Here is a 70298-nt window from a genome sequence, read left to right as displayed (position 1 = left end):
CTACTTGAGACGAATTAAATTGCTATTGTTTAAACTCTTGATTTTTTTTATTCAATAAAAAGAATCAAATCTAATAATACTTTTTTTTATAATATAGTTTTCCTATAAAGAATATTAAAACTGAAAGAAAGTATTTCAATTTTTTCGATTCCATTCGTAAATTTTAAACTAATTAAAAATAAACAAAATTTTAGTTAAAAGTATTTTTTTTTCTTCGATTCAGTATTCATTGATCGTGATTAATATAAAACAAACATTATCTTTACAATTTGGTAAAAAAATATCTTTACAAAAGTAAAATATCTAAAAATAATAGCTAATAACACAAAAATTATTTGATTAATAAATTTTTATCATATTATATATTTTGCTAGTGAACCCCATAGACCTAGTAGTTTTTTTGTCCGAAATATTTTTTTTAGGACATTTTTTCCTGCTCTCCATAAAATCAACCAGCGTCCTTTTCATATTTCGGAAAGCTCTATTCATAATGTAATTTTTACATTCCGAATTGTAAAAGTTATGAAAAGATCAAATTGGTTTTGGAGACTCTTGAAAATTTCACAATAGAATGCTCAACATATGCACTCGTGATATAAATTGGTTTGGGATAAATTATATCACCAAAGGCTGCAGAGATCAAACTCCAATAAGCCAATAAAAAAAAAATACATGATTAACACAACGATTTTATTAGGTTAGCAATTGGGAATTATTGCAAAATCAAAATCCCAAGTCCCCATTATTTATCAGATTAAAGTAATCATAATGTGAATCCATCGATTCAGAACTGCTTAGTATGAATTTCTCAATCACATTAAAGTAAACAACCAAAATGGTAATAGGAACATGGAGTGTATACAACATCTCTCTTCATTTATTACAAGCAAAGCTCTCTTCACACATCTAATACAATGTGCAAAGTCACTGCAAATATTCCATTCCAAAGTCACCTGGAAAAATAGGAACAGCATAAATCTTCCATGCCAAAAACATAGTGAAAATTTCAGAACAGAAAGCTGCTCAGCAAATGGACAGTTAACATAAATTGGATTCAGATATATTACTAAGAGAAGCAAACTTATGCCAAACTACAGTATATTACTAAGAGAAACAAACTACAGAAAGCCAACAAAAAAATACATGATTAACACAACTATTTACCCCCTTATGTTAGCACCTAACAATTTAGCATCATTGCAAAAACAAACACCAAGTTCCAACAAATATCACATTAAAGTAGTCATAAAGTGAATCCATTAATTCCAAACTGCTTAGTATGAATTTCTCAAGCATATTTAAGTAAACAACCAACATGGAAATAGGAACATGGAGAGAGTGTATGCAACATCTCTCTTCTTATTACAATTTGTAAAACTAAAACAAGCAAAGCTCTCTCAACACATCTAATAGAATGTGCAAAGGCAGCACAAATCTTCCATTCCAAAATCACCAGCATAACATCTAATACAATACAAGGTTGGCTTGGTGGTTGGGAATAGGGGTTTAAGGGTTGAAGGGAGGGAGGAGGGAGGGTCGTGGGTTTGAATTCCTCCACTAACATTCTAACAAAAACTATCAACTAACATTGACTGATAAAAAAACAGCATGACATCATAATGGAATCTAGAAATTTGTACACATGAACAAGATCGAGAGATGACTAGATAAACAATTGTTTAGATTTCAGACAAAAGGTTCATACATCAAAAGTCTATAAGCAAAAAATAAGATGAAAAACATTTGAAGAGATAATTGTTACTCAGCAGTTCCTCACAAGTGAAAAAAAAAAATATTAAGCAAGCCATATCATGCAAAATTATTAATATTATTGTAAATTGATTCCGAGATCATCATCTGATGATTTAAAACATAAAACACTTAATGACTTCTGAAACCAAAATAATGCCATACTTCAATCTTCATGTGAATGACATCAGAGCCAATAACAACTTAATAAGCTAACCGCACATTAAGTATTTTGCAACCATCAACTCGAGAATTGCTTGCCCATCCACAATATAAGATTTGAATGACAATCAAGTTTAAGAGCCCTCACACTTTTAGTATATCACAAGGCCACGTCAATGAAATTAGACATGAGATTAGACGGTAGGGGACCTATAAAGAAATGGAGCTAAGAAAGACAAGGAAAATGAACTGGGAGGGCTTCAAATTGCTATCAAGGTCAATAATGAAATATTGAAAGATATAACAACATTTTCTTTTTATATTAAATCAACCACGTCAATTGAACAAATATCATGCCCGCGTGGACCAGATTATCAGTATTTTCAACTATTGATCCTCTTTTGATACCAAAACATGCATAGTTCCGCCCCTAAAAAACTAAATGTCCTATTCGTGGCACACGAAGAACCGGACATTGTAGCAAATACATGCATTGAACTGAAATGAGTTGAAATTTCAAATTTCAATAATCGGACACACGAGAAGCACATTGATGCACATTAACATAAGGGGGGGGGGGGGGGATGCATGAAAAAAACTAGGGTTTGGTGAGTGTAGCGTTACCTCTTGTGTGCCTGGACGAATTTTGACTTTGTGGCTTCCTCCTCTGCGAAAAGGGAAATCAGACTCAGAACAAAAATCCAATTTTGGAGGTTGGCGAAGAAGGAGGAGGAGAAGGACGTTAGCAGAGAGACCAAGAGAAAGTTTGGTGATGAGAGTTCCGGTGACGGCGAATCCAACCAAGAAGGGCCAGTTACGCTTCCATTCTCGCTTGAAGAATACAGGCCATGGATCGAACAGTCTCATTTTTTCTTTTCCTTTCACTCTCTTTGCTCTTCACCCTTTCCTTTCCTCCTCACCTCCACCTGTTCCAGTACGCTCCGCTATTCCCTCACCCTCAAACCCAATGGGCCCTGTTAGGCCCAACCTATTTTTTATTGCGCTCTAATGGCCCATACCCAACAAGCTGTTAGATGAGTGGAAAAGAAAATATTATTTTAGGGATTAAGCTCACTAACTTATTTCAGAGCCAAAACAATACTCACATTATTGAAAAATATTTTGCTCTTATTGATTTGGACTATGTGTTTCAGTTAGAAACATCTCATCTGAACAATTTTAGCTGACAGTAATGCCCTTAATATATCTATGCTTTTGATTTTTTTTTATCCTCAAATATTATTTTTCAGTCAGTTTTTTATCTTTGATAAAATTATATTCACCAATATATGTTAGTTTAAGTTACCAGACAATTGATTTCTTTTGAGCAAAGTATCAAGTATGGGTGATATTAACCAGATGTGATATGATGTTTTAGCTACATTCAAATGTGATTCAATGATATCATATAAAACTAAAACATCAAACATCAACTCATATATATATATATATATATATCACAGAACGAATCAAGAATTATGATAAAGGAAATTAATTCATTTTCTATAAGAAAAATCAAATTAATCTAAAATATTATTAGTTAGTTTACTATACAATAAAGACATTATGCTTATAATACATAACAGTGAAAAATATCTTATAGAACATCAAGCGTGAACCAGTTTGTGCAAGATTAACCATACATAACTAATATAGTTTTAAATCTTGAGTATAGAGTTGTGATAAATATTAAAAAATAAACTTTGTTGTCATTATATTCAACTCGAATAAGATAATTTTTTCTTAAAGATACTTTTTATAAATAAAGTAAATTAAAATTTTATAGTGTTAACTCGTTGGTAAGTGTACCAATTGTCCAAGTAGTAAAACTTCGAAAGTCCGAGTGTCGAATCCACATGAATTTTGTGTTGCACTTGTGTTGGGATAGCTTTCAATTTGTAAGAAAAGTATTGGAGAAAGGAGTAGGAGTAGTAGTAAAAACAAGAGAATTGAAACAAAATAATTAAGAGAAGGATTTCAATGAGATGCGAATGTCAAGACCTGACATGCCTAACTTGCCTAAGATGTATAAATTTATGATGTTTCTCTATCAATGTAATTGGACCTGTTCTACCCACATCTATCCATTTACTTGCCCCTGTTGTCTCACGATGACAAACATATTTTATTTACCTATTTTTCAAATGTTTTTGCAAATACTCGATAAATAAAATGCATAAAGACTAGATTCTAGATATTTGTTAAATGCATGGGCATAAAGTCACTATTCTACGCCTAGCAATGATTACCTTATGATTTATTCCCTTATTTGTTCTGTTAGAAGTTACCCTCTTCCGAGCGACTAACCCCTAAAACTGATGCATGCATCTTTTCCTCCTTAGATCTTATTAAAGGTTATCCTCTCTAGTGAGCAACTAACCCCCAAAAGAAAATAAAGATAAAAATGCAAGATAAGTAGAGAAGAAAATAGAACAGAAAAACCTAAGAGGAATCCTCTTTGCATTGATAAATCTTGAAGTACATCATACATCGTTGACTTTTTAGGCCTGTTAGACCCTAATTGGGGAATTAACCACTTATGGCCATAAGGACTTTACAATGAGAGGAGGTGAAAGAAAGAATAAGGATAACAAGAGAATATGAAGAGAAGGAATTCTCAAGCTTTAAATAATGGTAAGAGTACTCTAAGACTCAATGTATGTTTCTCCTTGACTTGACTCTCTATTTATAGATGTTGAAGTGAACTTGGGTTTGATACAAAAAATCTTCCTTGTTTATCTTGTTGGATCTTTTTAATCTTTTCTTTTCATATCTGCAAGTCATAGAAAAGAAAATAACAAAGATATCTTTAAGTCAGGGATAAGAAAATTATCAATTCATACAAAAAATAACTGCTTAATAATTATCTTGAAGTCATAGATAAAAAAAGTATCCATTCATATCATTTAAGTCCAAAATAATTGTTAATTAATTATCTTTAAGCCATAGATAAAAAATTTATCAATTCATATCATTTAATTCAAAAATAATTACTAAATAATTATCTTTAAAAATATTTTTAATATATTTTTATTATCAAAATAATTCATATTTAACCGTTATGATAAAGTCACCATTATTTCGTTGTAGGCATTAATCTTTCTCGTCATCTTAATTCCACCGTTTGTAGATTAACTAATAATCATATTTCATTATGTTCAAAATACTATTATTTATGCCGAATTCCAAAAGAATATTCAAAGGCTGAGCAATGATTAATAAGGGGAACCAAAAGTGTCTAGTTCTTTCATGATAGTTGAATGTCATCAGCTTGTTTATTGTTGCCTTTCTTTCCTTGGTTTTGCCCCCTTGATTCCATTTTCATCTTTACAAACCCTTTGGTAATAATCATCCCCATGTAATCGCACACCGGTGGAAATGATAATTGGTGAAGCTCGTCCAGTCAATAAATGATATGTATTAAATAGTGTAGATCTTGACTAATTAAGCGCCCAAGATCATTGCAATTGAAATTACTCTGCTCTCGTTGGTTGAACAATGAACATGATTTGACTTCTGCTCATTATTCTTCCCCTAAGCTCTCTTCACCTTTTTGAAGACTTAATTTTTATATACAGAGACAGGCGAAGGAAAGGAACTCGCTTGTACAAGTCTGATCTAATTTATTAAACATAGTAACATTTTTTAGATATTGAAATTTATTAATTTAACCTGTTTTACTAAATCGCATAGCTTGTGTGTTCTTATACTTCGAATCACGTTGGAAAACACCTGTTATATATCTTGAAAAATTTGCAAACATCACATGGCCGGATAAGTATTTAAAGATAAGTGTGATTATCATACATATATATACATTCTCGTTCGAGTTCAATTGTTTGTTACATTCACCTACCAAGATAAATTGCATATATATACATAAAGCTGACATTAGATAAAGAGACTTTTATTACGAATGAATGAATCTTGGGCTCTTGGCTATTATCAACCATCCATGTATATTCTATATATATTTTCATTTTTTCATACGAGGACTTCTCTCATTAATATATATATAAAGACTAGCGTTTGACTCGATTTTTCATTAGCATCATATATATTAGTATCTCCTTTCTTCTTTAATATGAAAAGTTTCACTCATATCATTTTCAGTGATAGGCTACTAATTCAATGCTTGCAAAGTTTTTTAATTTGAAAAGTTTTCCCTATATCTGTTTCAGTGATTGCCTACAAATTCAATAAGTCCAAAGTATTTTCTTTAATTTTCTTCAGAAAAGGGCTCGGTTCTTTTCATACCGAATTACTTGATCAGAAGGGAACAACACCATATTAAAATCTCGGCTCTTTTTCTGCCGCCACCCACCTACTCATCAACCAACTTGTTCATCTCCTCGACTATGATACGATACGAATCTCCTCTCTGCTACTCCGCAAAAAGATAAAATATAAACTTTCATCATTCTGTGAGTGTGATGTTCAAATTTTGGACTCTCAAGTCCTGATGAAGCTTTGATATTTTTAGCCTTTGTTGGGGGATTGAGTCAAACCAAACTCCAACCACCTTTTTCGTATGTATAAATATGGTCAAATAAATGTTGAAAATGGACGTTTGCTTTTTGCAAAGATATTGACTCTTAATCCGTTACCAATTACCTTTTCAGTATCCAATGTTAAAGTAATTGCTTCGGATAAATGATAGGGATATGCTCCTAGTTAAAGACAATGGATTGATTGGTTGGTGGAATTATAACATCTGTAGCATTTAACAACCCGCTTTCGGCATCTTAATCAACTTTCTCCGGTAAGTTGCACTCACGAAATGTACGTGTTCTACTCTAGGAGACAAATATTCTTCTCTAGACAGATTCTATAAAGTGTTTGTAGACTAATCGCAAAAGAAAATTGTTACTACTATTGGATGGTAAAAACTAAAAAGAGGTAACGGAGATTTTTAATAAAAATCTTGAATTAATTATTTACAATTCAATTTAATTCCCTTACTAAAGGGGGGTGACGTTACGTGTTACATTTAGATAAATTCAAGTGAAGCCTTTTTTTTTGCCACGTCTCTGTCATTTCTTAAAACCAAGTATAACTAAGGGCTGCAGACCACAACTGCAAGTTGATTAATCATTTATTGTGTTACACACTGTGCAAGTCATGCATGGTTTTCTATTTATGTCCCATCTGATAGCGATTTCTATATATAGTTGTAGCTCTCTCTCATTTCGATCCCCACGACCATATAGAAGCAATATATATTAGCTTCTGATTTACTATGTTACCAATGGCAGAAAGTACAAAACACAAAGATACTTTCTACCAAAAAAAACTATATATTAGCATGGGAGTGTGTTGCGCCAATTAATAATCACATCCAATGCCCACATCTATGTAGAAGCAACATATATTAGCTTCTAATTTTCTACGTTTTGGATCCGCAAACAAGGATAATTTTGCAAGCCGTCCCCCCCCCCCCCCCCCCAAAAAAAAAGTATGAAGACAATTAATAATTGAGGAGTGCCGTTTGTGACTGTATCCTTCTATCTCTATTTGGTCAAACACAATACATAAAATCATTATTTAGTTTGATGGGTCTTAGGCCAATTATTATGATCATATTGTATCTTACTGCATCTTATCATATACTAATTATATTTGATCATATCTTATTTTAATTATATCTTGTTTCTATAATTTATGAAAATAAGATATGATTATATTTTATCGTAATTAGAAAATCTCATATAATTAGCACCTCACCCATGAATAGAGATTGAATACACTTGTATGATCTAGAGAATGAGACATGTAACCTTAGGGAGGAATAATCCTATTCCGAATCAGTGACTAATTAAAATGTAATAAAGTTAATAAACAGGGTACATATATAAGGACGAAAACAGTGGTTGCCTAAGCCTTCCTTGAAGTCATGGAGTTGCTGGCAGCTTGAGACACGTGCAAGTGCAACCTACCAATGGCGAATGGCCATATAAGATAGTACCTTGCACATGCCTTGTGTTCCAATGAACACCCCAAGCGTCGAGCTAGAATGGCAATGCGATACGATGCGAGCTCGCGTGTGTGTGAGCAGGTTTTTTGCTTTTAATGACTCAGTTTTCCCCAAACGTGTCTTATCCTCGGGGCTCCCACGTGACTTATACCTAATTGCCATGTTCACTCTCCCAGATATCATGAATAATCTCATACGCTCGCTGCTACTGGTCCTCAATCCACCTTATATTAATTACAGTGATAAAGACAACGTTGCATACAAAACATAAACATAGTAGGAACAACAACAATAATATATATATATATATATATTAATCTTATATAAATCAACGCATTCTTAACGTACCAAAATGATAATGTAACATACGACAAAAGTATTGTATAACATACGACAGGTAGAGTCGTTACCGTAAGTGAGACGAGCAGGTTATGGGTTAATTAATCCTGGTGCCCTAGCTTTAGTAGCTGACCAAGTTACCCAACAACAAAAAAGCAAACTTGATAGGAATGAATCTTATATTATCACTTTTCTTTACAATTCACAAGTTTTTATTTTTTGACAGATACAATTACAAGTTATATGACTTGAGTTAAATAACTCGTACTCCAGAAAACGAGCTGTAATTATAGAGCGAAAAATACAGAACATTGATTTATATATATGACCCAACTTAAGGTCGTCGATTTTATCCAAGTAGACAAAGTTTGGCATTATCTTATGAAGAGAAAAAAAATAGAACATTAATTAAATTTTTAAAAACCGCATAATAACTTATAATCTTTCTCTCTCAAAATAAAAACAAAATAGTACTCTGTTTTCCTGAGCATTAAACTCATTGACTGAAATAAAGTTTTATAACAGAGTACATTTATGCGACGACATATTACTTCATTACTAACTTATGAGTTGTGACTAACAATGTGTTATTATATCTGATCGCTACGCTAATATATTTTATATGTTGCAGAATTGCTGAAGGGTAAACCTTTGGAGGTGTACAACTGACAAAGGAAAGTCTCTTAGATTGCTTGCACATGTAATCACGTACAATGCATGTGATGAGCAACAGGTAGATACATTGTATTCAGAATATGCGACTTTTAACTAAGCAGCTTAATTTGTCGTATGCAACTATAGATATAGTGTGATTTTGAACTTTTCTTCCCTTCAACCAAACTTCAGAAACAACGAAAATGTTTTCATTGATAGTAGTATTTGAATTGTCTCTTCAGATTAGCTTACTAGATCGAGTTATATAAGACATTGATTCAACTGTAAGCGTATGAGTTTAATTCTTCTATATCTATTTCCCATCTCCTAGTTAGACTTGTTATGAGTCATCCACTAAAAAAAGATTAATGCAAGGGGTCATTTTTTCAATTCGGTTCTATTTAAAAATTTCCATCATTTTCATAAACTATTTTTCAACAACAAAAAACCATAGCTTTATAACAGGCTCGTTCATTTTCCCCCTAATTTATTCATTTACAAACTTGAACAAAATTAGATTAATTAATATATATCGATGATAGGTGAAGTAGGTTTCTTCGTCTTAGATAAGAATTTTGAAACAATATATTATTATTTTCAGCGTTTGGTTTAAACGGAAGCGACAAAACAAGGTAGTTTGCCGATGCGCAGTTTGTCGGGAACTAAAATAAAATATTCGAGCTTTTGAAGAAAATTCTCCATCCACGTTCGTTGCCATTGGTATAACTCGGAACGAGGTTGTCTTTTTCATGTTTGTTTTTTGTTACTCGAGCTTTTGAGTTTTTTTTTTCTTTTAAAAACTGAGAAACAAGAAGTTAAAAATGAACGTTAATTTCTGAAAATAAGCTTTAGCATTTTATCTTTAAGTGCGAGCCAGTGTTTTTTTAATGAATTAAAAGTGTTGGAGATAGAAATATAACCAACGATTAACAGCGAACGAAATTCCCTGTATATTTGGCCATTTGAAAATATGGCGGAAATAGGTTTGATCAGTTCTCTTAGCATATTGAGTCTTCCATAAAATAAAATAAAAAAACATTGGGTCTATTTGAATAAATTTATACTTTTAGAAGAAAAACAATAAAAAATAAAAAAAATATGCTAAAATTAAAAATCAGCTTTTGAAAAAAGTTAATATGAAAAAACATGTACAAATTAAATAATTTATATAGAAGTTAATTATAGTTTATGAAGAATTTTTTATTTACTTTTATTTCCTAAAAGTGCTTCCAAAAAAATTTATTTAAACATGTCCATAACAGATTAATTTTTAGACGAAGGAAAATCTTGCTAAGTATGTACTAAGTCAACTTTTATTTAGATAGCTGAGTTCAAAGTTCTTGGGCATCGCGTGTCATCGCAATCTGGCTATAGCCATATCCTTATACGAATATGATTAAACAAATGTGACATACAAGTATATCTCATGATTATAGAGATGATGGGTCTGTTTATTTTTTTAATTAATAAAAATATTTTTTAAAATGAAATAAGTATTTTTATTTTATTTTTTAATAATATGTGTCAATCTCATACCTTCATTATACTATTTTAATTCAGATATTTTTTCTTTTATCTCTTTTTTGGAACAACTTAATAGGGGTATCCTTACCCGATACTTTTCTTGGTTGGTTAGTTTTTTTTCCCTGTGATCCAATTTTTTTTTTCATTTTATTCCTTTTCATTCTATTATACTTTATCAAAATAATCTCGTTAATCGATTGACAAGTATACTAATTTTATCACAAGTAGTAAAGATTAAAATAGAAGTCCAAGTATCAAATTTACATGGACTTAAGTATTGTACTTAAGTGATGCAAATTCAATTATTAAGCAATGAGAAGAAAGAGAAGAAGAAAGAGAGAAAGAATTATAAATGTGAAATTTATAGTAAAAAGGACAAAAGAAAAAGATAATAAGAAAATTAAATAATAATTTTAAATGCAAAAGATGAATTTCATAATATAATAATGTTGGGGCCTAGCATGCCTAACTACCCTTGATGCAATATTTATGGTTTTCTTTGTTAAATGTTTTTTCAATTTCCACTCACATCTACTAATATGCTCAATGCGGATCTCTCACGTCGAAGAGCCTAATTTATGTATTCTTTCTCTCAAATTCCTTTTCAAAGATGAAATAACAAACAACATTAAGTATAAAGATGTATGCAAAGACACAACAAAATAACTCTATCCCTAAAAATGCAATGTTGAGATATCTTTTTCCAGTTCTTTAACATTATCATTTTTCAATAAATAACCCCTAAAAACATGACCAAACCACACAATAACAATGAAAAATAAAAAAGAACAGTAGAAATTAAAATTACATTAATAGATAAAAAAAATAGTTACATTACAAAGGGACTTTGGTTGCTAGGCTCCAACTGAGAGGGTTTAGTCTCTCATAGTCATGAGAGACTTCACACTTTAGAGGCTAATAAAAGAAGGTGATGCATGACCAGTAACGAGCAAAAGGGGGAATGCCTAAGAAAGAGGGTTTTCCCTAAGGGATAGACTCAGACTTCTGGATAGCTCTGAGACTCTGTGTATTTTTCCCTCCTCCTTATATAGGCTTTAGGTAACTTACTTTTTAAGCTGACTTCGGGTTTTCGCGCTAAGAGCGCCTTTGGGCTTCTTTGTGAGTCTTTTTCGCTCTAAGTGTGTGTTGCGCGCTAGACCTATATTACGCGCTAAATGGGTTTTTCAATTCTTGCAATTTTTCTTCAAAACTTTCTCTTTCCATTTTTGCATCAATTTTTCCTCCACTTGAAATCTTCTTCTTTTGAATTTTGCTAATAAAAAATAGCAAAGATGTTAATTTCTTCATTATTTCATTAAAAACAATAATAAAGTAAAGAAATTATATCCACTCATTAATTCAAATTAACTATCAAATTAGTTTATATTTTACAGTTATTAAATCCTAAACTTTTACTTATCCCGGTAACATAATCTTTAGTAATAATTCACCAAAAAAAATAACCTTTACTAATAAATAAAAAAAGGTAATAAAAAAATGTGAAAAAAAGACATTGGTGTTTATTTTTCTCAAATTGAGAGAGTTTTGGAGGTTTACAGATCATATTCTTCCAATAGAAAAATATTGGAAAGGGGAAAGTGAAAACTCTAACTATATTTGATAAAATTAGTTGAAAAAATAGTTGGTAGTTAGAAGCTAAAAATTAGTTTATTAAATTAAAAATATTTAATAAAATTAGTTGTTAAAGTAACAGAAAAATGTAAAATAATAGAAAAATAATAAAATTATGATTTATTTTAAAAGATAGCAAGAAAAATAAATTAATATATCAGAAATAAAAATAAAAGAAAATATAAAAACTAGAAATTAGTGTTTTAGCATTTCAAAAAATAATAAAAAATATTAAAAAAAAACTTGTTTACTAAACATTCAAATGAGTTTTTCAGCTAAAAAAAAATAGAAACTAATTGTAATATTTTATGAAAGGCAGTCTAATCAGATTTTTTTTTAAGGAAGGTTTTGACATTTCTTATTTTTTATTGATATGATCAAATTTCTACGGATCTTGGTGAGAAAGTTCTCACTTTCTCAAGTTAATCTCATGCCACCCTTATTTTGTCTCCTACTGTATTTCTGAAACCTTGAGTTAGAGACAATTAATTACCACGAAGTAGGTCGCCAACAATATAATCTATGTATTCAATAAGTTCACAAAAAAAAAAAAAAACATGTGTTCAATAATAGAAACAAACAAGTTTTGCTACGTTTCTTTCATGATTTATCTGATTGTATTGTTGAAAAAGTTTTTATTGAAATGAAATAAGTTGGTTACTTTAAAAAATAATTAAATATTATGCTTTAATATTGAATTATTATTTATAATTTCTCTAGTTAGTTAACGTTCTCACTTTTAGGGGTGATTTTGTAAGTTTATACAACATATTAGTATCAAATTAAGAGATCGCATTTTTCCTTTCCACTAAATTCTTTTAAGATCCTTTCTATAAAGTTTAGAAAAATAAAAATAAAAAATCGATTTTTTTTTTCACTTTTACTTGCACCGACAAAACCTTTACTAATAAATAAAAAATAAAAACCATTTGTGTTTTTTTTTTTCCTTTTTTATTGTTATTAGAAGGATTAAAGAAAACTTAAACCAAATGGTCACGGGTACAAAAACATTAGAGGGGTCCTAAAAGAGTAATTAAGAGGATTTTGGGATTTTCAAATGAAATTCATCTAATAGAAAATATTAGAAAGTGGAAATCAGATTTTATTTTTTAAAATAAGGAAGGTTTTGGCATTCCTTGATTTTCACTTATACGGTCAAAGTTTCTCTGGATATTGGTTAGAAAGTCCTCACTCTAATCTCTCATGCCATCCCTTTGTTCTGTCTTACGTGCCCTCTCCCTCTATAAATATGCCTCAATGTCCTATCCTCAAAATCCCCCTAGCAAAATCATAATACTTTTGTTTTCCAACTTTCTCTACTTCAGTTCTTTCACAACATAACACATGGAAAATCACTCGGATTCCATATTCAGTTATCACGAGGTGGGTCGTTGCTTCTTTATCTGCTCTCCACACCCTCCTTCACTACATCATCTTAATGATTAATGACTCTTTTCCTTTCATGACACTTAATTGCATACGTACATGTCTTCTCTGGGTCTGTTTCATTAGTTTTCCAGTTTCAAGATCGGTTTAACGTTATAGGGTTCATAATTCGTTTCCTTCTTTATTCTTCTATTTTCTTTTTAAGTGGATTCACGGTGGAGGGAACCAAGCGATGAATTTATTGTTTTTACTAGATCAAGAATCATATATACCGGTTATTTTTTCCTTCCTTATATGAATTATGAGTTCGGGTATAGTTTTTTCACTGCTTCCATCTTCTTCTGGATAGAAGTATTTCGTATTCGTCGGTTGAACCTCTTGAAAGAATGAGACGTGTCACGGAAAAATTGTGGAGACGAATTCTTGGGCATAATTTCCAGGGCCCAACAATGTCAATTTTATCTTTAAAGATTGATTCCTTATCTTAATTTTCTCTTTCTTGATTTATTTTGTACAAATATCTTTATTAATCATACTTTTGTTTTAGATATTTTCTTTCTTCTTTTATAAGGAAAGATCTATCTTTGACCCCCTTTTCCTGTAATTTGGCTTCCCATTATTAAACCAGCAAATAATCAAATATCCACATTTTCACTGTTTCTGAAACCTTATTCTGTGTTGATTTTTTCTTTTTTTTTTTACCAAAAAGCTTTGAATTATATATTTTTCTTAGGCGATTATTGAAATTTTTTAGTTCTCTTCCTAACCTCACGCGAATTAGAATCTATGATAATCCAAAAGCAAGGCCGGTGTCAAGTCTCGCTTTTCAAGGGCAAAAGGGTTGATCTTTTTGTGTACACACTACACACCAAAGTTGTCGTTTTCTTTCTTTCTCTAGCTTTTGCTAAAAAAAAATCACTTTCACACTAAGTCAATAATCTCGGTGTGCATGAGACATGCGCGATCACTCAATGTTAAAAATAGTTACAATTTTCGTTGACTTCAACGGTCCATTATTCTCAACACAATTTTTTTTTTTCAAATTGCAGAGTTGTGATGAGTTGAGGCAAAAGCTTTTGGCCACCACACTGGAACTGAAGACCATGGAGAACGTGAAGAGGGAACTGTTGAATCTGCTGAAGATGGCATACCAAGAGAGAGACGAAGCAAGAGAAGAGCTTCAAAAACTCGAAGCAAGAGAAGAGCTTCAAAAACTCGTTACAAAACTAACACCCTCGATTTTGTTCGAAGTTCCTTCCATGATGATGATTCATGCGCAAACCAAGGCAAACTCGAGCATCACCGAATCCAACAGCACCTCGCACGTTTCCTCCTCCGTAGATTCCCTTCTCGAGGCATTTTCTCCTCAGGAATTCTCCAACATGAACAACAACAACATTGTCGAGTCCCACAACTTGGGTGGTTATTATCTGAAACAACCTTCTGTTCAAAACATGAACATGAGTGTCTTGTCTCAAAAGCGCACGTGTGATGCTGGGGACCAAGTGATTGAATACATGGCTAAGGGAAAAGTGTTGCCTCAAAAGGGTAATCTCCTTAAGGCTGTGATGGACGCGGGTCCTGTGCTTCAGACACTCCATGTTGCGGGGCCACTTCCCACGTGGCGAAATCCCCCTCCTTTGCAGAACATAAAGATTCCACCTCTCAATGTTCAAGACTTTGTTGCTTCCAATAATAATAATAATGTGAATACACTTCGGAAGCCAATGCTTGCACCCTCTCATTATTCTACACAGCCTTCCATGCTCAACAATTCATTCCAGATGGCTTCAAATGCTAATTGCAAAAACCTTGCACCATCGAGGATTCCACAAAGCAATCAGCATCTTCTACGAAACTAGTTCCCCCCTCTCCCATGTTTTTTTATTCTGTAAATGGAGTTAGAATTTATTGGTGTAAATGGTATGTATACCCTGCCTTTGGTTCAATTGTCAAGCTGACATATTTTGGTCCCAGTTTAAGAGTGGCCCTTTTTCCAAACGTGACAATTTATTGCAAAATTTGATCGAGATTACCACTACCTTCTTGCCTTTTTTTTTTTACATGTGATTTTTTTACTACCTTCTTGCCTTTTTTTTACATGTGATTTTTTTACAACCTTCTTGCCTTATTTGTTTCTTTTTTTTTTTACTTGTCACTTTTGATTAACTTAAAAATACCGTTGTCTGGTTCTTTTTAACTAACCAAACATTCTAGTTACCGATGTAGGAAAAATGCAATTGTTGACAGAAAAATCAAAATACTAATTTCAAAGTTTTAAGATATTGTTTAGATAAAGATAAGAATATTAGATTTTTGGATGTTTTGTCTGTTTGATTTTAAGATTATAATTTTTTCAGGAAATTTAAGATAATAATAATTATTGAGATGTTGTCATAAAAGTAATTTCTAGTTATGATGTTTTGTGCATGTTCCATTCATAGATCTTTCTGCATTTTTTTCCAAAAGAAAAACTACATTCATATATATTGAATGGTTTATTATTTATATAATGTAGTATTATTTTAGAATTTGTGCAAGTAATCCCTGCATCTGGTCGAAACATGAATATATTATTTTTAACATTGATGTCATCTAAAGAAAAGAGTTATAACCGAAATAGCAAATTATACAATGCGAAATCCTTGACATAATCTCCAACAGTGCGTCTGTATTTGGCACAGCTTGGGATTCGACGTCTCTTTGGCGGCACAAATTTCCTATATAATCTGCCAAATAAGTTGATTGAAATCCCTTACAAACTCTATGTAGCCTCGCATTTTAATTAGTCTGATTAAAATGTCTGAATCTGTAGGCTCGTTGGCCAGAGACGCTGGAATATTTTTTGCATTATGTATGTTGTTCATTATGGTGAGTGAGTGGAAAAAACTTATGCTTTTTTTGTGTTCAAACTCTGGTAGAAACAGGGTTGAAGGCCAATTTGTTGAGGAAACAATTCCTAATGAGTATTCTATTCAGTTTCCAAGCGTTAACTTGGAGTCATGTGTGATAAACTCTCTTCCGGTGTCTCAGTTTAAGAAAGATGAGGTTGAGGGGGAACATATGCCAGTTAATGCGGACTGTGCCATTTGTTTGGGAGAATTTGAAGAAGGGGAATGGCTCAAACTTCTTCCTAATTGCACCCACGGCTTCCATGCTTCCTGCATTGACACCTGGTTTCGCTCTCATTCTAATTGCCCTCTTTGCAGAGCTTATGTTAGTCACGCTGACACACAAGAGTGTTCTGTTTCTTTGTACACGCTGCTAGAAACTTCCAGGAGCCAAGACTTCTCCACTGAAACCACTGCGTATTTCCAATCCCCTGAAAATTTGGAGATCACACATCACTCCTGTCCTGATTAAACATGTTTCCACATCCTTCACTTTTCACAATACTTTATTCTTTACAAAGCGAATCCCTTTGCTTCCATTCTTCTCAAACTTTTAACACAATATCATTACTCAAACCTTCTGGTATCAAGAATTCTTTTTCGCATCAAATAATCAAAAGATAAAAATCACGGTGTCAGAATTGTAGATTGTGATATTAAATTGAAAATGATCCTATTCCTGCAAACTTTGTTTTATCCAAAGAGGATTTGCAATGTGGTCAAAAAAATTTGAGAGCGATAAAATTAGCAGTTTGAATTGCAATGATTAGAGGTGTCAACTCAAATGCGGATTTCTTATCCTTGCTTAAGATGAAGAAAATTATTGTTGAAGGAACTTACCATGAGAGAGATATAGCCTACACCGGCATTCGTGGGAAAAAAATGATATCAAAAAGCAGAAGAGTAAACAAAAAAAGCTCAAAAACAATAAACAACACACCAATTATTTATTATTATGTAAAAATGTATTTTTATTGTTATATATTTTCTTTCAATGTTATGTAATTTTTATTATTTTTAATTTATGTTCAATATTTTCTTTAATTATTTATATTTATTATTTGTATACATAAAATCTTGAAAAAATAAATCAATTATTTTATTTAAATAATAATTAAGTTATAATATAAATATATAAATTTTTTGAAGTTTTTTATAATTTTTTAGAATTGAAATAAAATTTTGTATAAATTTTTTAAGAGTGACGCAATATTATATGACCATAAAAGATGTTGCGAAAACCAAAAAAATAATTAAAAACCCATAGTCACATATGTCCTTAATTTTGAGTCCTACATGGATTTCTTGTTTACTTGTTCAGTTGGGAACTTTGAATAGGAGCCGAAGGTGTACAATAGGACCCCTACGTAAGTCGGCTTTTAATTACCGTACCATATTATTTGATTACTTTCTAATGTAATCATGTTCATGTTACTTATGTGTATGATGTAGCGTCTGGCTGGCGTAGTACATTGTTAGCAAAAGGCTAGTGCCACATGCCGACCGTAACTCACTGCTTTGAGAAACATACTACACGTATATTGGGCTTCCTGCGTATTGACCAATTCACACAAAATTTGGTTAATATATTATACTACACGCATATTCTGCTTTGAGACACTAAATTGAAAACAGCTCCCAAAAGTGTTACCTTAACCACACACAATAAGTTGGAAATGGGAACCTACACAACATATAAGCAAAATACAGAACCTACGAATTTATGGACGTGGAATAAATGAAAAATGAAAAATTTTCCAAATATATACTCAATGACTAGATTAAAAAAACCCTTAAAATAGTTGATGTTCTTTCACTTTATCGAAAGATGTTAATCCCAAAAAAATTCTCGATACTCAATGCCTTATTTATAAACTAATGGTGCATCAAAATTAAATTCAGTATATAATTGGAAAATAATATCGGCCCATTTACTCATCAAATTGAAAACTGTAACAAAAGTAAATATAATTCCAATTGAACTAAAATACACCAGATAACAAACCGAAAATTTATAACTTAATGTTGCTTCAAATGTCTCCCCTCAACACCCCATAACAAACTACCATCTAAACAGAAATCTACTTTGGTGAGGCCATATATTAGTTTAGATAATTCCAATCTTGTTGGCCACATCCAGGGCGTCATAATCAGGTGTCAACCTGACATAGGCCTTCTTGGTTCCATCAGGCCTGCAACAGAAAAATTAAAATTCAGAAGAAATGGCATCTGTTGTAAGTTTGAATGCAAGTTTTTCATAAATTTGTTGTTTCATTTGCCTTGTTATACCTACTTAGGATTATATTATACACTTTCAATAAAATACATTCAATTCAATGCATGTCCCATTTCAATGTTGCCCTGTGCACAACATGAACCCTTTGTCACACCAGCATGCCACAAACCAAAAAGCACAAAACATGTATGTCTCAGTATAATAAATGTTTGGAAGGAAAACTGCAATATCAAATTCACTGCAAGCATACCATTGTCATTAGAAAATAGCAATAATGAATCAACAAACAAATTCTATAAGCATCACTTTATAAAGGCTCACCTGATCAAGGTGTTTACTTTCTTGGCCTGAATATCATACATCTTCTTGACTGCATCCTTGATCTTCTTCTTGTCGGCCCGCAAGTCAACAATGAAAACCAAAGTGTTGTTGTCTTCAATCTTCTTCATTGCAGACTCAGTCGTGAGAGGAAACTTCAATATCTGATAGTGATCAAGCTTGTTCCTGGGTGGAGCACTAATGCGTGGATATTTGGGGTTCCTATCCTTTTTCAAAGTCCTTGGTCGATGGAAGGTAACAGATGTTCGGATCTTCTTGGTCTTCTTCTTAAAGTTAGCACCGGACTTAACTGCCTTGGCAGTTTTCAAGGCCTGTGCCTTTGGATCAGCCTTCTTTGAACTATCAGCTGCATCAAAACTAGCTCTAGTCACACATCACATTACATTACATACAAAAATAAATCGAAAGATAACTACCCTTTAAACAGCATAATCTTCATCACAATGCAGATAATTGCCTAATTTTATTCCAATAACAATGGAAGAATAAACCTTACAATACATGTAGTAGAATTACTAAATCCCAATCCCTAAAACATTCATGGAAATCCAATTTTCATTTTCAGACAGAGACTAAATTCGAACATTTAACCAATGGTTTGCAATTTTCATAAGCCAGATTTCGAAACGTTAAAGAATAATACCTTTGGGAGCCATGGGTCGGCAAAGGAGAAGCAACCCTAATTGTTAAATTTTCTCTAAACCCTAAAAGAAAAAGAAGATGAAGATAAGGCTGGTGAAATATACTGTGAACTAAACGGAGAGAGAATGGGGGAATAGAGCACAACCTGCGGGTGAGAGGCAGAGGCAACGGCAAGGTTTAGGGTTTGGTTCCATATTATATACGGGCTACCAATGGAATGGTTTCCGTCATGACCCATGGGCCTAGACCCATTAACAAGCGTGAGCATCCAAACCCAATACCGTAAAGATTATTAAAAATACTTGAATATTAGTTTAATTTAATTCCATTTTTTGCATGTTTCATTAATAATATATTTTTTCGCTCAAGAATAAATATATTTTTTATATATTAAATTTAAATAAACAAGAATAAATATATAAATTAATGTAAATTTCATTGAATATAATTTTTTTAATTAGCTATACGTAAAGTAAACTGAATACAATTTTCACAAATGAATTTCATCCTCTAAATAACTTTTTACACTATATGAGAATTTCTTTTTCTTCTTTTTTGCCGTATATTTTGTGTAGACTATGTGTTCACCGGTGAGTCTCCGTTATTTACAATAGAATCGTTGAATCCAGGTAATGATCCTTGTAAATCAGAGCCATAAATATGACCCATTTTGGTCCTTTTTGTTTCCAAGTATCTCTTGTTTTCCTCTGTGATTGGTGTCAACACAGCCAAACCATATCCTTTAAGACCAACAAACTTTGCTGGGTTGTTAGTCATAAGCCACATTGTTCGAACTCCTATGTCCCTCAAAATCTGCACATATTCATGTTTATTTATTATCAACACCAACAATCAAGATACAAGATTAGCTTAGAACTCAAATTTTCTCATTTATAGCACCAATGTTTGGAATGTTTTCTTCCATTAAATTACTAAAAGAGTTAACTTTTCATACATGCAAAGTTTGTTACACTTTCAATCAATTAGAACTGTGCAAATTATATGATGGGATAGTTAAATTTCTCCATCACATATCTCTTTCTTGCTTGAAATTACATATTGTAAGTCACTAAGAGTGGGTTAGGCTTAGACATGAGAGGTTTAAATGGCAACATTGAAACCTTGGCTGATTACTGATTAATTTAAATCACATAGTATAAGCGAGAACGAATGAATGATAAATCTGACCTGTGCACCAATCCCATATTCACGAGCATCAACAGCTAAGCCGAGTTCTATGTTTGCTTGGACCGTGTCATGACCTTGATCCTGCAAATTATATGCTTTAAGTTTGTGACCAAGTTCAATGCCTCTTCCTTCATGACCTCGAAGATACACAACTACTCCTCTACCTGCTTCTTCTATTAACCGCATTGCCAAATCTAACTGGTTGCCACAGTCACACCGAGCTGATCCAACTATATCCCCAGTTAAACATTCTGAATGGACTCGTACTAGCACATCTTGTCCATCTCCTATGTCTCCCTATGTATATTTTCAAGACAACTAGTAACTGATAAGAGATTATAATTCAGAATAAATCATTCAGTTTGTTTTAAGTTCTTTCTTGTACATATATTCCATGAAAATCAACTAACAAAGTTATGCTTCACCATACAGACTCTTTATTCAAGAAAGTGAATGGGATACTCATACTACAAACTAGGTGGAAGTGTGAACCCCTTTTTTAGAGAACTTTCTTACCTTTACAGCAGCCACATGTTCAGTTCCATCCAACTTTGAGCTGTAGCAATATGCTTGAAATACACCCCATTTTGTAGGCAGGCGAGACACTGAAGTTCTTTCAACTAATTTTTCTCTCTTTCTCCGATACCTTGAAGAAGACACAACAAGATCACATCATTAAGTGAATTTGATTAGCTTATAAACCAATTAAAGTCAACTGTTGGATGCAACTAGCAGAAATTAGAAATACCAAGAAGGAATAAATATCATTTACAATTTCTCAAAAAGTGAGGTAAGGTAAATTAAGGTGATTGATTACTCTTACTCACTTACCTTATCAAATCAGTTATTGAGCCAATTGGTAAGGTGTGTTCCGATGCTAACTCTTAAATTTGGCAAAGATTGCATAGAGCCATCATTTTCATCAACAAGAGCCGAAACAACAGAAACTGGGGGCAAGCCAGCCAATGCAACTAAATCCACTGAAGGTGGGAGCAGAAGAATCCTCATCTTCAGTCTCTGGTGACATAAGAGGGAGGTTCAGTCTTTGAAGATCCTCGTCTTTCATGCCAACAGAAACGATCCCTGATCCGTGCTTAATCATAAAAGCGATGTCCTTTGGACTAGTAAGAGATGCTGCCATTATAAGATTTCCTTCAACATCCCCGTTTTCATCATCAACCACAATCACAAACTATAGAAAGAAAATTGCACCAGTTGTTAGGCTATTTATCAAACGTACACGTAAATAAGAGTATGTATTTACATTTGGAAGAAAGACTTGCATAGGCACGAACCTAACACATAAGCCTTACACACAACCAATCAAATTATATTTGTGTACTTCACTCATACATTAGCTTATTTTGGAGAACCAAACCTTATTAGATAGCTATTGAGAAAAGAAAACAATTACTCCCAAAAATAATCTATACAATCTAAACATGTTTGAACACTGACATATATTTGCTAGACAAAATGGCCGAGAAATTGTGCAGAACCAACCAACCTTGCCTTGGCTTAATGCATTAAGCGCCTGTTCGATGGAAGAATAGCCTTTAGAGGGGCAATCTGGATCACCTTCGGCATCACTGACAAAGAAATTAGTGGTTTCTGGTGTTATTTCAGAGTCTAACGTTTCAAATGAAGCTGAAGAAGACTCGTTATTATTATTTAAGGCACCTAAGAGGGATCCATTTTCATTTATCTTCAAATTACTATCGTCAAACACGTCTTCTATTCCAACCCCAGAAAACCCAACAGCACAACAAGCTGAGTTCCACACTTTGTTCTTCCAAAGGCCTAGTCTTGCACTGTGATGAATACCGTAGGAGCGATGCAAGCTGAGGATAATTAAATCAAAATATTTTTAACTTGAATTTAGCGAAATTAAAAAACACCAGTATTACGTAGGGAATGTGTAAATACCTTGAGCTAGTGATGACGTGGGAAATCAAAGGATGAGGGAATGAAGTGTCCATAGGCTGGGACTTCAATATTTATTCTCAGAAACTGAAAAAAAAAAAAACAAATTTGTGTTCTTATTTCATGTAACGCAAAATAATATACAAGGAAAGTAGGAAAAAGAATCCACCTCTTGTTATGGATGTGTTTCCACAAGGAACCGTTATCCAATATTTCTAGCTAGCTGTACTTTAGCAAAGACTAAGAACCACAACCTTTTGTTTTCATGTATGACTATTGCCTAGCCATTTGTACTTTTGTTATCTTAAACAACAATTGCTCTCATTTGGTTAAAAGTTATTATTATATCTAGTTTTTCTTCTATCTTGTTTTCATCTCTCTTTTTTATTTTTTATTTCTCATTATATCAATTGTCATGTCTATTAGTTTCTTATTATTTTTATTTTTCATTCTATCTCTTAGTTCCTTCCGCCCATTGTAATATGCATCGAACATTTTTCATAGGTTAAATGACCATTATTAATTGTGTTGTACAAAAAAATTTCTTTATTATATGACTTTGCTATTAAAAAATTAAGAAAATACCTTTAAAAATGTGAGTTTTATTTATATAAGCTGTTAATAAAAATATTTTTATTTAAACATTCAATAAAATTTAATTTATTGTCATACCATATTAATAAATAGAATGACATGTTAAAATGACTAAATCTTATTTTATGATAGGGTAAAAACATTATACAGTATATAAATTCAACTAAAAAATGTATTAAAATTTTTATCTATATATGAATATTTAGAAAAATAAAGTGTCATGTGAAAAATGAAAAGTCTATACATCTATACTTGTAATAAAAACGCTATTCACATTTGATTTTTACTTTTTTATATATACCTTACCCTTTAACGGCTATAAATCATCCATTGCTTTATTTTAATTTTATTTTCTAATCTCTGACATCTCTCATATGTTTATCTTTTAAAGACTGTAAATTATAATTAAGCACGTGATTTTTAAGTCTGATGAATAAAAAAACTACGCATAACTTTTCACATATTTTTTTATTTGTAAGGGATAAAAAGTAATTATTAAAACACACACAAATACAACAAATCCTAAAAAAGAATGGATAGTAAAAATGTAATTAGTGAATCAAAGAAGCCCAATCAACTGAAAGTAAAATTGATCAAAATCGTAGGTGGGAGGGGTTGACACGATAAAAAAGGAAAGGGCTTTTTTCATTTGCAATTACCGTATTAGCATAGTCAAACAAAAGAACAAAACAAATCCGTGTACGATACCGTATTGCTGATGGTGACGTGGCAAACCAGTTCTCTTGCTTTTATTAATCTCACAGAAAATGATGCCGGAGAAAGCGATGCTTATGAATCTCTCTCTAACAGAACACAAAACAAAATAAAACAAAACTAGTACTACTGTTTCTCAGTTAGTTTTTCTGAGTCTCCGAGGTTTAGACACACACACCTCTCTCTAACTCTAACATTCAAAATTCAATGTCGTGGGTTCGATCCCCTAGCTGAGGGTCCCACAGCCTCTTGTATTGTACTGTATGCATTTGGGATATGGCGGAATCATCCACTAGTTCTCCTGTTTCAGTTGATTCCATTCCCAGAGACAATGATAAGTTCTGGAAAGGGTCATTTACTGTCGCCGGAATCATGGTTACTCTCGTCACCTATGGTCTCTTGCAGGTTTCATTTTTTATTTCATTCATTTACTTGTTTGCCATCTATCTCTTCATTTGCCATAACAGTACTAGGATCTCTTTATATTTTTCTTCAATCTCGTTGTTATTATTGTAGAAATGCAGATTCTGGGGGGAACTGTGGTAGTTCAAACTTAAAACCGAGTGAAATTAGTGACCTAAGACCTTTAATGGTTTTTTCACATTTCCTTCACTGGGACCAATCAAAGTTAACCATATCAATTGTCTAACTCTTCTTAATGAGTCAAAAATCTTGAGCTTTTATCAGTGGCTGTAATTAACTTAGTAATATACTCTTGGTTTGGTAATTTAAAATGCCATTGCTAGTGTTAATGTGAATACAAAACATCCATGGATAATCCATTTTTGTACATAAAAAGAGAGAAAAAATAAATAGTATTAGCAACAAACTTTCACCTAGTGGGATAAGGCTTTTGTTGTTGTACAAACAACAAACATGATCGGGTTGCTAATACTCTTGGTTGGAGTAGTCTTAGTAATTTGATGCTTATTTTGCAGTATATTTTACACACAAGGTATGAGTGGGTTCATACAAATTAGACCAGGATTTATTTCTTTTGAATGGATAGTAGTATCAAAGTTATGTCAGAGTCCAACAATTATCCAGGAATTTTCATTAGATATTTATTTCTTGCAGGAAAAGATCATGAGAGTGCCGTATGGGACAGAAAAGGAGTATTTCAAGCATTCACTGTTTCTTGTTTTCTGCAACCGCATCACAACATCTGCTGTTTCTGCTGGTTCTTTGCTGGTACGTGTGCGCAAATTTACTGCCACAATGCATGTGTAGGTTTGATACATTTAGCAGTGTTTCAATTATGGTGAACCTTTCCTGTGACTACATTTGTTCTTCATAATTTCCAATGTTTCTTACAGGCAAGTAAAAAAGTGTTGGACCCGGTAGCTCCCATTTATAAGTACTGCCTTATCTCGGTTTCAAACATACTAACTACAACTTGCCAGTATGAGGTAAGTGTCATACTTTCTATTGGCCTGCAAACTCATAAAAAGTTGCTAATCTTAATGGTTATAAGTTAGTAACCATGTTTTCGGGAATAATCATATTTTCTTTTACAGGCCCTCAAATATGTTAGTTTTCCTGTTCAGACCCTTGCAAAATGTGCAAAAATGATACCAGTTATGGTAGGTCAAACTTTAATACTGTACCTAATTATATAAATTTCATTTATGGTGATGAGTGGTTAATTTCTATATTCATTATATTACATCGCTGGTATTTGTCTTGTACCATTGATTTGCACCTTATTTCTCACCTTCTCGGTTACTGTTTCTTTTATTAATGAAGAATAGCAGTGATTGCTTTGTGTTATTTGTGTAAAAAACAAATTATGCTCTGTGTGTGTGTGTGTGTCCATAATGGTGTGTGAATGCTAGTACTAGTAGTGGTCACTTACTTTGCTCAGATTGGGACAAATCCACAAAGACTGAAAAATGTAAAGTTGATAGTTGAATTTTATTGTTTGAGCTCACAATTTTGCAATCATTCCATTATCTTTAAAAAATTGGTTCAAATTGGTCAAATACTTAAGCCCAATTCTCTCTCTTTCCCATTGTCTTTATCCTTTTGTGTGTCATACAGGTCTGGGGTGCCCTCATTATGCAGAAGAGATACCAGGGACCTGACTATTTGTTGGCTTTTTTAGTTACCCTTGGCTGCTCAGCATTTATCCTATATCCGGTAATTACTGACCCAATTTTTTTTTCCTACTGCTTTATTATCAATTTATCATCTGTCTTTATGGTTTATGCAATCATTTTCTATTGAAGAACTGGCAATGAATACCCATATGATACATATTAGCATTTAGCATTCTTCAGTGATTTGATGTTGCATTTGGGCGGTACTGTTATTTCTTTTGGTAATAAAGAGGACTTTTGTTGAAGACATGGTAAGAATGTTCCATGAGTGAGGATATTATTATCCTTTAATTCAAATATCTCTCTTCCATTTTCATCATCTCAACCAAACACAGCATTGCACAGAACCCAAAGAAATAACATGGCTTTTGCATCGCCCAGAATCATTATAGAAACACTCCTAAGAAGCTATATGCACTTTCTTGTCCCAAAGAGATGGAAGTTCTAAACTAATAAAAAATTTGACATTGTTATCTACTTAAATAACCAATGCAAATAAAACATGACTTTTTTTTTATTCATAGGAATTGAGCTAAGGTACCAAGGGATTTACAACAACTCATGCACATACTCACCCTACTGATAGCATTGATCCATAGGAAGAGAGTCAGTTTAGATAGAATACGCACTTTTGAATGATTGGGTTATAAGCTGAAGGGTTGATTTTATTTTTTTTGTTTTTGGACTCGCAAACCTGACCAGATTATATGCATATAATTATAACAATTGATAAGTAGTATTTGTTGACAAATGGTTTCTTTTTTTGCTCATGTTCCATTTGGCAAGCATAATATAACTAATGTTTTTTTTTATTGTAGGCAGGAACAGACATGAGTCCTTACAGTAGAGGAAGGGAAAATACAGTTTGGGGCATTCTCCTAATGGTTGGCTATCTTGGGTATGCCACAGAACTTAATATATCTTTCAGTGATGTGTGATTTTATATGTTAAAGGGCAAGGGTCCAAAAATCATTTCTGCCTCCACTCGTTGTAACATGGAAGGTAGTTTAGCTGTCCAGCTGTTCTCAATGTTGGGAAAAAAATAATAAAATTACCTTGCTCACCTATCAGTTTGAATAATTTCCTGCATGTAATTTTTATTTTCCCTGCTTACAATGTTCAGAGATATTATGGGCAACTAAATAATCATTGTGAACTTTTTTTGTTGGTTTGAGCTGTTACTGGTGATTTGAATCACATTATATAGCTAAAATCTCATTTTGAAATACTTTGCATTTTTTTTACTTTCAGACTCTTGAATGCATGCTTATACCAACTTACTTTAAGAATATATCTACAAAAGTGTTTCACATGCTAGTTAGTCATTGAATCATATTCTAATCTTTCATGTATTAGGTTTGATGGATTTACAAGCACATTCCAAGATAAGTTGTTTAGAGGCTATGACATGGAGATACATAATCAGATATTTTACACAACATTGTGCTCTTGTGTTCTTAGCCTGACAGGTTGGTTTAAATTTTTTTGTTGAACCTTATGGCATACACTGTCATACATTCTTGCCTTGTAATATGAAGATTTGTTTGCTGGGGTTGTTGAGGACAAAGCTTTATAATAGATAAAAATTTCTACAAGTCTTGGATGGTTTGGAAAATATATAACTTGTAGATGAAGAGTTCAACTGTTCGAGGATGAACTTATTCAATTCAATAATTTTTTTTCCCTCAAGCATTTAAAAAGGCAAGCTTTGGATTGGTTCTTTTGCTATTTGGCCTTCCTTTCTCATTTTCTACTAGCTAGCAGTTCACCAATGACTACCAATTTCAAAGCAAGTATAAACTATCTTCACAGACAATTTTCTGAGTTAATCTGACCTTTCTCTAGACTTGTTTGGAAAGTAGTTTTTTTGTTTTTCTGAAATATTCTCTTATATTTTTCCATTTTATGATTATTTTTACTTCATCTTTGTTTCTTTTCTAGCTTCATAGTTTGAAATCCGTTCTTTTGACATTTGATATTTTTATTTAGGTCTTATCTTACAAGGACATTTAATACCAGCTATAGAATTTGTTTATCACCATCATGATTGTTTCTTTGACATAGCATTGCTTTCGACTGTAAGTAAACTTCACCCATCTGTTTTGAATTTTATAAAGCATTCTCCCTTTCTATTTGTCTTGAGATATTTTTTAAATAGATACCAATCCCTAGGTCTATAATCTTTTTGCAATTATTTTTTCCTTTGGCTTCAAAAGTAAAACCAAAAATATTTCTCATTATCTTCATCTTCTATTTCACTGGAGAAACTTTTTAACTATTTGGTTTCACAGGTTGCCACAATTAGTCAATTTTTTATTTCATACACAATTCGCACCTTCGGTGCTCTGACATTTGCAACCATAATGACCACAAGACAGGTAAGTTGTGTAGATAAAATTCATTTTCCAGACAATTGTGTATTTTTTCAATTTTTTTTTTAATTCTAATTGTTGCAGTTGGTGAGCATTATGCTGTCATGTGTGTGGTTTGCCCATCCTCTTAGCTGGGAACAGTGGATTGGAGCTGTAAGACTCACTTTTTGCCTTTACTTAACATTGTAATGAATTGAGTCATATTGCACTTGCACTCTATGATCACACTTTTCTTTATCCCTACATGCACCTATTTTGAGCCATGTGTAGATGGATCAAAGCTTACACACATTAGATGTGTGATCCAATTATTTCCTCAATGAATTTTATGATAAGCATTGTAATAGCAGTACACTATCAGGTCATTGTCTTTGGCTCCCTTTATGGAAAAAGCTTCTCGAGGAAAATGCCTCAGAAGACAACCCCCTCTATAGCACTTGTTCAAAATGGGGATCCAAATAATTTGAAGGACAATCTGTGACTGAGACGGAGGTAAATTTTCCTGAACTGACACCTGCTAACGTCTGCGGTGGTGATGTGACTTCAGCTTTAAGTTCAGAGTTGGACATTCAATATTTAAGATCATGGATAATTTCATTATACAGAATTGGTTTGACTTCAAATCCAGAAAGCATCAGCTGCTGCTAGATTCGCAGATTTTGGTATCACAGTCATAACAATAGAGAACTTAAAAGGATTTTAACCCCATATTTTTCGGTTGGGGAGATCAATTATAGACTGACTAGGGCCAAAAGATGCTTATAGATTGAAATATGTACAATGCATGTCCTCAAGCAAAGTTGTTACTTATGTTTTTCAGAAATGCGTAGTGGAGAGAGATTTGTTTGTGGTAATTTCCCAAACATACTGTGCAAAATTTTATGATGTTATTATCTATAAGCATACTGTGCAAAATTATAACAGGCATAGATTGTACTAACATCAGGGAACCTTGATTCCCAAGTTCATTCTGCATGCGCCCAGTTGTTTTTATGGCAGGAAAATGCTAATTAACTAACTTGGAAATAGCGTGTCCCAAGAAATTTTCCATATTGGCTTTATTACCTGGTGATCAGAGAAGTAAAACTACTCAAGAAAATTGTTGACCCCAAACGGCTGAAGAAGATCAGGATTATCAAAAAGCTTTAGAAAAGGAAATATATTTTCGGGAACTGTCCCTTCCAAAAGCAAATGGGGAAACAAAATCCAAACCAATTGGTATGTTGGTGTAAAAATGCTCACCTTATTAATATTTCTTTGGACATTTCTATTGCTACTATCAAAATTGTTATTGGGACTACCAAACTTTAACAAATGACTATTTTATGCTCTGAGTTATTCTACACCCTCAACCCTTCTCTCATTTCCTCTTTCACTTCTCCAATCACGACACCCCGTCATTTCCCTTCCTCTCTCACATAATTTTCCCACCTCCTTTTTCAATTATAATCAATTAATTATGATACAAATTAATATGATAACCGTTAATAAAGGTAATTCATATAATAATCCATTATTATATTTATAGATGATAACTTCTATCCAATTTTAATTAAAAAATATATAAATTACTATTAAAAAGGGTAAATGATATCACAATTAATTTTATTATTTTTGAAAAAGGTAATTTTCTATTAAAATTAATTAAACATCATGTAAAAAAATGCAATAATTTTGGGGGTGAAAAAATAAATACAATAAAATCATGGATCCACTGTAATATGATTTCTTGTTAAGGGTAATTTTGGAAATAAATAAAAATTGTGGTAGTGAGAACAATAGTTTTCTGTTTCTTTTAATTCTAGGCTCAAGTTCAATAATTATCTTTTAAACCATAAATTAATGATAAACAAAAACCAAAGAATGATTTTGGGGTTTAAAATAGCTTACTTTTAAATATGAGCATGGCTTGGTTTTTTCAAAAAAACTAGTCTCAACTCCAAAAGTCCCCAACCCCAACCACGATCTGCTCACGCCGCATCTGGAGCACTTTACGATGGTAATTCGAACGTAGTAATTGCTTTTGATGTGAACTATGAAGACTATAACAAAGGCTAGGGAGTTTCGATGCATTGAGTACTTATCTTCATTGCGGAGAAGTTTTTCCTTTTCCTCTTCCTCTTCCTCCCATTCTCGTCACTTTCAATTTCGCAATGATAAACGGAATCATCTGAACCCCAAAGACCTTGTCAGCGAGGATAACAAATTTGAAGAAGCCGTTGATGTTTTATGTCAGCAAAAGCGCGTCAAGGAAGCGGTTGAATTGCTCCATCGTACTGATCATCGACCCTCCGCGCGCGTGTACTCCACCCTCATTGCCGCTTGCGTTCGTCACCGCGCTCTTGAACTGGGTAGGAGGGTCCATGCCCACACTAAAGCTTCTAACTTTGTTCCAGGGGTTTTCATTTCTAACCGTTTGCTTGATATGTATGCCAAATGTGGGAGCCTCGTGGATGCCCAGATGCTGTTTGATGAAATGGGTCACAGGGATTTGTGTTCTTGGAATACCATGATAGTTGGTTATGCCAAACTTGGTCGCCTTGAACAAGCTAGGAAACTGTTTGATGAAATGCCCCAGAGAGATAACTTTTCTTGGAATGCTGCAATATCTGGTTATGTCACCCATAATCAGCCTCGGGAGGCTCTGGAGCTGTTTAGAGTGATGCAGAGGCATGAGAGATCGAGTTCAAATAAGTTTACCTTGTCCAGTGCCTTGGCTGCTTCTGCTGCCATTCCTTGCTTACGTCTTGGGAAGGAAATTCACGGCTACTTAATAAGAACTGAGTTGAACTTGGATGAAGTCGTTTGGAGTGCTCTGTTGGATTTGTATGGCAAGTGTGGGAGTTTAGATGAAGCTAGGGGAATTTTTGACCAGATGAAGGACAGAGATGTTGTTTCATGGACTACCATGATTCATAGATGCTTTGAAGATGGAAGAAGAGAAGAGGGGTTTTTGTTATTCAGAGACTTGATGCAGTCAGGTGTTAGACCAAATGAGTATACGTTTGCTGGAGTTCTAAATGCATGTGCTGACCATGCTGCTGAACACCTGGGAAAGGAGGTTCATGGGTACATGATGCACGCAGGGTATGACCCCGGTTCATTTGCTATAAGTGCCCTTGTTCATATGTACTCAAAGTGTGGGAACACTAGAGTTGCAAGAAGGGTGTTCAACGAGATGCATCAGCCTGATTTGGTATCATGGACTTCTCTAATTGTTGGGTATGCTCAAAATGGTCAACCAGATGAAGCACTTCATTTCTTTGAATTACTACTCCAATCAGGTACCAAGCCTGATCAAGTAACCTTCGTTGGTGTCCTTTCAGCTTGTACTCATGCTGGATTAGTGGATAAAGGGTTAGAATATTTCCATTCAATAAAGGAGAAACATGGATTGATGCATACTGCTGATCATTATGCATGTGTTATTGATTTATTGGCAAGATCTGGCCGATTCAAAGAGGCAGAGAATATCATTGATAACATGCCCGTAAAGCCTGATAAATTCCTTTGGGCATCCTTACTTGGAGGATGTAGAATACATGGGAACCTTGAATTGGCTAAAAGAGCAGCAAAAGCATTATATGAGATAGAGCCCGAGAATCCAGCTACCTATATCACTCTGGCTAATATTTATGCTAATGCTGGTCTATGGAGCGAGGTAGCCAATGTTAGAAAGGATATGGACAATATGGGGATAGTGAAGAAGCCAGGTAAGAGCTGGATTGAAATTAAAAGACAAGTGCATGTGTTCTTAGTAGGAGATACATCCCACCCAAAAACAAGTGATATACATGAATTCCTAGGAAAACTCTCAAAGAAAATAAAGGAAGAAGGCTATGTTCCTGACACGAACTTTGTGCTACATGATGTGGAGGAGGAGCAGAAAGAGCAAAATCTTGTTTACCACAGTGAGAAGCTTGCTGTTGCCTTTGGAATAATTTCAACTCCCCCAGGAACTCCAATCAAGGTTTTTAAAAATTTAAGAACTTGTGTAGACTGTCACACCGCCATCAAATATATATCAAAGATTGTTCAAAGAAAGATAACAGTGAGAGATTCAAATAGGTTTCATTGTTTTGAGGATGGAAGCTGCTCGTGTAAAGACTATTGGTAGCACTCCGCTTCAACAGACATGCCAAGCATTGAGTGAATTGCTGTCTTTGATCCATGGTTCTGACAGAATACACGGCCTTTGGTGTATTTTCATTGGTCATATTCTTTTTCCTCCTTTCCCTATCATTTAAATGGTGTTGCTTTCAAGCGAAATTGTTGGATGCCCCACTGCAACCAGATATGAAATGTTCAATAAGATTGAGATCTACATTATGCAGGAACGATCATAGAGAGATCTACATTAATTTAAATGGCACAATTTCTGTCAATCTGCCAGATTCATTCATCCAGATCATTCATTTATTTCCCCCCAACAATTATCTTCGGGCTACAAGGTATTTCTTGATCAGAGATTAATACCATTGCAAGAATTTATAACTTAAAGCCTCATTTTTTAAATGCGATGCTAGGTAAAATAAGATGACCGAGTTGAGGAGCAGGAAAGTATGGAGGTGCATTGAGTGGACAATTGCTTGTGACTATTCTCTCCGACCCAAAAAAACATCTTCAATCACATTCACGAGCATGGCTGTTTTTCTTCATTTTGAAATTTTTTTATACTGAAATTAAGCTCTTTTTTTTTCTCCAAATGCAAACGTTTTCAGGTTGAAGCACAAACAATGATTTATTATTCAATAAAAACAAATGTTTGATTATTTTATATAATGAACATCGAACACTTTTTATAATAAGTACATGATAATTGCACAAAAAAACTTTTTTATACAATCTAAGATAATTGCACAAAAAGCAAATTAGCATATCCGGACAGATTTTTCATGAAAATCAATTTTACACAATTTGTTGATTTCATTTTCACGACTCCAAACAAAATAATCTAATACTTTTCTTCTGAAATTATTACACTTGGCATGAAATGAGCAAGATTCGCAAATTTTAATCTAAACAGAATTTACGTTCACAGTTTCCCTTTAAGTTAAATTCAGATCTCATCACTCGTTACCATAGTTTCACATATTGTCAATTGCCATGCTGCAGGGAAAATTCTGAGAAACAAATTTTGTACAAGACCCTACCAACATTTTTGCTGCTGACTACAGCTCTTGTTTATATCCTAAACTAAACTATCTTTCATTGCTGAATCAACCTTGTTTTCTCCATAATTGTCCTCTTCTACTTTCTACCCATCCTTGGCTAACAAACTGGAGACTTTACTATTCAGTATTGTTCTTCATAGCAAACCCATCTGTTATCGCTTCAGCTAATGTTTATGGGAAAAAAAAAACATGCGCATACAGGGAACCACAAGGAAGATTGACAACAGATTGCCGCTAATGAAGCATGATTAAATTCATTCAGGTGGCAATGCAAAAACTCTGTTTGAACCCCATAACACCCTCATGACTCCTAACTTAGTTTCAGCTTCTGCAAATGTGTTGCCAGTGGCTTCTGATGGATAAGGTAGCCGCATGCCTTTATCAGCTTTGAGCTCACTAATATCCACAACACGGGCGGATAATTCATCCAAGCTCTTCCCATACCACTTACCATGCACCTGAAACACTTTTCCTCTGCCAATTTCGTCTTGTCGTACACCAACGAGCACAACATATTGACCTGCATTGCAATGACCAAATTCTGGAGAACCAATATCAACAAACCGAGCCAGAGCCAGAGAAGGCTCGGATTTATTATCACCTGAAGCTATTCTCGCAACATGTGATACATCACCTGGACTGCCAGGTGAGTCATAGGACCCAGGTACTGGCCCTCTTTGCTTGTCTGGGACAGGATTGTCATCACCTGCTGCTGCTTTAACATCCCTAGCTGTGCGAGCTAGCCTAGCTTTTCGATTGTTCAACCTAATACAACAAACATGAAATTCAGTTACAAATCAAACCATATAAGCTAGCCTAGCTTTTCGATTGTTCAACCTAATACAACAAATCATGTGTATATGCAGCCAATTGCTTAATATATTTAAGATTTCACAACCAAGTAATGTGTCAATATCCGCAAATTGCACAATAATATTTAAGAGACCAGTAAATTCAATGCTCCTCTTCCAAAACGCTTCATTTCTTGACACAAAACAATGTTAAAATAAAATAACGAAATCAGATCCGTACCTAATATTAGTTTACAGCTTTGGATAAGATAACAAATGAGATTCAATATAATTTGGTAAAGAAACCATGATATATGACTTCATCCTAGATGTTTGACTATATCATCTGATATGTATAACAAGAGAAGCAAGCAACAACTTAACAAACTATATGATAAGCTACATATAGAGGCATACCAATTTTTAAGCTGTGAAGATGTAACCTCGGAACCCTGGAAAGCATTACGCAAGAGTATCAGGAAAATATGTCAATTAAATATTACTCAAAAAGTTTATTTGCATTTAACATACATGCCCACTTAATTTATCAGCCCATGATTGAAGTGAAGCTGCATTTCGCTGCATATCAGGCTCATCTTTGAGTGCCCTCTCAATCAGCATCACCTGCTTATCATTCATTATTGTTCGTTTTCGTTTTCTCCTTTGTGAAAGTTCAATCTTTTCATCCTCTGGATTTTCCTCAACTGCAGTTCTTTTAAGACGCTCATTCGATTTTGAAAGCTCTCCATTATCCATATTATCAACAACATTCTTTCCTTTTGCAGAACTACTATCTGAACCACTTGTTTCAACATTCTGAGCATCCTTGTCCATTTCTCTAGCTCCTCCAGATGCAGTTTTACCAGCTATGCCTTTATCATCTACCTGATTTTGCCTATTTAGGCCCTTGCCTTGATTTGTGTCTTCAGCTCTGGTATTATGTTGGTCCATGTCTGGAAATGCAGAATTCTCAGACATTCCTTCCTTGAAGTTGCCACCCTTCTTATTAAGATCGGCATGTTCTTTTCCAGTTAAAGATGACGGGCATCCCCCTGCACTCTGTGCCTTCTACAGGAAATCAAACTTTTCAAGTTATTGTGTTGAGGACAAGCTACATGGTAACCAAATAATCCAATTTGAGAATTGTTTTATACTTTTATTTTTTTATTTAACAGTTAAAGGCATTTCCTAGATGTAAAGTAGGTATAACTTTAATTATATTTGTGAACAAAAATGTAAAAATACAATGTGATCATTGAATGTGTTGGTAAAAAAAAAAAAAAGACTTGCAAAATACCTGATAATGTTCATTCCTGTTGAATTTAGAAAGCTTATCCCAATATAATGACTCCTCAAATTTGCTATCCTGAGTTTTACCCAGCAGAATGATATGGGCACATTTATGCACAAAATATGAAATGATATGAGAAAAAGAGAAAAAGAAATAATCAGGGGGAAAAATATTAGCAATTCAAACTAAAGGTCAAAGATTTTACTTGGACTTGATTTTCCCCAAATCCAGTAGACGTAAATAGTGATTGTAATTCACCAAAAAACACTCTGCAAGCAATTCACAAATCAAAGTTATTTGCTAAACTTAAACATGACCTTTACGATAGTATAATGCTGGACCTTAGGAGCTAAAAGATTTACAGAAAAATCAATGCCATGTATGCTTAACCAGGGAGTTGAAGTGAGGCGGGGGAAATGGAAGATGAGAGAGAACAAAGTCAACAGAAAAAGACAAAAAAATTACAATAAAACTCAATTTTCAAAAACACTTATTCTGAATAGTATAAAACTGAATTTATTAGAATTCTGGTTTGTTTCTTGAAGATTGAGAGTTATCATCAGCATGATAGTTATTCTATTATTTCTTGTTACTCTTATCTCTAAATAAATTGAGAAGATAGAAATGTAATTATTTAAAATATTTTTTATTATGTAAATTTAAAAAGGGTAGATTGAAGTATCCTAAACTGGAGTGAAGCTAATAAATAATATGTATAAAAATGGTACATGCACCAAAATCAGAAGAGAATGTCTATTAACTCCATCTTGTGTAGACGACAAGCTCTCGGTTTTGGGAAAGAAAACAAAAATAAACAGTTCAATTCAACATAATCCTTAAAAATATTTCTTTAAAATAAAACCAAGAAGGCACTATTCCTCAGTTAGCTTTACAAATCTCTTTTCAGTTTTAATCAAGTGGCATAAGGAGCTACCACTAATGCCATAATGCTCATGTATCAAACACACACACACTTATGACCAATACATGAGTAACCACAGTCAACAGTTTAAATCAGTCATGCTAAAGTCAAAGTGTCTAATGCTACAATGAAACTTAAAAGAAGGTGATATAACCTTAAAAGTTGCACATCCTCCACATTTAAGAAGTTAGGAATCAGAGATTCTGCATGACTTAACAATGAGTCTACAAAAGAAAGTTACTCGTAAGAAAGTAACCATATATTGCTCATAATTCAACAACAAAAAACTATTTGAGAATAATCATTACGGAGGTTCTTGCTAGCAATGGCAGCTTTAGGAGCATCAGAAGCAAAAGAAAACCCCGGCAGCAAGTTAGATAAATCCATTTGCAAGCACTCCATGACCTTGAGAACAAAAAGGTTCCTCTCCTGCTCTGGGGATTAAAATTACGTGAAAAAAAGGACAAATGAAATGTGGAAAACACATATACCTGTAAAACAATCAAATTTGGCCTAGAAATTTTGGGAATATTGACAAAGAACCAACCTTCGCATATGTTGGGAACAAAACAATGAAGATTTGCAAAGAACTTGACAAATAATGATGTCCTATGATGTGCATAAGAAGCCTTAGGCATGCTGTTAGGGATTAGGTTGAATTCCAAATTTGTAGCATTTCTTACATCCAGTGAAGTATAATCCAAAATCCATCCAACTGCAGCAAATATATCATATTCAAGACTTGCATCCTCCTCCATCTTTAAGAGATTAGATGAACACCAACAGGATAAAAAATCTCCATGGGAGAGCGAAATTATTGCTGTCAGAACTTTAGTCTGGAATCACATGCAAAGGAAACAATCAACTTCCTGATTGCTGAATGAACATCTAACAAATCAAGGAAAATATTATAAAGCATAAAGCATTGGTTACAAACGAAAGATAAAACAAGAGATGCATAATATCTTAGCATTTGTCTTGAATAAAATTTAGAGTAGTTTTACAAACAAAACAGAATGATGCTTATGCCACCTAACACTATTTTTACTGCACATTGGATGAATCGTGTCAGCAATGACACTAAAACAAGTTAATTCTATAATATAAAAAGGATAGACTTACAAAACAAAGTATCATGTAAGATCGAAAGTTTGAATCATCGGAGAAGATGTCAGCTAGACGCATTGCATTGAGCTGTACAAACCCCATTGGGAAACTTCTGTCAGCAGTGAGATGTCCAGGATCTCTTCCAAAAGCTTGCTTCAACAAGTCAAAAACCTACATCATTGATAGTATGTAATAAAGACATTGATGTGCTTAATGGCATTGATGCATACTGCAGGCCACCACAGAACAATATTAATTTAAAGATTTCCTGAAGAACTTGTACTTTACTCAATAATCCATATCATATGTTTAGTACTCAGAAATGTAATCCCAGTTTATTATGAAACGATGGAAGTGGCAGGAAAAATTGACACTAATTTACAGGCAATAATTTTCACCAGTTATTAGAAAAATCTCACTAAAAGAACAACCCTTTGTTTTCAACAGTTTGCATTACAAAGCAACAGCAGAAAACTAACCTCTAATGCAACAGATTTAGCCAAATCTAAACTTCGTGCTGAGCTGGCTACTTCGTCAAGGTAAGAAATGCTTTCCACTTCACACAAACTCAGCAGCTGAGTAAAGAAAGCGGTCATAGTGTTGTTAATAATATGCATAAATTATAAAGCAGATTAACAAAGAAAAAAAAAATCCTCTATTTGATCCTCCAAAGTTATATGCGTCACCAAGTTAGTCCTTTAAATTTTGTCACCAAATTAATTCTTCAGATTTAAATCATCACCATATTAGTCCTCAAAATATTTTGTCACCCTATACCTTCGCATAGCGAAGAGCCTCTGGGCAATGGGGTACGAAGTTTTATTAATCCCTCAATCGTTTAATCTATCACTAAATGAGTAGTCTAAAAAATCTACAATGTCATCATATTTGTCCTTCTTAAGGACCAAAGTGGTGAAAAAAAGAATCTGAGGGACCAATTTGGTGACAAATTAAAATCTTTAGAAACTAAGTTGGCATCAAAATCTTGAGAGGACTAAAATGGAAACAAAAAAGAATCTTTGATAGACTAATTTGATGTCAAAAATTTTTGGAGGACTAATATGATGACGTGCATTACTTGATACTTCACAGGATCAAATTGAGATTTTTCTCTGCATTAAAGTAAAATGCAGGGATTTACAGCAAATTTTGTCATTGAACTCACAATAGATAGTATTTTAGCCTTTAGCCTAGAAATAGCTGCCATGATCCTGGATGGAAAAGATGGCTGAATGTGTAACTTCAAGATGGATTGAGCAAGAAAAAGAATGCTTCCCTTTTCACATAATTCCTGTAAGTAAATGAAAAATACAATGACTTGAAGCATCAATCACATAGTGCATGCAGTTATATGTATGCATATTAATTCCAATAACTTGAAGCATCTTGGCCAGTGACTACGTTGCAAGCCTTTAAAAAAAAAGTGACTATGTTGAAAGTATCCAGTTTGTCAAATGGAATTTCCAACACCTAAAACTCTGACTCTCCCTCTAACAATGTCTACCTTTAATGGTGCAACACATTAACTTGGAGTTGGTAGGTTAGCCGACTTTAAAACAGAATAACATATAGAAATGAGAACATTATTGTTTGTATAGCACTAGCATTAGAACTTCTAAAACAGAAATATTTAACCATAAACCTCATTTTTTACCTTTCTTAGAAAGCTTCTTGTCCATAGAACCCTCAATTTATATTCAGTTTAATCAAATAGGTGAAGGAAGTCATATGCATAACAGTGATGTTTGACAAAAAAAAAAATATGAATAATATTATATAAAATATATTCACAAATAAGCCCATAAAAAAGAAGTAAATAGAGGTAGGCTACTGTTCCATTTTAGAAACCCATCTAATATCATCAACAGAGGTGTCAAGTGGTTATACCATCAAACAGTAAAAACTCATGGTTAAGCATTTATATCCACTTTAAGAATAATTTAGTTGTGATGCTAGAGAAAGGTAAAGCTGCTCAGTGCTCAGACAGTAGAGAAGATCTAACAATACTTTGTTTGGTGAAGTGGGAAAAAAATAGAAGGAAAGAAGTCACACACACACACACACAGAAAAAAAAAAGGCTAAGGAATTGTCCTTAGAAAATTAATAGGAAAAACCAACAACCAACAAAATAAACAAAATGATGTGCCAAGCACCATGTAAATATAACAGAGACTCCTCAACATGTGCCAGCCAAGCACCAAGAGTCAAGATGCCCAAAATTGAGATGCTGCTCCATTTTTGGTTGTTTTACAACTAAAGGGGAGAAAAGGGTAGTTTTCAAGGAGAGTAAAAGGATGTAAATATGTGGTGAGGTTTTCCTTTTCTGAAACAAAGTATATTTACATAATCTATACTTGAAGGAATTTGACATGATTTATTTATGGAGCTATCCAATTTTAATAAGTTATATAATGACTGAGAGGGACAAAGGATGCAACCAGGTTTTCATTCCATACAGCCCTCATCTGCAATCAAACATTAGAGAATTTCTTCATATATAGATTTAGGGACACAGTCCCCTCTCCAAATTTATGAAGTAAGAATGTAAGATTGGTTTGGGAACCTTATTCTTAAGCAGGCGCTCCTTAAAAAAAAATTGTTGGCATAATGACTGAAGAAACTGCAGAGAAGCTTCACACTGCTGACAGAGATAATAAACCATTTGTTCTGCTGTAAGATTTGATTCCACAGAAATATCTTCATGATATGCTACCAGTGTATTCTCAAGAAAACTAACAACCATGCGAACTGATCCAAAAGCTGCATCCATAAATATGTTAACCTGTCATATAATTCATGATTAGCCATAGTACAAACAAGTATTATCAGAAAATAAGTAAAATAATATTGTGAAGAGGCATATTTGTTGGATGTAATAAAACCATTCATATGCTTTCACCAAACAGCTTAATCTTTTGGGGAGAAATGGTTCAAAGCAGAGGTTATACATAAAAAAGAAATTAGCTGACCAGAAAGAAATTCTAAATGTATGCAACAACTGGATTGAAAGAAATGCCTACTTAAAGTTGTACTGACTGTCCTTTTTACAGTAAAAATCATTTTTTGACAACAAAAATTATTTTTTAAAGTTAGAAAAAAATATAAATTTCAGATAGACAAGTGAAATTTAAGAAAAAGGATTTAAAATAGTTGTGACAATATAAAAGGCTTCGTTTTATCAAATTTGCCAAATGGACACTAACAGAATCCTGTTTCTGAATCAAGCGTCTAAAACATGGGGTGGAGGTGAAGTTGTACCTTGGGGTGCGCAAGCAATACATGAACAATATCTTGCCATTGTGTTGAAATAAACGCTGTTAAAAGATGTAAATTGCAGGCTACAAGAGTTGAATGCATAAGGTGCATATAACTAAAAGCACAGTATTCCTGCAACATGGATGTAAATCTCAATATAGGTACACAACACAGAAGATCAAACTGTAAAGAACCAAACTATGAAAAACCTGTCTGTAACCACCAAGAACAATTTGCATGTAGAAAACCAAGTCAGTCAGCTGTTCCATCATTTTCACATCATCTAGCACAATCTGTAATCATATTCCAATGCAGAAATCAGAATCATAGCGTCATTTTCAAAACAGCAATACACACACACACTATGAACAAACAAAGTGCATAGGATTGTGAATACAATTCCAGAAAAACTCTACAATGCTTATGTTTTTTTGCCAAAATATGAACCCATATTGATGTGAACTGTAAGGAAATTACTGAAATAAAAAAACAAATATTCCATCCAGGAAAAAGAATTGCTACCTCCTACACCCCTTAATTTTTAGACAGTGAAGCATTATTTAGTGCATGATGAAGATTGTTCAAACTCAGGAATTTTAATAAATATCCTTCTTCAACATTTTGATAACATGTCTTTCCCACACAAGGAAAACACAAAAAGCTACATGATAAGCAGAATATGATAAATGTTAATGCGCATTATAATATTAACCTGCTCGAACTTAGAATTTCGGGAGGCTAATTCACACAAGGAGTGCAATAATCGAATGCCACATAATAAGTATCTGAACAGGGCTTCATCTCTAACAGCTGACATCAGCAGTGTAGTAAGGTGCAAAGGAAGAGATCCCACAAGCTTTTCCATATCAATCTGACACATTACAATAAGAAATTACAATCTGATAAAACAACATATCAAATAGCATTATGATGCTGAGCATCAGACAACCTTCAGCAATGATCCTTTTTCAGTAAGGTAATGAATAGTGAAATTTTCAGAGTCCCTCAATAATTTATTAAGATCCAGAGCTGTAACTCCTTGCAATTCCTTCACTGCTGATATCAAGCTTATTGCCTGTTCAAGTAAATAAAAAAATATTCATACTCCAGCCATTGAGAAGGATAATGGAGGGTAGGAGAGTCTCATGGATCCAAGTTATATTTAATTGATAATTACTTGCCTGTGCAGCACTGCTTGATGATTCTTCCTTAGCAATCCTCATTCTAGAGAATCAGTAAGAAGACTGTAGAAACAAACATTACGTCATTATTGAGATGCAATAGAAACAAGAGACACATACATAGCTCAAGTAATTAGTATGCATGTGCATGACTTGTAACCCTAAGATAATTGCTAATTTTACAATTTGGAACAGAAGTTGCCAGTTCGTGTCAACAACACTAGGAAGAGCCATCAGCTGATGGCAGACATTTGTTGCACCCAGAACAAGCTAGTATTTCATAAGAAAAAATGTGTTGATGAAGCACAAGAATTTTAACTATTTTTTATTGTTGCATCTTGGTTAGTCATCAAAACACACAAGTAGTTCTGAATATGAGATTGACCTTCAGTATGCAAAGTTACAGAGTGTGAAACACTATTCACCGAAAAACAAATTTAGCATCACAAATTCACCTTCAAAGTTTTAACTGCCCTAGAAGAAAATGCTTGCTTATTTGGTATTCACTCTTTCATTTTTTACAAGTAACCTTTATTTTTAATCAAAATAGTTGCTTCCATCCCAACTATGTTGGCACCGAAGCAATTAAATAACACACCACACTCTGAAAATATATCAAGGCATGGAGCCTCTAAAGTGGTGATCCAAATAAATCAATAGAACTCAAGAACTCTTAATCCATTATCATCATGCATGTTATTGATACATACATATCTTCCATGCCAAAATGCAGTTTCCAGTTCATGATCCCAGCAAAACATAGGGGGGGTCCTATATCTAGGTCTGAAATCTACAACTACAATCACAGTCCACAGAGACCCAAAATCATTAAAGCATCACCTGTAGCTTTAAAAAATAATCACTTTCTTATAATATTTCATATAAGTGAAAAATACATGTAGTGAAGAGATTTAAAGACACATTTATGTGAAACCATTACAACACCTTCGAGGAAAGAACAGCAATCAATAATATGTTCTCAAGATATTTAGCATTTATTCAAGAAACTTTTTACATGTCTCCATTTATGTAATTTTATAACAAATTAGAGCAAATCGCCAAAGAGATAATATTTAGTACCCAGATCAATTAGACTTTTCGTATAATAGACAAAACTTGTAATTGCCTAATTGGTCATCAATAACATTCAGCTAGGTCATCCTGCAATCTCCCTCTTATGGGATATATCAGTTAAATATGATCTCATAAACAAAATCAATTAGAAATACAACATCGTGCATTTAAATCCCTTAACCAATCTGTAGAAGACATTGATGTCGTCTCAAGAGTTTCCTAACCAAACAGATTATGGAAATGTTCTTCTTTTGCTTTTAAAAGAAGAAGATGCAGAAAGAATAAAAGAAATAGATTCATGATTCTTACCAGCGTTTCCGAATTTGATAGCCTCAATAAAACCACAATCTAGGTCACAATTCTAATCATGGGAAGTTTCACAAATTTGGTTGTAAAAAAATATTGAGAAGAGAAAATTGATAATTAACAAAGGTCGAATATTGACCTGTATGTCAAATCTAGTTTGTTTGCAGTATCTGCCAGTGTTTTTTGGCACCAACTGAAAAAGGGTGGCAGTGCTGCTGGGGAGGATGAAGGATTAGTCCGGTGTCATGAAAATCGACCTGGTCATCTAGGTTAATGGTCTAATTGGTGAGTCACTTATTGACCCGATATATATATATATTAAAAATGTATATAAAATACCTAATATAATATGATCAATTCATATTTTTAGACTCAAATTAAATTTTTGTTATAATCAAACTATAAATATTACATAATCATTTACTATTATAAATTATTTTGCAGGTATTATCAATAAATAACTAAGGAGACTATTATTTTTCAAGACTAAATACAAAAATTATCATATGACTATAAACAAGTCTGATAAAGATGTATAAATCACATAAATATTAAATGATACCATGATTATATATATAAATTACCCAATTCCTTTACTATTCTCCTATGCTATCATATACTTAATTAACATAACATTCTTATAGTTTAGAATTTTATGTTGCACGTGAAATTAACTATATATCTATATTAAAGGAATTCGTTGGTATCTTCGGTGTCTCCAATGTACAAACATGTCATAAGTGCCTATTTTTAAACTATATATCTATATCTATATTAAATCTCATGATATATTATAGATATAGAATTTAGGTATTTACATATCATCTTACCTATGAAATTTTAAAGTCTATGACAACTTGTACCTTTCCCTTGTACTTTTTAAAAACATAAGAATTTTAGCTCTTTAATCAATGTCAGGTATTCATAGCATATAGTTTTCTCAATATTTTTGTTTTTTGTAAATAAATTTTATTAGAAAGAAAGATAAATAACAAAGCAAAGGAAGCATGGCATCCTCCTTTATAGGACTGATAAAGCTGAAAATAATACAAAAAAAAAATCTATATAAAAAAGAGAACACCAAGACCAGAACTAGATCTCCATGACTGTTGCCAGCTCTTTCCTCCTTTGCTTCACCATTGTGTTATACTATCCACAAGGACCTCCATCAAAATGCTATCCATGGGAGGCCCTCAACATCTACACCTCTACTTGGTTACCCTGAAAATGATCTTCATAACCCAAATTCTCCACTCTATTTTCCTTGTGTTTTTCCCTTTCCATTGGTGGATCAACTTCTTTATAATTGTTTTGGTGTTTGTTTCTTTCTTTCTTTGCTTCATAGTTTTCCTTTTCTTCTCCACCACAAAAAGCCTGGTTCTAGAACATTGAATCTTTACTTCTTTTTGGTTCCAAATATTGCAATGGTTCACAGGCGCACTCTATCTCTTCCTCGTCTTTTTCAAATGCTATCATGCTATTGGCCACTTATAGACCATCTTTGGAAGCAATTCCATAAGGAAATTGATTCAATTTTCTTAAACTCAATTAACTACATTATTTAATGAACACTTCCGAGCCACCTTGCTGACCTTTCATCCATCCATCCTCGACAACTGCATAACTTGAGTTTGAATCAAGGGTTTCTCATAGGCAAGTGATTTAAAATTCATCTATAAATTCCTTGTTGAGATTGGTTGTTTGTCCTAACCATGAAATGGGCTCCCCTAATCTAATGCTTTCTATTCTAGCACCAAAAAAATGCTCTCTCACTTGGAACAAATCTTAAAGTTCACAAAATATAATTAAATCCTAGGGTTTCTAGAATGCAATTTAAAATCATTGAAATCCAATTCAATTTCTTGTTTAAAAATAATATCCCAAAACTACCAATAACAACTTCATGCTAAGCTGACACATGTCATCCTAAAGAAATCCTTTCTGATAACATTGTCATGTAGTAAATAAAAAGGAAATATTCATGGCTTTTATGTTAGATTCTAAAATAGCAAATGATAAGAATGGCCAACGATGGCAGTTGCGAAAAGGCTTAGGTTGGCAGCACTGAGAACAAAATGAGCAAAGGCTAATAAAATAGTTAGTATTGTTAGGGATTGAAATTCATTGCTCAATCTCACTAAGAAACAAGAAGCAAGGTTCATAATCCCAAAGCAAACACAGAATGACGAACAGAGAAAACGACAACACTACAGATCAAAGTAAAGCAAATCTATAATTGAATAACCTCAATGCAAATGCATTTACTCGAAGAAGAATGCGTAAGAAGCATTTTTAAGAACGAACCTGGAAGGAGCGAGTAGAGGAGGAAACTCTGCCAACCTCGTAACGCTAGAACGAAAAGAAGGCATGAGTTGACTTAGCAAATCAGCAACTAAGAAATCAAAACGAAGCTAAAAAAAAAAAGAGAGAGAGATTGCTAAAATTGGCACGCGCGAAGAGTGAAATTGCTTGAGCATTATGCGAAGTAACTAGAGAGGAGCGAGAGAGAACCTGGAAGTAGTGGCGGAGGACGGTGGTCGGAGGGGGGTAATAATAGAATTTAGAATAATAATTTATAATTTATTATTAAAAAAAAGTGAAAAGGAGAGGGTGTTATGTTGAATTAAAAGCGTGGTTGACTAAAGTTTATGTGAATGGGTTATGGGAGGGTGTAAAAGCCAAGGCATCAGCACAAGCAGCCCAGTTAAGGGTCCCAATATAGACATCCTCGGATAAAAATGCGTTTAGGAAGATAATTAATTAATAACAAAATATAATTATTATAAACTAGTCTAGTAAAATATAAACTAGTAAAAAAAGTATAAATATTTTTTGAGAATAATATATAGTAAATAAATAAAATTGTAAAAGAATGTTCAATAAGACTTAATGAAAGTTAATTTTGTATTGAAACAAATTAGATAGATAAATTGCTCTATAAATATTTTTAAGGAAAAAATATGAAAAATAACTTCTATTTTAAATTAATATTAACTTATGCATAATTTAAACTAAATTTTTGGACAAGTTAATATTTTCTTTAGAAGTTAATATGAGAGAGTTTTTATAAATTTGCTCATGGAGAATTTTTTTTTTCTTTTTTTTTTCTCCTATGAGTATTTATGAAAAATATTATTGTTCAAAAAGGTAAACAAAATCAAATCAAATAAATAAAAAAAATCATCATATGTTGACACCTTCCTTGCATGCTTCTAAATAAGTTTTGTTTCTTTCTAAACAGTAAAACAAATCATTAGTTGCATAAGTTGAAAGGACCTAAAATTTGTTTTTTAAAATTTTGTTTTCTAAGATTTTGTTGTCAAAAAGTTGTTTCTATATATTTCTTTAATGATTGTTGAGTTGCGATTTCATTTATAAAAAAACTGTTGTTTTTTTTTCTACAAATCTTTCATTTGGTTTTCCTTTTCTTAGAAATGACTATAGGATTTTTATTTAAAAATTAATATTGTATTTTTAGAATAAAAAAAAATAATTTTGCTGAGTGTTTCATATATGTGTTGACTAACAGGCTGTGACAACTTTTTGATTCAGATTTAGAAAAGGTGGGGAAAAAATGAAACCTAACCTCCTTAATTTTTAAGAATTATATAATTTATAATTACAAATATAAATATACGAGCCCTGATAGTAGTGGTCCCGTGGACTCTGACTTGTTACACTCCACTTCTCCTTTTCTGTTACACTTACCTTTATATATCGTTGTTTTCTGGGTCCACGAGATAAGCGAAAGGAAGAAGATGGAGATGTTGGCCAAGAAAGTATACGAAGGCAATGGTGGGTCCTACTATTCATGGTCCCCCGCCGAGCTTCCCCAAGGCAACATTGGTGCCGCCAAGCTTGCTCTCGACAAAAACGGCTTCGCTCTTCCTCGTTACTCTGACGATCCTTTACGACCATCGTTTGTGTTTTTAAGATGGAGATGTTTTTTTTTTTGTTTTATTATTTCTACAACTGATCGGAAGTCGTCTTTGTCGTTTTACGCTACTACGGTCATTTCTTGTTTTCAATATTTCAGTTCGGAATTTTTTATGAATAAAATTTCCCAGATTATGAAGGTAATTTGTCTTATATGACTGGGAATCATTTTTTATATATAACTTTTAACTGATTGATAATATAAATTAAGCAATTACCAATATGCAATATGGTGTACCATTGTTAGCAGATAACTTTGTTTCTTAACTATGGTCAGAGAGTTTGATTTTGGTGTACACGTATATGAAAAATATCTGTTTGGGGAGATATATAATTATCAGTATCAATATTTGGATCAGTATTTAAAAGGATTAGTTATCGTCTCGTAGACGGTGGATATCATGTGTTGATCCAAATAATAATAATAAACTCATTATTTGAAGTGATTATGAATTTATGTTGTTGTATTGATTATTTGTGAACTTGTGTTCTCAATCCACATGAAGTGGAGTGGCTGGAATAGTGCTGCTGTCTGACTCAGAAGAGAAGGTTGTTGCAATCAAGAAGGGTGATTGATGCCTTGGCACTCCCCTTTGGTGTTGTGTGACGTGGTGGTACAACAAGGAAGAAACTGAGTTGGTTATTCTGTTCCTTGGGGACACTTCCAAGGCTCACAAGGCAGGTGAATTCACTGACTTTTTTCTGACTGGTTCCAATGGAATCTTCACCGTAGGGTTTTGGAGACAACCGTGAAAGCTGTTAATTTGTTCATTGTGCCAAGGTTCTTTGTGGTCTCAAAGATTGCTGATCCTGATGGACTCGAGTGGTTCTCTATCATCTCCACCCCTAAGTGAGTCTTTCTTATATTACTTCTTTACACCTTATTTACAGTATATGTTTCTTCTTCTTCTTCTTGTTATAGATTTCATTGCAGAAGTAATCATCCATTTGATATTCTGTTTATTGCTTACATAGATTGGATTTTTTGTCTATCTTTTCGTGTTAGGAACCTTTTAAATTTTAACTGACACAGAGCACCCATCATAATTCATAAATTGAAAATTGCTGATCCTAATATACTTGCAAGAAATCATTATTTGGTTGGAAAATGAAAACTCAATTAGTGAACAACTATTCTGTACTATATGCATGCTCATTGTAACAATTGATTGTTAACTATGGCATTAGGCATTACTAATGTTAGGTAGCCTCACCAATAAAGGGTTGAGATGATTACTCAATCAGTTTCCGTAGTTCACCTCATAATTTATTTGCAATGATCCTTTTACTAATTGGTATGATTCTCACTTTGGCAGTACTATATTTACCCACTTGGCTGGAAGTTCTTCCGTGTGGAAGGCTTTATCACCTTCGGTTCTGCAAGCTGCTTTCAATGTAGATCCAGAAGTTGAGCAACTGTTCCGTTCAAAGAGGACTGCCGATGCCATTTTCTTCCCTCCACCAAACTAGATTAAGCATTCCATTGCTTGCTTGTAAAGATTCCCCATCCTATACACCGGAAAGTTAAAAGGGGAAATGTCTTGTGGAATTACTTTACTGTTTAAAACTACTATTTTCTTTATTAATTAGGAATTTCAACTAACCACCTCTTTCGTTCCTTTTTTTTTTTTTGCCTGCCTCTATTCTTATCCTTTTCATATTATTCGAACTATTGAAGATAGTGAATATAGATTCCTAAAAAAAAAGATACTTAAGTTAAAGATGCTTCTTATAAAAATAAAAAAGTAGGTTAAATATAATTGTTTTACAGGTCAGTAGCTTGAACTAAAAGGCATGAGAAATCATACATGAAACAGAACTCAGCAGAGTCAGAAGTAATTATTAATGTGAAACTAACAAATCTTCCTTTGACACGACCAAACACAATCCAAACAAATGCAAGCCTTAGCAAGTGGTGCAAGAGATCCAAACATTCTCAAGCAATATTTCTTTTTCATCACAACATTTACACCAATATAATTAACGCAACGGGGTTTCGAAGAAGATAAAGTGATGAACTCAGATAAATAAAAAAGGAGATATAAAGAAGTGGCAAAGTTGCCCGCATGCAGACATACACAATATCCTTAAACCAAAATCTAAATTCTTGCAGACGTTCCATATTAGCAAACCATAAAATATCATATAAGCCGTCGCTAAAGGAATGGCGATAGTGTTGATAATATCATATACCATGTTGTAATCATCTTCATTCCCACGACAACGCATCTCACGTGGTCCATTATTCCTGTCATACATCATCCTATTCACTTCATCACTAAGACACCGTTACACATTTCACACCGCCTTGAACGCTTCCTCGGCACCAGGGGCTTTGTTGTTATCGGGATGAACCTTCAGTGACAGCTTCTTATAAGCTTTCCACACATCCTCACCAGTGCAATTTCTCCTCACTCCTAATATGTCCTAATACTTTCTCTCCATCTTAATCTCTCTAATAATTGATATTTGATCGCCATAGCTGTTCTTCTTGTTCCCATTCATTGTACCTAGAAAATTAGGGCCGCAATCAATTCGAGAGTTATATATGCGTCACATAGGATCTAAATTTAAGACTAGAAAGAAAATGTTACCAACAATCAACAGAAAACATTGAACATACATCAAAAAACAGAAAACATGGAAGACGCCAGAGAAATAAAAATTATCTGCAGATCGAAGGAGAAGAAACAAAGAGAATAAATCCAATGACCTGTTGAAGTAGCTGTGAATTTTAAGATTTTGGATTTCAAATGTAAATTTTAAAATAAAATGTGTTTAATAAAATTAAAGCTGAAATGATTTTTGAATTTTTTTTGAAAGATTTTTACACTCATTTTTTCAAAAACAAGAAAAAGTGTATTGTGAAATTGGTTTTTAGTTTAAAAAAATCACATATTTCTCACATTTGACTATGATACTTTTTGTTGGTACCACTACCATTCATCACTATTATCATCGTCATTACTACCAACATTAGCTTCATCATTATCACCACCATCATCATTAGTATCATTATGATCGCTACGGTCATCGTCATTATCATCATTACCATCACCACACTACCACCACTTGATGTCACCACCAACACCACCGTCGTTGTTATCATTATCATTTCCGACCTCACCATCACCACCACCAGTATCAATAATATCATCTTTGTCACCACTACTGCAATTATCATCAACTGTTACTATTATCATTGTCAGTGCACCATCATTGCGATCAATACCACTGACATTGTTACCACTACCACCATCACTATTGTCACCAACATCACTCACATTGTTACCACCACCATTGTCACCACTAATATTACATTTGTCACCATCACCACCAATGTCGTCGCGATCACCACTAATATCACCTTTATCACTACCACCATCACATTGATTCAGATTCCAAATTAAAGCAAAAAAGATGAAACACGAAGCGTGAAATGTTAGCTCCACCACTGACAAATTTTATCTAGACCATGCAATCATAAAGTGTACTCTTCTTATTACTGTGGCATTGGTGGGTGGAGAGGTACAACATTGACACTATAAAACAAATTTGAGGCCACTGATTGATACTCAAGAACCTACTGACTGAATTGCATTAATGGTAGAATCTCTTACAATAATTATTCTTTATGAGAGCTAATTAATTAGGATGTGATTCTTTCTACTTAAGAGCATGTATCATGAGTTGAGTGTGACTTGACCCACTTGAAATGTGTTTAATAAAAATTATATGTAGATTGAAGAAGAAGAAGAAACAAAGAAAATAAATCTAATGACTCGTTTGAAGTGGTTGTGAATTTTAAGATTTTGGATTTCAAATGTAAATTTTAAAACAAAATATGTTTAATAAAATCAAACTTGTAACCTTGGCTCTGATACCTATTTAGGCTTTTTCAAAAATAATAATTGGGCTCATTTCCCAAAACCGACTCAACATGAAGTGTTACAATGTTTCATGAAAAAAAATGCCGCATTTCGTATATTAAAAATGATGCATGACATATCATTCATATAATGAACATTGTGAGTGTGTGGTAATGACAAGTGGACGACATATCCTTGAATGCACTAGTGGACAACATATGAATTTTAAATCAATTATTTATAAAAATCATTTCAAGTTGACTCCTTAAAAGAATCAACCTTTCTTCACTTAATTGTTTTGAAAAAATATCAACAAGTTGTTCATCACTGGGTACAAACTGTAAATCCATTATATCATTTTGAACATAATCACTTATAAAATGATGTTTAATTCCTATATGTTTTGTTCTGATACCAATTGTTAGATCGAGCGCTTATCACTAGACTAAAAGTTATAATTGATAGTCAGGATGCAACTCTTTCTACTTAAGAGCGTAGCAATCCAAATGTCATGAATTGACTGTGACTTGACCCACATAGACCTCCGCTACAGGACAATTGATGCCACAACTCGACAAATAAATAGATTATGATATTTATCTATCCATTTAAAGTTATAAACATAGGTGACATATATATTAACACTGATGTAGATGGAAATTAACTAAGGCTAGGCATGTTAATTGGATTTTGAATTGTGACTATTATTTTTTTTTTAAATTGCATATATTTTCCACAAGAAATAATATTGTTCGAAGAGAGCCAAATAGGATCACTGAAAGTGTCGAAGTTTTCTATGAGTATTTAAGGCAACTACTTACCAAAGCTCAAGCCATGTGATCCACATGTTAAGTGGTCATGACCCATCAACACTGACAAACATAAATCATTAGATGAAAAAAGAATAAGAAAACAGAAACAGTTTGGTGAAGAGTGTGTCCCAAACCAGCCTGGCCTTGAGTGCTGCCGGCTACCACTGACTCGAATGCATTACCTTGTCTCCAATAGTTTGTTATCTAAAAAGCTTAGCTAGTGGGGAAAAAAAATAGTGTGTAATGTAGCAGGACAGGTGCACAAGGTTTTCACTTTTATGGTTATGGAAGAGATGGAGAGACCCATTAATTAGTGCTCAGCACCAAGGTATTGAAAAGAACACCTTCTGGAGAGCAGCTTTTCTTTGGTGCTCTTGGTTTGAATTTCCAAATTTTCTTCGAAACAGATTTGAGGTCAAAAGTTCATCAAGTTGATAATTTGTTTCCACAAACAGGAACACATTAAATGACACTGAATTAAGAGAAATGCTGAATAGTATGAATAAGCATTTTTTTTTATATATTTTGGTAAGGATAAAACTTAGATGTACTTCTTCTTTGAGTGCTTTTAGTGCTGTACTCTAATCAAAGTTAAAGTTTCATTAAGATAAATTTCAATATAAGTTAAGAAGATGAAATATCAATTCTGATTCAACAACACTAAAAGCACGTAAAGGACCTGCATTCAAGTTTTTTCTTCTTCTCTAGAATAGTTTTGCCTTGAGGCAGGTCTTTTTAATTATAGGCTGGAGTTAAGGAGAAAAAAAGAAGCAATGGCAGCCAAAGCCTTAATTAGAATTAATGTGCGTCTTTTATATATGAAGTAAAGAAACATTAATATTGTGGAGACACAAGACTTACAGAAAAACAATTGAACTTGAGCAATTACCAATCAGTAATAAACACTAAACACCAAGAAAAAGCTGCACTCCATTCACCCATCAATCTAACCAGACAACAAACATTATAATTAAGCTTGACATGTCATTAAACTTTATACCCAATACAAACTATCACAAACAACAGAGATAAAAAGGGGTGGCGCTACATGCTAATTTTTATTTAACTCACGTTGAGCATTTAAACTACCTCGGCATTGACGAAGACAATGATGGCAAAGATGATGTTGAAGATGGCCATAGCTGTGCATTCTTCACCTTGGACACACTTGCCAGAACCCCTAATGGTGTCACGTGTCCGATTATTGTTACTTTCTTTGCCTCCATGTCTATACTGAATGATGTTACTCCTACAACAAATAGTCAATTATATAAATTAGATTCGTCAACATATATCTATAAGGTAGTGAAGGAAACATGCATAACCCCACAAGTCAACAATGAGTTAATACTTATATTACATTATTATGTGGATAAATATGTAGCAAGATTTATCTTTCTTTTTATCCTTAAAAATTAAAAATAATATTTAAAGATTTATAATATTCATATATCATGTTTAACTAGCGAAGATATAACTCCTTAATAATAAAATTTATATCTACTAGAGAATGTGGAAATTATTACTATGACCATCTTTACATAAATTTCTTCTCAAGCAAGAAAAACAAAAAAGAAATGAATTGAACTTGTATACTTAAACTTTCATAACAACTTTTTTCTTTCTTTCTAGAAACTAATTAAGGTGGAACTGACCTTCCATTTTTGAAATGTGTTTTGTAACTTTTCCTGCACGGGCCTTGCAATGCAATGAGACCCTCAAAACCACAATCTGGTTCTGCAGTGTGGGCTTGTGTGAGTGTGAAGGGATTTTATCAGACTCGGAAACCCAATCACTGAGGAGATATCTAGTGGATGATGAAGTACCACATAGGTTGTTAACTTGAATATTGGAGCCTTTTCTGCGAACTTCACCATTTTGAGGCTTAGGATTGATAGGCAATAATCTGGATGAACAAGGGACACGAAGTTGGCTTTTCCTTGGAATACTGGCGAGCCTTTTGGTGCTTTTACGTACCTTGGAATGATGATCCGTTACTGCTGTGGAAGAAATGGAAGAGCAGAACAGATTCATTCCTTTCATGAGTAGGGATCAATGATTAGTATCATCTAATAATTTCTCTTTTTTTTTTTTTAAGGGACAACTAACTGCATTATGGACATATCATTGTTACACATAGGGCTCTGTTTGTTCGGGTACTTTTCCATAAAAACTTACATTAAATAAATTATCACTCGTCGAAAATTTGAAGATTGCTGGTCTTTACATTCAATTCTTGAATTTTGAGCATTACCATTAGGCATTTTAAAGGAATGAAGCTGTTAAATTGTTGCATATCACCTCGATCATTACCAACTCTTGTCTTAATTCATCACTTTTTCACGTTTAATAAATCATTACAGAGAAGTTGCATCTTTTGTCAGGCAAAAAAGGGCATGCATGGCGCATTTATAGATCAATGATAACGTGTTTTTTCAGCTGGTTCCTGATCCTTACTCTGTGTTGCCCAATCTACTATCACAATTCACATCTGTTCCCTGCAATTGATCTTTATTTAAATTAAGTTTAGTCTCGTCAGGCTGGTGCATCAGTAATTTTTATTGTTCCAACGAAATCAAACTAATCCTGCAAGCCTGTATTGATTCTTTTAGAGCAAGATTCTTTATTTATTTAAACAAAAATAGAGTAAATACGCAAAAGTAATTCGGATAACGTACTAGTGCACATGGATTCTCGTTATTTTCTGCGTGGATGCAAAAAAAGAAACCTACCCTGTCTGGTTGCACTCGTTCTTTATCAGCTTAGATTGTTTTAAGGTCCTTATCCTATCCTTATTTAAATACATTGGTTCATATAATCACGCGTTAAAAGATGTGAGTGAGCCCTTCAAATTCCTAATTGTTCCTATATTTCTTCCCTCTATTAGTCTCGTTATTTCTCTTTGGTCGGTCTATCTATCTATCTACTCATTATAAGTTTGTTAAGTTCCTGAGAAAGTTTTGGTCAACCATGTAAGAAACCAGTATCCAAGGATTAATTAAGACTTAAACCTCCAAATTAACATTTTGTATCAAAATTGAAAATTCTCTTAATTTATATAAAAATGTCTGAGCCCGGGTTCGAACCGGGGACCTCTAGTGTGTGAGACTAGCGTGATAACCAACTACACCACCCAGACTTCATTTGATAAAATCATTAAGGTTTTTTGTCTTATTGTTCTATTACTTATTACTTCATTTCAATTTTTTAATCTTATATTTTCATTCTTTATATATAATTTGTTATGTCTATTTTTTTCTTCTTTATTTATTTTATATCTCTCTATTTTCGCGTACAATATATATATATATATATATATAACATTTTTCTTTCTTATCCAATAAACGAAAGCATCCATTAGTTAATATCATACAAATAATTTATTTAAATAAATTTTAATTTTGTAGGTACATCCATATAGTATGATGTGTCATTGAATATATCGACATGCTAGTATAACTTAAAAAAATATAAATGTAAAATAAGTCGTACGTGAAAAATGAAATATTTAGGTTCATTTGCTACATATTAAAAAAATTATTCTAATATAAAAAACATAATAAATTATTTTTTGGTTTTTATATAAAAAAAAGAAGTTGATTATGTTTGTTTATAATAAAAAATCACTTAAAAAAACTTATTTATGAGATGTTATTTACTATAAATTTTAATTGTAATCCTACTTTGGATTGTTTTCACTTTTTTATTATTTAAAAAAGTTGAAACAATTTTAAAAAAAAACTAAAAGAAATGGGCCTTAAAAAGAAAAGAGTAGACACAAAGAGTTCACTACGTCAGTCCGTTAGGCAGAAGGTCTTGCAATTAAGGCCGGGATCTAATTTGAGTTTGGGAATTGCTATGGGCACGTACTTTTTTACTTGATGCATTCAGTATTTTCTCAAAATGTCAAAAATGCCCTTATAGGCATTTAGGGTTATAAATAACACATTCTTTTTTTTCATTTCTCCATCTCCTTTTTTTTTCATAAAACCTCACCCGTAATTGAAACTTGCTTCCGTTACCTTCTGTTGGTGTGCATTTGTTATCGTCGATGGTGCACATACTTTGTTAAGGATATACGGTAAAGTTTGGTGTTGTTTAGTATGTTTTAAATAATATTACCAAATCAATATTTATAAAATTTCTAAAACTATCGCTAACATATAAAAAAATTAATTTTTATGACATGTTAAAAATAAATAAATAAATAAATTTTATTTTTAATTAAAAAAAAAAGAAACTCATACGAATTGATGATCCGTATGAGTCATGTGGATTGGCAATCCATATCATTCATATGGATCATCAATCCGTATGAGCTTTTTAAACAAAATTAATTTTTTAAAAAAAAATTGATACGGATTGATAATCCATATGAGTCATATAAATTGACAATCCATATCACTAATACGGATCATTAATTCATAAGAATTTTTTAAAAAAATTAATTTTAAATTTTTTATTTTTTAAAAAAACAATTAAAAATTTAAATTTCTTTTTTTAATGTCTTTTTTTCTGTATGAGTCATAAAAAAATTTAAATTAAAAAAATAATTAAAAATTTAAATCCGTAGGAGTCATAAAATGTCTTTTTTTAAAATAATATTTTTAAAAAAAAATAAATAAAATTTAAAAATTTATTTTTTTTAAAAAAAATTCATACAGATTGATGAATCATATAAATTATATGAACTAAAAATCCGTATGAATTTATTTTAAAAAAATATTTTTTAATTATTTAAAAAATTAATTAAAATTTATAATAAAAAAACTCATACAGATTACAAGTCATATTGATTATCATTTCGTATTTAAAGAAAAGGTGAAGGATATTATAATCCTTTCACCTGTACTGCTGGTGTCCCAGAAAAATGCTGGTGCACGAAGGAACTCCCTATCAGCTTTGAAAAAAAAGGCCCAAATCCACTTGATACGTTAACCAGTGTTACGTTTTGTCCCAGATTAGGGTAGTAGCAGAAAGAAAGAGTAACCAGGTGGTAGGGTTTCTCATTCTTTTCATCCTCTTCGCAGAGCCTCAGTAGCTTTGCATTAGCAATGGGTATGATTAAACTTCTACTACGTCGTGATTTCCTTCAATTGCATTGCGATTTCATTCATTCATTTATTTTTTCTATTTTGTTGTGTTGAAATTCAAAAGCGAGAATCAAGGTGTACGAGCTGAGGAACAAGACAAAAGCAGAGCTTCTGAACCAACTGAAGGATCTCAAAGCAGAACTCGCTCTCCTCCGCGTCGCCAAGGTCACCGGCGGAGCCCCGAACAAGCTTTCCAAAATGTACCTTCCCTCTCTCTTTCATATCAAATCCCTAATTCCTAATTGGATTGAAATGCTTACGAATTTGAATGCGTTTGTTGTGTGGATGTAGCAAAGTGGTTAGGCTTTCGATAGCGCAGGTGCTGACGGTGATTTCCCAGAAGCAAAAAGCAGCGCTGAGAGAGGCTTACAAGAAGAAGAAATACCTTCCTTTGGATCTGCGTCCCAAGAAGACCAGAGCCATCCGAAGGCGCTTAACTAAGCACCAGGTACTTTTCATGCCTTACTCTTCCAATTTTTGCATTTTCTGTTTATTATGCTATGATTGTGTTGTGTCCTTAACTTACTTGTTCTACTTTATTCAGTGTTGGAATAATTGCCTAGTTCATAATCGTTTCGTTGGTAAGAAAAAATAAATAAAATAATCACGGGATTAGTTTCAAAGTTTGTGTCTAGAAATGATGTATGGTTGAACATGTTTTCAATTTTGAATTCCTCCTTTTACTTGTGCTGTTTCCAAACGTGTCATAGATCAGTATTGGCCTTGAGTAGAGCTGAAATGCTCAAATTTAGTCACAGCTTTCAACTTTTCTGAATACCGAATTGTCTTTGGAAATATCATCTAATAATCTGGGCTTTAGAAAATCAACCAGATAGTCATGATATCGTCTCATCTAATAACTATTTTTTTCTTCTTGTTTTTGTTATAAATATGGTGAGTACCATTGTGAACACTCAACTAAGGAACATGGTTGAAAGTTTGACTGCAATTACGATTATAAGTTATCCTTAGGGGAGCAATATACGATACAATTTTTATTGTTTTGGTCACGTAACGTGAAAATTATTAGCTGATGTTTTTACAGTTAACCCACGTTCTGATTCATGTAATGTTTTATCTGGTTGGTTTGATCTAATGGAAGATGAACGCACTATTTTTTATTCCTTTACTAGTTTTGAATCTTTTGATTTGTGGAGCTCTTTGTATGATTTGTGGAGCTCGTTGTAATCAGTTATACCATTATTTTCTATGTTTGCTGTAGATTGTTTTCCTATCTCGAGTTTCTGAACGAGATAGATATTTCTGGCCATAGAGGGTTCTCATTTAACGTAGCTGAATGAATGAACTTGCTGTTTTTCTTACAGGCTTCATTGAAGACAGAGCGTGAGAAGAAGAAGGAATTGTATTTTCCACTGCGAAAATATGCAATTAAAGTGTAATGTTAGATCCCAATACGGATGATAATTTTGGCGTTTGTTAGTTGACACAGTTTTGATGCCGTTTTGTCCTAGTTTTCTTTTAATCATCATGAAACTTTTATTAAATGTTAACTGGTTTTACTCTCGCCTTTGTTTTTTCGTCATATATGAAAATTTTCAATTTTTGCATGCACAGGCTAATCTATACTCTTTTGTGATTCACCAGTTATTAATAAAGTTCGTAGATCAGTTTTATTAATAATGTTGTGTTGAAGGCTCGTTGTCGAATTTTTCTGCATTCCAAATTGGCCCATAGTTTTGACTAAATGACTCTTCTCTAGGACCTTAATCTGAAACTATCTAAGTAAATGTAGTAGTTGGGGCAATCTCAAGGTTTGACATGTCTCTTTTACTCAATCAATTCAGGGAACTGCCCTAAATATCTATACTTTGTAAGGATAAAATATCTTTTCGTCTCAATATTTTATAAATGCTGGCTTTTAGTTATAAAATTTAATATTGAACTTCGATAAGTGGTTACTTTTTTAACATTTTATTTGAATTTTGATATTAGAGATATAGGAACTATTAAATATACAAGAATAACAATTAATTCATCATCTAATATCAGCTTAAAAAAAATCATCAGCTAATATATTTCCGAAAATGTCTTGGCCTTCCTAATAAATGTGGCGTAGCTAGCAATTGAAACTTTGTAATAATAAAGTTGTGGCTTGCTGTTAACCGTCCAAGGCGAACAAACTTGACTGCTTACTTAAAGGTTAAATAGCTTTATTTAGATAGGCGGAAGTAGCCCCCCAAACCTGAGTACATTGTGGGGGCTTTTAACGCCATTTTTTAATAATATGAATAATTTGACCTTTCAAACAAATTTGACTGGAACTAGAAAAAATAAACAGAATTTTACGCTGAGTAAGAATAATCATATTATATTTATATCAATTTTGTCAAGATTATATATATATACTTCACTTCAAACTTGTTTTTTTTTTAAAAATCAGTTTTATAAAAAAATCAAAATCTCAATAATTTTGTTTACAAACGATGAGGTAAACAGTAAACACACGTTTAAGACCTAAAAAAACGTTTAAATACAAGAGAACAGAGAAGAAAAGGGGTTGATTTGGTTTACTGTGCTTTTAATTGCCTCGGAGTTCATTTGCACGGCACACCTATTGGCCATTGCTCTTCAATTTCCCTTTTATCCGAAAAAAGAGTTAAAAACAGGTAAGAGACTAAGATATTTTACGCATAGAAGTTTTTCACATTACAACATTAACAAAAGAACTCTGTTTATACAAAGAGACTTACATAAATAAGAGGGACACAAGAGATAAGAGGATGAGAAATATAAGAAATTGAACTTTGATTATTATAATTTCTCTCCTACTGTTTAACATCTGTATAAGTTGACTTGAAATTTTTATCAAACATCAGCAACAAGTTAAAAAGAAGAAGTTGACTTGAAAATATAAATTTTATTTTGTATGTATCTTCTGTCTAAAATAAAACTTATATTGATTATTACACGGTTTAATGAAATTTATTGATATATAGATTATCATAACATTTGAAAGAGAATATATATATTTTTAATGAAAAAATATATTTCATGCAAAAAGAGAGTATAGATAGAACTCATTTGAATGTAAAAATTGATCACTACATGTTAGATGAAATTTAATTATATATAAATTATCATCAGATTTGAAAGAATTTAGACAGAAATTATTTGAATTTGAAAATAAATTTTAATTCTTATAAGTAGTTATTCTTTAAATTTGTTTCTATAAGTTTTTTTTTGTAAGTCATAACAATTTGTTTTTAATTTTAATAAATTCGTGATTAAATTTATAATAAGGGTGCGGCTTTTGTTAACAAATGAATAAAATCAATTTGCTACAATTTTTTTACCCTCATGATATTTGTTTTCTGATAGTGATAGTGTCCCTAGCTGATTTTCAAAATTTTAATTGTTATTATTATTATTATTATGAATACGTAATAGCTTTAAATTCAAATTAAATTATATTAATTACTGTTATTTTGAATTTGAATTTAAAATAATTATATTAATTATTTCTATTATAATTATGTTATTATTTTCAAATTAATGTAAATTTTATTTTAAGTTATAAAAAAATTTATTATCTTTTATATATTAATATTATAATTAGATTATTATCTTCAAATTTAAAGTATTTTTAATATTTTATATTAATTGAATTTTTCAAAAAGAATATAATAAGATAATTTTAATTTATATACTTAAATAATTTATATAAAAATAATTATTCCACATTTATGTTAAAATATTAATTAATTATTAGATTAAATATTTATTATTGAGATGTGTACATTAGGCTTGTTAAACATAACAATAGAGCAGATAAGAGAACTAGAAATTTATGCATAGAAGTTTTTCACAGCACAATTAATTAATGTTAACAACTATAAAAGTTGACTTGGATTTTTTTTATTAAGCATCAGCAGCAAGTAAAAAAAAATCTATAAGTTGACTTAAAATTGATCAATTTTGATTTGTATGTATCTCCTGCTTAAAATAAAATCTATATTGGTTATTACACGGTTTAATCAAATTTAATAATATATAAATTATCATAATATTTGAAGGAGTATGGATGTTTTTTTATGAAAAAAGATACTAAATAAGATTTGGAAGAATTTAGACAGAACTTATTTGAATTTAAAGTTAATTTTTTAATAACTTAAAAATTAATTGTGAAAGGGTTATACAAAGAATGGTATAAAAATAATATAACTCCACGGAAAAATCATTTATATACTCTTTTTCATAACTGTTTCTATAATTAGGTAGAAAAATGAGAATGATATGATAAATGGTGGCGTAAATGAAATAGAAGAAAAATTGGAAAGGACATTGGGGTAAGAAGATTTAGGGGTGTTCACGAGAGTGATTGATTTTAATTTGTTTAGTTTGGTTTGGATTTGGAATTCTTTTCGTCAAATCCGATTCAAACCAAATTGATGTTGAACCGGGTTGGTTCGATTTGGATCATGGGATATCTGATAAAATATTTCAAAAAAATATAAATAATAATAATTTATCCCAAAATTAATTGATAATTCTCTAATATACACCAAATTAATCAAATTTATCATGAAGAGATTCGAAGATCAAAATTGTATTATCTGTGTCAACTAGGTGGAGGTATGAAGGAGGCTTGATGGCGTTAACAACTATCGTGAGGAGGCAGAACAATGGATGAATTAGGCTATGTGAATGTTCGTGTACAATGTCATTCTAAGGTTATGTGACAAGGAAAAAGAAAGTGCCAAAGTAAATTTATGTGAGTGTGTAATAATCATAAAACATAACGGAAACACACAAAATGACATAAAAATATAAGTAATTTTAACACTTAAATAATAAAAATTAATAATATATATTCGGGATGGTTTGGATTTGAAAATTCTCAAATCTATACTTGAATCAATTGTCATTAGTTCTAATTGGGTTTGATTGGATTGGATTCAAGGAACAAATTTGAACCAATTTAATTGGTTTGATTAGAATCATTAAGTTCCTTGGGTTGATCTAGACCAATCAACACCCCGATAAAAAATTATTAAGTGTTCCATAATTATTACGTCATTTATGATCTCGATCAATAATCATGTGACAAGTGAACAATAAAAAATATAACTATTAAATTAAAGATATATTAAATAATTATCTAATAATAATTAATTATGTTATCGTTTAATTTAATGAATTTTAATCAATTTAAAGTCACATAATTTATGGATTGGGGTTGACTAATCATTAGTGTATGCATTTAGGCATATTATGAATCACCGATGAAGCACAAAGAGCTGACCAACGTAGCTCCAAATAGCTACCAAATGAGGACGAGCTAGGAACAAAATTCATCATAGGAGGGAAATGGTCCAATTCAATTAACACATGTTTTACCAGGATTTGGAACTTATGTATTGTGCTTGTGCATGTATTATGTATAAAACTGTGATCTTATCTACTGCCCAAAATTAAAGTTCCAAGTTAATTATTCCAAGCGTTTGATTTGGAACTTATGTATTGTGCATGTATTATCATTTACAAAACAGATTTTAGAAGTTATTTTTTACATAGAGGAAAAAGGGAGAATTAATTTTTAGATAGTATATATGTAAGAGAAGAATATGAAATAGCTATCAAACATTTACCCATTTTCTTTGTTTGCCCATCACAATTTGTTAAAAGAGTGATAATTTATTAAAACCAAAGGAGGATCGTAACTTCCAAATGATAAGTTCCACTCTGATTGGTCCAAAACATTATTCACATGTATATGTTATGTTGTTTTCATTAATACTATAGTATTAATTAATTAACTGTATGCATTGTAGACAGTCGACACCCCCATACGATTATAAAAAAAAGGAGTGGGGAAATAGTCGTAAATATTTCAATATATAGAAGAATGATAACTACAAATATAATAAAAATAAACCCGACGGCACTTAAACCTAATTAGCAGGAGGCAGGACTTATTCTTTCGTGCTAGTTCCTTGCTTCACATCAGGATAGGGACAGAGTTCAAGTTCCAACTTCGAAACCAAACCAGTAAGACTAGATCAGCACACACATATTGATGCACTGAAGAGTAATAATACATTAATAACATAATTTATAATCCATGAATCATTCACAATTTTATATATTTTATTAATATTTATTATTTTTTTTCTTTCTATCATATTATAAATTCTATTATATATATATATATAGTAGAATAACATATTGGTAGTATTTTATTTTAAGAAAGGTAAAATAAAAAGGAAGTGTTATTACTCTATTACTATATACTATAACAAACGAATAAAAATCCTATGTTTTGTAATTGATGACACGCTTTAGAAGATACTAATTTGAAAGAAAGTTGTGAATTGTGCATTAAACAGATGCGTCTTCCCTCCCTCCCAGGTCAAGCAATGCAATCTTCACATCTATAAATACGTCTCAAACGACCAACACTGCCAAAAGGAATCAAAACTCAAACTCATTAATTGGTGTTTATTTCCTCAACTCAAACTGAAATGCCGAAAATGGGACTCAAAAACTTGTTCTTCTTCAAAGCATCACCATCGCCACCTTCCTCTCCTCCCACAAGAACCTTCTCCGATTCACTAATGGACCAAAACATCGAAACCGCTCGCGCCATCATTTCCAAATGGGAACTTATTTCCCCTTCTGACCAAACCGCCCCTCTTTTCAGCAACACTCGCCAAGAAGCCAAACAGTACCTTAACGCTGTCATGAGCCTGCAGTCCACTATGCAGCACCTCGTCGCACTGGATTCCTCCTCCGACACCCTCGTCCAAGCCCACTTCCTTATGCAACTCGCCATGAAGAGACTCCAGGCCGAGTTCTATCGAATATTAGCCCAAAACAGAGACAATCTCCATCCTGAATCCGTCGCCTCCACCGATCACCGGAGCAGCAGCGTCTCCGATGACGGCTCCGATTTCTCCGACGATGAGTTCCGCTTCGCCGGCGACTCTGTCTCCACGGTCGCCATGGCGGACCTGAAAGCCATTGCGGAGTGTATGGTTTCCGCCGGATACAGCGAAGAGTGCGTCAAGATTTACATCTTAATGAGAAAATCAATCGTAGATGAGTCACTGTATCACTTCGGAGTGGAGAGGCTGAGCTCCTCTCAGATTCAGAAGATGGACTGGGAAGCGCTCGAGTCCAAGATTAAGTCCTGGCTCAACGCTGTCAAGATCGCCGTCGGCTCTTTGTTTCACGGTGAGAGAACGCTCTGCGACTACGTCTTCGGTTCACCGGAGAGGAAGACCGCGGAGTCCTGCTTCGCCGCGATTTGCAGCGAAGGGGCTACGTCGTTGTTCGGATTCCCGGAAAAAGTTGCCAAGTGCAGCAAGAAAACGCCGGAGAAAATGTTCAGGACGCTCGACTTGTACGAAGCGATCTCTGATAACCGTCAACAAATTGAATCCATCTTCTCGTCAGAATCAACCTTCTCAATCAGATCGCAGGTACTTGCTTCTCAGGCTAGGCTGGGCGAGGCCGTTGGGACGATGCTAAACAACTTCGAATCCGCGATTCAAAAGGAATCCTCCAAGATTCTCATGCCTGGCGGCGAGATCCACCCGCTCACGCGTTACGTCATGAACTACATCGCGTTCCTGGGCGATTACGGCGACGGGCTCGCGGAGATAGTCGGCGATTGGCGTAAAAATTCGTTGCCGGAGTGTTACTACCGAAGTCCCGATCGCGAGGGAAAGAAAGGGTCATCGGAGATAGCTGAACGGATGGCGTGGCTGATATTAGTGCTCCTCTGTAAGCTGGACAGAAAAGCTGAACTCTACAAAGAGGTTGCACTCTCTTATCTGTTCCTGGCGAATAACGTGCAATACGTCGTCGTAAAGGTCCGCAACACAAACCTAGGGTTGATCCTTGGGGAGGATTGGTTGACGAAGCACGAGTTGAAGGTGAAAGAGTATGTTTCCAAGTACGACCAAGCATCTTGAAGGATGCGTTTAATTGCTTTGTTCTCTCGCTCCTCTTTCACGGAGATGAAGCAGCTAGCTCAATTTTTTATGAAGCTATAGTTAATTATATGCGCATGATTAATATGTGATACACACAGTAAATACAATAAGATAGCATCAAATATACCTTAATGAAATTTTCTTATTTTCAAAATATATATATTCATATTCATGTTACTCTATAATAGTATTTTTAATTTATATATTTTGTAGTCTACATATTTCAATTTTCAAAAAATTATAATTATCATGTATTTATTATGTACGAGGGTGTATGTAAGGTTTGAGAAATGGATAACATTTTGTATAATGAGGCAAAACTAATGGAATTAATAAGTATATATATATTTTCATTTATTCTAATCATACAGCTTCATAAAACGCTTTACAAAATAGTATATATAAGTGTATTATATTTGTAAACCACGACAAGTTTTGTACAAGTTTTAGAAAATATTCAAAATTAATAGACAAAGTCTAGTAGAATAATAAATGCAGGATAAAAACGAGGTTAAAGCGATTCACCCATTATTTTTGTAGGCAAATAGAATTTCTATTAATAGAAATGGCTCGACAACAATATTAAACGAGATGCAAGGAAAGAATAGCAGCACTACAACAGAATCAACACCCGAAACTAAATAATAGCAGCAGCATATCTGATCACACAGCAGCTCTAGGTACAAATCATCACCATGCATCAAAAACATCCTAAGCAGTACTGAAAAAGGAGTCTGAAGCGATTCACCCATAAATTTAAATTGTATTACAATTAAAAAGTTACTTTAATTTTCTTTAACATTTTATTTAAACTTTACCATTATTTATTGATATGATAGTGTTGTTTTGTTAAAAAAACTATAAATTATTGCAATAAGATTCATGAATATATGCAAATATTTTTTAAAAAATATGATATTATCGTATTAGCAAATAACAAACCATTGGTCCAAACAGTTTTAAAGTCATTTTTCAGATAAAATTTCGAATTCGAGTTTTATGAATAAAAAAAATGTTAGTTAAAAAATGAGACTCTATCAAAAATAATTATAACTAGGTGCATTTAAAGATAAGATTCTCCCGTCCAAATTAGTCATAATAAAATTAGTAGATATTTTATACTAATATTATACCATAAAAGAAATTACGAATATATTCTTTTTATTCCGTTAACATAGAATTAAAGTTGAGTACATATTTAATTGTTAAGTATATGTTTATGTAGCGTTATATTCCCCGTTATTTGACTTCCTGATACAAGTATATTAATATTGGTCGAAAATGTCTTGTCCTTCTTAATAATGGCAGGGTAAACGAAATTGTGTCATACAAATAAAAAGTCAACTAGTAAACAGATATAAGGTAAACAAGTTATTTGGATTTTTTTCTGCTGATCATGTGGATAAAAAATAATTCAGTGAAAAATAATGATTAATTTTTATTGGAGATTATAAATAGATATAGTATGAGTGTGTGTTTTTCAACAAAATTTATTTAAGATTCAATAACCAATTACGATCTATTTGAATTGATAAAGCAAGCGTAATTTATTTATCGTTTTCCCGATGAATTCAGTTCCATGTAAGTTGTGGGATTATATTGCCGTTAACCGTCCAAAGCCAACAAACTTGACTGCTTGTAGGTTAGTAGAGCTTTAATTGATGGGCGAAAGTAGCCACCAAACATGAGTACATGTTGGGGGGCTTTTAATTAACTAACACCATTTTTGAATATTTTGTAATAGAAAGAATTGACCTTACTAAAAATATTTGAATAGAGATAAAAATAATAAATTTTACGTTGCCTACAAATAATTATATTAAAATTTTTCTCAATTTTATTTGGAATTGATTTAAATGTAACTATTTCACTTCAAACTTATTTTTATCAAAAATAGTTTTATAAAACCAAAATCATTCAAAAAGCATTGTACACGGCGAGGTAATTAAACAGTAAACACACGTTTAAAACCTACCCAAAAAAAATCCCACGTTTAAAAGAAAGAGAAGGAAAAGGGCTTGGTTGCTTTGGTTGACTGCTCTTAATTGCCTCGGAGTTCATTTGCACGACACACCAGTTTCTCTTCAATCTCCCTTTTATCCGAAAAAAGATAAATAATTTTGTTACAAAATAAAAAAGAAAAACAATTCTTGAATAATCCTCGGCTAAGAAGAAAAATTTGTTTAGTGATATAATATAACAAACAGAGAGATTAAAAAAAAGTATTATTAGGATGTTTGTAACTTTGTATTTAACAAGTATAAAAAAAATCATTATATATATATATATATACAAGAAAAAAAAGGATTATAAATTGATAATGTAAAATTTTCTACATAACTATTTAATCACAATTCATTATGTCTTGTAATTTTTTTTATAAAACCATTCAATTACAACACATTATATATTATATATGATAATTTTGTTTGTTATTAAAATAATATATTATCTTAAAGTAATTTAAATAATAATTTAAAGATGATAATATAAAATTATTTTACTAAATCAATATATAATATGTGTGATGTCTGGTATATATTATCTTACTATATGACATTGGTTTTTTAGAAAATCAATATTGTATAATTTAGTTTAAAATTGATTTTCAAAAACTAACGTTAATGTTTATACTTTAACGTTTATGCTTTAATTTTGATAATTTTAACATTGGTTAATAATCAATGTTAATTTTTTTTAATAATTGATATTAAAAATCTATTTTTTGGTAGTGTATTTTTCTATATATTGAAAAAAGTTAGCATTATGTTTTTTATTGATTAAAATTTATAAATTTTTTATATTTAAGAAGTCTTATTTAAGATTTTACAATTTCAAATTAATTTTAACTAATATAGTATTATAAATTAAGAGTGTGTTAAAGAAAATGTGGAATATGAAGCTCTTCATGTTTATATTATAAAATTTAAAATTGTACTTGTTTTAGAGTATGGGATTTTCATTCTCTCAATTAACCCCCTTTTATATTTTCTCATTTCTCTCTTTATATAATGATAAAATTTTATAATTTTTTAAAAAAATTAAATTGTTATAATTATGAGTATATTATTATTTTAAATTTAATTAAGTCACTTTTTATATTTTTTTCGTTTTCCTCATTTCATAATGGTCTCCAAACACAATTCATAAGAGTGAGATTAGTTTTATAATTTTTTTAAAGATTGTTATTATTAAAAGTATGTAATTTTTTAAATTATAATTTAATTTATAATAATTCTTATTTTTAATTTAAATTTAAATTGTATTGGCTATTGCTATTATTTTTAAATTCACTTTAAATTTTATTTTAAATTCTAAAAATTCTATTGTCTTAAAAATACTGTTATTACAAGCACATTCTTATATTTAAATTTAAATCAATTTAAGTATTGATATTTTTATACTTTTAATGCAATTAATTTATTATAAATATAATAATAGGAATTTTAATTTATATAATTAAGTAGTTTTACATAAAAAAAATTGTTCCACGTCGCCCGTTAAAATATCTATCAACTATTAGATAAAATATTTATTATATAGATGTGCACACTAAGGTTTTTTTTTTTTTAGAATGTGCACCATAAGTTCATTAACATAACATAAAGACAGATAAGAGACCCGGATATTTATGCATAGAACTGAGAAGTTATTCACACACAATATCATCACAAATAACTTTGTTTTATAAAAAGAGAGTTACAGATCATATGAATGAGAGGGACAAAAGCAATAAAGGGGTGAGAAGAAATTGAACTTTCTTATTCACAATTTATATCCCATTATTAACAACTTGTATATCAAATAAAAAAATAATAACAACTTGCATATACGTTGAGTTGAATTTTTTTATTAAACATATATCAGCATGTAATATTCAATTTCAAATGTTAAAAACATATAACAACTTATATATAATTCAATTTCAAGTCAAATGTTATAATTCAATTTTTGTACATATGTGCATAATGCATATTATGAAATAATATGAATATCTCTAATGAAGCACAAATAGCTGACCAAGTAAGTAACTCCAAATAGATACCAAATGAGGACGACCAACGAACAAAATTCATTTAACGAGGGAAATGGTCCAATTCAATTAACTCGAAAGGTTAATTAACATGCATGTTTTACTAGCAAATTTGAAGTTATGTATTGTGCATGTATTATAAGAGTGAGATCCTATCTACTGCTTCCGGTCAACTATTCTGACTTCTGAGTGTTTGATTTTTCTCTCTCTTCAGTTTCTAAAAACTACTATTTTACAAAACAGTTTTTTTAAAAAATAAATTTTAGATATAAAAGGGAGAATTAATTTTTAGATAGTATTTCTTTTGGGTACAAACCTTTTAGGTAGTTTAAATAAGAGAAGAAGATGAAATGGTATAAGGAAAAACATAAATAGCAGGAAGTTAAAAATATAAAATCAAAATAAATTAAAGATTTTATCAATTTTTAGTTTTAAAAACTAAAAAGGAGTATAATTTTCAAAAATAAACTTTTAAGATTAATCTTATCATATAGATTTTTTAATTATCTCAAATAGAAAAAAAATTTAAAAAATTCGAAACAAACATGCCCCAAATTCAAAGTTTTGGGTGGTTTTTTCACTGTTCACTTTTCTTATAGCATAAACAAAATATACAGTTTCCAATTCAGTTCATATTGAACAGAACTCGACCCCTTATCACCATTAATTACAACCCAATCTAGTTGACTCAAATCATTCAAATAATAATAATAATAATAGTCTTGAGTTGACACTAATTATTCAATAGAATAAATTATTCTGATCTGCTTTTCTTTTACATACACACAACTCTCTATAATTTAAAATGTTACATAAAATCTCTTTTATTTTATAGATATTTTACATTTCAATAAAAAATATTTTTTTATATAAATTTGAGAATTACATCCTTAGTATAATTTTATGTTTTTATAAAAAAAAATATCTTTTATAGTTTTTCAAATATTACAAAAATATATTTCCATATATAAACACTATAATTAAATCTCTCTATTGCAGTACAGATTTAAAATTATTAAATTCTTAAATGATAACCAATTAAAATAACATAAGGGATAACGATGAAATAAAGAATCAT

General features: G+C 32.2%; 10 protein-coding genes, 1 non-coding gene and 1 pseudogene across 21 annotated transcripts; 7 read left to right on the top strand and 5 right to left on the bottom strand.

Annotated features, from left to right (window-relative positions):
* Window positions 1-673: 673 nt before the first annotated feature.
* LOC114374968 lies at window positions 674-2848 on the bottom strand. The gene is made up of 2 exons (XM_028332697.1): window positions 2536-2848; window positions 674-953 (listed from the first exon to the last, which is right to left on the bottom strand). The coding sequence occupies exons 1-2, from the start codon at window positions 2776-2778 to the stop codon at window positions 813-815; spliced, it is 384 nt and encodes a 127-aa protein (XP_028188498.1). The 5' UTR covers window positions 2779-2848; the 3' UTR covers window positions 674-812.
* Window positions 2849-13198: 10350 nt separating this feature from the next.
* On the top strand, window positions 13199-15461 carry LOC114375209. Its single transcript, XM_028332979.1, has 2 exons — window positions 13199-13417; window positions 14470-15461. Exons 1-2 carry the CDS (start codon window positions 13379-13381, stop codon window positions 15280-15282), a joined length of 852 nt encoding a protein of 283 aa, XP_028188780.1. The 5' UTR covers window positions 13199-13378; the 3' UTR covers window positions 15283-15461.
* Window positions 15462-16288: 827 nt separating this feature from the next.
* Window positions 16289-16783, top strand: LOC114373394 (RING-H2 finger protein ATL54-like). Its single transcript, XM_028330859.1, has one exon. It carries the CDS (start codon window positions 16289-16291, stop codon window positions 16781-16783), a length of 495 nt encoding a protein of 164 aa, XP_028186660.1.
* Window positions 16784-18217: 1434 nt separating this feature from the next.
* LOC114377100 (60S ribosomal protein L23a-like) lies at window positions 18218-19740 on the bottom strand. Of its 2 annotated transcripts, XM_028335495.1 has the most exons (4): window positions 19674-19740; window positions 19530-19590; window positions 18869-19232; window positions 18218-18503 (listed from the first exon to the last, which is right to left on the bottom strand). In XM_028335495.1, the coding sequence occupies exons 2-4, from the start codon at window positions 19540-19542 to the stop codon at window positions 18419-18421; spliced, it is 462 nt and encodes a 153-aa protein (XP_028191296.1). In that variant the 5' UTR covers window positions 19543-19590; window positions 19674-19740; the 3' UTR covers window positions 18218-18418. The 2 variants fall into 2 exon arrangements, with proteins under 2 accessions (XP_028191296.1, XP_028191297.1); XM_028335496.1 differs by lacking the exon at window positions 19674-19740 and having other exon boundaries at window positions 19530-19667.
* Window positions 19741-19945: 205 nt separating this feature from the next.
* LOC114377099 lies at window positions 19946-22752 on the bottom strand (annotated as a pseudogene).
* Window positions 22753-24027: 1275 nt separating this feature from the next.
* LOC114375163 (UDP-galactose/UDP-glucose transporter 5-like) lies at window positions 24028-29341 on the top strand. 3 transcript variants are annotated; one of them, XM_028332916.1, is made up of 12 exons: window positions 24028-24352; window positions 25025-25138; window positions 25264-25356; window positions 25465-25530; window positions 25988-26086; window positions 26865-26944; window positions 27403-27515; window positions 28036-28124; window positions 28338-28424; window positions 28503-28571; window positions 28780-28910; window positions 29024-29341. In XM_028332916.1, the coding sequence occupies exons 1-11, from the start codon at window positions 24224-24226 to the stop codon at window positions 28897-28899; spliced, it is 1059 nt and encodes a 352-aa protein (XP_028188717.1). In that variant the 5' UTR covers window positions 24028-24223; the 3' UTR covers window positions 28900-28910; window positions 29024-29341. The 3 variants fall into 3 exon arrangements, with proteins under 3 accessions (XP_028188717.1, XP_028188718.1, XP_028188716.1); XM_028332917.1 differs by having other exon boundaries at window positions 24028-24322; window positions 28780-29341; XM_028332915.1 differs by having other exon boundaries at window positions 28780-29341.
* A 971-nt stretch (window positions 29342-30312) lies between these two features.
* Window positions 30313-33190, top strand: LOC114374858 (pentatricopeptide repeat-containing protein At4g37170). Of its 2 annotated transcripts, XM_028332573.1 has the most exons (3): window positions 30313-32630; window positions 32753-32869; window positions 32945-33190. In XM_028332573.1, the coding sequence occupies exon 1, from the start codon at window positions 30454-30456 to the stop codon at window positions 32533-32535; it is 2082 nt and encodes a 693-aa protein (XP_028188374.1). In that variant the 5' UTR covers window positions 30313-30453; the 3' UTR covers window positions 32536-32630; window positions 32753-32869; window positions 32945-33190. The 2 variants fall into 2 exon arrangements, with proteins under 2 accessions (XP_028188374.1, XP_028188373.1); XM_028332572.1 differs by having other exon boundaries at window positions 30313-32869.
* A 183-nt stretch (window positions 33191-33373) lies between these two features.
* LOC114374857 (nodulin homeobox-like) lies at window positions 33374-46179 on the bottom strand. Of its 7 annotated transcripts, none has more exons than XM_028332565.1 (19): window positions 46031-46179; window positions 45824-45868; window positions 42140-42202; window positions 41908-42033; window positions 41671-41829; window positions 41168-41251; window positions 40962-41090; window positions 40267-40485; window positions 38869-38994; window positions 38183-38278; window positions 37719-37874; window positions 37144-37432; window positions 36905-37030; window positions 36751-36820; window positions 35880-35943; window positions 35681-35749; window positions 34915-35451; window positions 34801-34835; window positions 33374-34357 (listed from the first exon to the last, which is right to left on the bottom strand). In XM_028332565.1, exons 3-19 carry the CDS (start codon window positions 42179-42181, stop codon window positions 33847-33849), a joined length of 2838 nt encoding a protein of 945 aa, XP_028188366.1. In that variant the 5' UTR covers window positions 42182-42202; window positions 45824-45868; window positions 46031-46179; the 3' UTR covers window positions 33374-33846. The 7 variants fall into 7 exon arrangements, with proteins under 7 accessions (XP_028188366.1, XP_028188367.1, XP_028188371.1 ...); XM_028332566.1 differs by having other exon boundaries at window positions 45824-45930; window positions 46031-46174; XM_028332570.1 differs by lacking the exon at window positions 46031-46179 and having other exon boundaries at window positions 33374-34112; window positions 34194-34357; window positions 45824-46024.
* Window positions 46180-47277: 1098 nt separating this feature from the next.
* LOC114373393 (glutelin type-A 2-like) lies at window positions 47278-49061 on the top strand. Its single transcript, XM_028330858.1, has 4 exons — window positions 47278-47438; window positions 47962-48023; window positions 48152-48305; window positions 48772-49061. The coding sequence occupies exons 1-4, from the start codon at window positions 47278-47280 to the stop codon at window positions 48923-48925; spliced, it is 531 nt and encodes a 176-aa protein (XP_028186659.1). The 3' UTR covers window positions 48926-49061.
* Window positions 49062-55201: 6140 nt separating this feature from the next.
* On the bottom strand, window positions 55202-55275 carry TRNAV-CAC. Its single transcript has one exon. It is a non-coding gene; the product is annotated as a tRNA-Val (tRNA).
* Window positions 55276-57034: 1759 nt separating this feature from the next.
* On the top strand, window positions 57035-58801 carry LOC114374893 (60S ribosomal protein L35). Its single transcript, XM_028332614.1, has 4 exons — window positions 57035-57194; window positions 57294-57429; window positions 57521-57677; window positions 58555-58801. Exons 1-4 carry the CDS (start codon window positions 57191-57193, stop codon window positions 58627-58629), a joined length of 372 nt encoding a protein of 123 aa, XP_028188415.1. The 5' UTR covers window positions 57035-57190; the 3' UTR covers window positions 58630-58801.
* Window positions 58802-63589: 4788 nt separating this feature from the next.
* LOC114375150 (exocyst complex component EXO70H1-like) lies at window positions 63590-65343 on the top strand. The gene has a single exon (XM_028332901.1). It carries the CDS (start codon window positions 63712-63714, stop codon window positions 65164-65166), a length of 1455 nt encoding a protein of 484 aa, XP_028188702.1. The 5' UTR covers window positions 63590-63711; the 3' UTR covers window positions 65167-65343.
* The last annotated feature ends 4955 nt before the right edge of the window (window positions 65344-70298 follow it).

The sequence above is a fragment of the Glycine soja genome, chromosome 11, assembly GCF_004193775.1.
Source record: "Glycine soja cultivar W05 chromosome 11, ASM419377v2, whole genome shotgun sequence".
NCBI classification, from domain to species: domain Eukaryota; kingdom Viridiplantae; phylum Streptophyta; class Magnoliopsida; order Fabales; family Fabaceae; genus Glycine; species Glycine soja.
Note: the sequence above shows the minus strand (reverse complement) of the source record. Positions and strands in the feature narration are given on the sequence as shown.

Coding starts and splice junctions, on each gene's coding strand:
- LOC114375150 (XM_028332901.1), top strand. CDS start 63,712: ATGCCGAAAATGGGACTCAAAAACTTGTTCTTCTTCAAAGCATCACCA.
- LOC114374858 (XM_028332573.1), top strand. CDS start 30,454: ATGAAGACTATAACAAAGGCTAGGGAGTTTCGATGCATTGAGTACTTA.
- LOC114374968 (XM_028332697.1), bottom strand. CDS start 2,778: ATGAGACTGTTCGATCCATGGCCTGTATTCTTCAAGCGAGAATGGAAG. Junction 954..2,535: donor TTCGTCCAGGCACACAAGAG/GTAACGCTACAC, acceptor CTATTTTTCCAG/GTGACTTTGGAATGGAATAT.
- LOC114374857 (XM_028332565.1), bottom strand. CDS start 42,181: ATGAGGATTGCTAAGGAAGAATCATCAAGCAGTGCTGCACAG. Junction 40,486..40,961: donor TATTGCTTGCGCACCCCAAG/GTACAACTTCAC, acceptor ATTATATGACAG/GTTAACATATTTATGGATGC. Junction 35,944..36,750: donor GAGGATGTGCAACTTTTAAG/GTTATATCACCT, acceptor AATTGCTTGCAG/AGTGTTTTTTGGTGAATTAC.
- LOC114373393 (XM_028330858.1), top strand. CDS start 47,278: ATGGAGATGTTGGCCAAGAAAGTATACGAAGGCAATGGTGGGTCCTAC. Junction 48,024..48,151: donor GGTTGTTGCAATCAAGAAGG/GTGATTGATGCC, acceptor GAATTCACTGAC/TTTTTTCTGACTGGTTCCAA. Junction 48,306..48,771: donor TCTATCATCTCCACCCCTAA/GTGAGTCTTTCT, acceptor TCACTTTGGCAG/TACTATATTTACCCACTTGG.
- LOC114373394 (XM_028330859.1), top strand. CDS start 16,289: ATGGTGAGTGAGTGGAAAAAACTTATGCTTTTTTTGTGTTCAAACTCT.
- LOC114375163 (XM_028332916.1), top strand. CDS start 24,224: ATGGCGGAATCATCCACTAGTTCTCCTGTTTCAGTTGATTCCATTCCC. Junction 25,531..25,987: donor CAAAAATGATACCAGTTATG/GTAGGTCAAACT, acceptor TGTGTCATACAG/GTCTGGGGTGCCCTCATTAT. Junction 27,516..28,035: donor TTGTGTTCTTAGCCTGACAG/GTTGGTTTAAAT, acceptor ATTTTTATTTAG/GTCTTATCTTACAAGGACAT.
- LOC114377100 (XM_028335495.1), bottom strand. Junction 18,504..18,868: donor AAAGTAAACACCTTGATCAG/GTGAGCCTTTAT, acceptor TTTCTGTTGCAG/GCCTGATGGAACCAAGAAGG.
- LOC114374893 (XM_028332614.1), top strand. Junction 57,430..57,520: donor CCGAACAAGCTTTCCAAAAT/GTACCTTCCCTC, acceptor GTGTGGATGTAG/CAAAGTGGTTAGGCTTTCGA. Junction 57,678..58,554: donor GGCGCTTAACTAAGCACCAG/GTACTTTTCATG, acceptor TTTTTCTTACAG/GCTTCATTGAAGACAGAGCG.
- LOC114375209 (XM_028332979.1), top strand. CDS start 13,379: ATGGAAAATCACTCGGATTCCATATTCAGTTATCACGAG. Junction 13,418..14,469: donor CCATATTCAGTTATCACGAG/GTGGGTCGTTGC, acceptor TTCAAATTGCAG/AGTTGTGATGAGTTGAGGCA.